The sequence below is a fragment of the Nyctibius grandis genome, chromosome 29, assembly GCF_013368605.1.
Source record: "Nyctibius grandis isolate bNycGra1 chromosome 29, bNycGra1.pri, whole genome shotgun sequence".
Classification (NCBI taxonomy): Eukaryota; Metazoa; Chordata; class Aves; order Nyctibiiformes; family Nyctibiidae; genus Nyctibius; species Nyctibius grandis.
Genome location: NC_090686.1, coordinates 6,122,519 through 6,192,999, shown reverse-complemented (window position 1 = coordinate 6,192,999; position 70,481 = coordinate 6,122,519). Strand labels below are relative to the sequence as shown.

Genomic DNA, 70,481 nt, shown 5'->3' with positions numbered 1-70,481 from the left:
GACTGCAGCCCCTCACCGGCAAGAGCCTGGTGGAGAGCTGCACGGGGCTTCGAGAGCTTGGACAGGCTAGCAAAGGCAAATGGGGCGCTTTCCTAAGGCCACGCTCCTTTCTCTGACGTCAGCAGGGTGGCAAAGGAAACCTGGTGCCAAACAAGGCTTCCCGGGCTGAGATCTCCTCTAGGCTGGTCTCTAGCAACTTCAGCCCTCGGCAGCTGAAGGGATCCTGACCAAAGACCACTGCCCATCAAGGGGTTAGAGAGCAGCTAACAGTTAACCCGAGGAGGCCCAAGCCTGTGCTGCTCTGTGCACATCCCTTGGCCTCAGGAGGAGCTCAGCCAGCTCACCGAAAGCGAGGAAAATCCTGTAACAGCTCAAATGGCCAAAAGGGCCGAACCCTTCCCACAGGCGGGGTCTGCACGGCGCCCTGCACGAGGATCGGAGGCGCCTTCAATGCTGCACAAGTCAGGGTTCCCAGCATCTAAAGGGACTGTCTCTATTAGTCTGTCTTTATAGTGCTAGCTCCGATGAACAGCACGTGAAAAGCTATTGTACAGAGTCTGAGTGCCTTTCCTGAGGGGATCGTAACGGGCCAGCACCTCCTGGTGCAACACATAAGCAATGGTAAAGAGGAGCCGTTGGGGCCAGGACTGGTGAGAAGCTTGTGGGTGTCTTTGGCTTTGCAGGTGCGAAAGCACAAGGAGGCCATTCTGGAGGTGCTGCGGAGGGGCCTGGAGAACACCACCTGTCCCGAGGCTGCTGAGAGCATGCTGGCGCTGGCTGAGGTGGTGAGGCAGCTGGAGGCAGGGGGCTTGGGGTCTGCCTTCAGAGGCATTGCCAGGACTACCAGGAGGTTCTTCGGGGCTGTGAGTGAAAGAACTCTTTCTCCTGCTTGTCTGAGAGATGTGGGGTGGGCGGGGGCCATGGTTTCTGCTGGCTGAAAGACTGCTTTGACCCTTCTTCCCCACTCTTCTGCTGTCAAGTCCCTGTGTCTCGCCCAGAACTGCAGGGTCTCTCGCATGCCCCTGCGGTTTCTCAGGCGTTCGTCAGCTCCCCTGCCAGAAAGGATGCTCAGGTGCCCTGAGACTCCCCGTAGATTGGGAGTCATGCTTGGACTGACCAGCTACGTGGCAGGGCAGGAATCTGGAGGAGGCGTCCTTCTTTCCAAGTCTGGCTTCCAGAAGGTCATTTTCCAAAGAACCACGTTCAAGCACACTGATGTCCTGATCACTGATTCTTGTCTTGGTTCTTTACATACTGGTTTCTTGAGGGTGGGAAGGAGCGGACGAGAGCTATCTCTTGGGCTGCTGTCCTCCGTGGGCAGCGCACGGTTGTTGATGTGGGGTTGGTAGGAGGTGCCCTCGTTACCCAGCTGACAGATGGGGTCTGTGAGTTGTAGGAGTCAGAAGTCTTTCGCTCCTCGGCCTTCAACCTCTACACCATCCCGGCCTCCTCCGCCTCAGGGAAGAGATCATTCTTAGCCAGAGAAGTGGGGGAAACCTGGGTCAGCCTTCTCTTGCACGTCCGGGATCCTGAGCCTGAAGTGTCTAGCATAAGAACCCCTAGATCTTACCTGCAAAGCCCTAGAAAGCTACAGTAAGCTGTGGAAAGCCACAGAAATCAGTGGAAAGCCATAGAAAGCTTTGGAGTCCTCTGCTGTTTCCTTCCCTCTCTCACTTCCCCCTGTGGACACACACTTTTGTATTCTCTCTCTCTTCTGGCACCCCATCGCCTTTGCAAATGCACAGTCACTCTGGTACCACCCTTCGTGCCCCAGTGTCCCCACACACACACATTTGACACTCTTGTGTGAGGAACTCTTGCTCTTTCTCTTCCATAGTCTCCTTCGAGTACTTTTTGCCCCCAGCGTTCTCTGGTGCAATTAACAGTCTCTGAGCGTACATCTCCTCGCCGTGATGTCCCAGGGTCCTTTTCCTCCTTGTTTGGTGGCAGGTTTCTGTGAGCCTTTCTCCTATCCAACGTGAATGGAGGAGACTGAAGAGACGTTGCCGTGGTCAGTCGCGGCCAGGTGCCTGCGGAAGTTCTCTGTCTGGCCAGCACAAGATCCCTGCTTCTAGAGAGGGGAGAACAGATTCTTACGTGGTGGCAGGAGGCTCTGGCCCTACGGAGCAACGATGGCAGATGCCAGTGGCAGCAGCCTCCCAGTATAGACCTAATAGAAGTCGAATATAGACCATTGGCCCTGGCCAGACTGGAGCCCAAAAAGAAATCCTTGTGTTTTGGAGTTGGGTTACTAAATCCTGGAGGAAGCTCTGTCTTTAATAGCCATGGAATGTCTCGGTGTTGTACGTGTGAATGTCCGCCAGCAAGAACCTTGAATTGTTGATAACGCGAGTTCAGTTCAGGGTGACGCTGGGAACCTGTTACTTCCCATTCCACAAGGACAAAGTGTTTGTCGGGGCTGGAGTTAGAGGGTGCGTCTTCCCTCACAGCTGGTACCGTGGAGCTCCAGATGGTCCTCACGGCGTGGGCTTGTCTGAGCTCGGCCTTTTGCCTCTTTCAGGTGCCCCTCCTGCAGATGCAGCTGGCACAAGAAGGAAAATACAAGCAGGACTATGTTGAGTGCTGGGCAGAGACCAGCCAGGAGCTGTCGGATTGTCGCCAGGAGCTGTCTTAGTCCTTAGCAGCTGTGGTCTGGGAGCCCAGAGCTGCTGTTCTGGAATTGCCCTTATTATTTATTATTTCCCTTATTATTGTATTGCTGCTTTCTTTCTTTCTCTTTTGCTGCTTTAAACTAAAGTAAAAGTAAGCTTATCTTTGAAACCTGCTGTCTGTGTCCTTTGTGCTGAGCCCGTCCGCTGGCAGAACAGAGGGACAGCTCGGGTGTTCTCCAAAGGGCGTCAGTCCCAAACCGCAGAGCGGCCAAAGCCGGAGGCACCGGCTGGCTGGGGGGGATGTGAAAGCGAGAGCCAGGGGCTCCGTGCAGCAGCTTCGCCCTTCGCAGCTCCCCGGCCTCGGCACGGGCAGCGTCTGTCCGGTGTCCTTCAGGGGCGCGGGGGCCGTTGGCAGAGGGCGAGGCGGCAGCGAGGACCGGCCCGTCCCGGGGGAGAGCGGGAGCCCCAGCCCCGCCCCGCCAGCCGCCTCGGCCGGCTCCGGGCCGCGCTGCCCGGCGGGGCGGTGCCGGGGGCGGTGCCGGGGCGGTGCCTGGGCGGTGCCGGGGCGGTGCCGGGGCGGTGCCGGGGCGGTGCGTTCCCCGCAGCCCCCCAAGGCGGCTTTGGTGCCGGCGGCTGAGGTGGGTTGGTCCCTTCCCGAAGGCCCTGGAAGACTTTCGCGTGAAGGCGTGCGGGGCCGAGCTGGGTGAGCGGGCGGGGGCCGGCGGGCGGCCGGGGAGACCTTGCGGGCCGGCGCTGGGCGGCGGCGGCTCGGTGCGGCGGCGGGCGGGCTGAGGCGGGGCTGAGGCGGGCGGGCGGCCGCGGCCGGCGGGGCTGACGGCGGGTCTCGTCTCCCCGGCAGTGACGGTCTCAGCGCGCTCGGCCGGGGCAGCTTTTCTTCCCGGAGCTGCAGCACCGCCTCCGTGGCCAGGGAGGGACGGGTCCTGCTCAGCGCTGCCCTGGGGTGGGACAATGAGCCCCGGCCGCTGGCTGCTCTCGGGGGATTGTGTGACTGCGGATAAACCTGGGAGGAGCGATACTGAAACCGAGCTGTACGTTATATTTTCGTGCTGAGGGTGATGCGTCTGGCATTTCATCAAGTTGCCAACCAAAAGATACCCGTTGCCCCCCTTTGCCCTTATCTACGCCATCACGATCGCGATGCCGTAGTTTTTCTGTGGGGTAACAAACCCCCTGAGAGGGGGCCCCAAGCTGGCTGGTAAAATTCTCTCTGTAGGCTGAAGATTTCCGTCCTGGGCCTCGGAGAACCAGCTGGCAAATTCTTGAGGAATTAGGACTGAAGACGTGCTCCAGAAAAGAAGTGGGAGAAGTAGACTGCAGGTCAGATTTATGTTTATTGCAGACCAGCTAACGATATTCTAGACGAGAATTACTTCTTCTGTGGAAATAGATGAATAATCTTCTCCTCCAGGGAATTTCATAGAAAATAGGTTTTCAAAGTGACTCCTGCCTTCCGTTATCCTTAAGAGATGGTCTGAGGCAGCAGCAGGAGTTCTCCTCCTATTTTTTCCTTCACTGATCCAGATCTTCCTTTTCATCTCCTGATAGGGTCGAAACCATGCTTCTACGGCAATGAACTGTAGCAGTACTTGAAATTGATATAGGATACTCATTTAGAGCTGAGTATGTTTTCTTAGGGCTATGCTGTTAAATGGAAAGGTTTTCCTGTGCTAGAATAAGAATTTTGAAGAAGTAGTTTGGTTTTGGTTGCAACAGGAGCGAGATTCACTTTGGCAAAAGGAAAACTCAGGTCAGACATGAACTTCACTGTCCCCCAAAACCTCCAGTAGCTGTTGTGCAGGAAGATGTTCCTTGACAAGTTGAACAAAAGCAATCTGTGTCTACCTAACCTGTCAGTTGAGCTTTCCAGCTCTTTGCCAGTTATTAATAGTGTCTCTGTGTCTTTGCTTGTAGCTTCCATGATGTTTCAGTATTTTGCCAAAGTGGTCCCCACGGCGTAGATGAAAGTAGATGGTGAAGTAAGTACCTTTTGTCCTTATTGCTTTGGCAAGTGAAAGCCTTCAGACTTTCTCCTCGTATTCTGACGCTGACCATATCTGACCTCTGGTGTAATGTCAGTCACGGGCAGATTATTAGTTATGTCAGAGGCTGCGTAGGAGCCGCAAAGCTGAGGAGCCACAGGGCCACAGTAGATACAATGCAGACATTCAAGCGAAGCTGTCCTCGAGCAGTGTGGGCAGAGCAATCTGACAGAATCCATTGGGAAGTGTGGGAATATAAGGGAAGACTGGGGAGGAGGATTGTAAACACGCTCAAGTGACTTGCGCCTGGGGTGTCGAAAAACACATCTATCACACTACTAACTGTTGTTTAGGCTTGTGTGCTGGACACGTAGAACATCCGCGTTCAGATAACATAGGCCTGCGATAAAACTCGGGGGCACCCAATCGTTCATGCCAGAGATTCCAGCCCTGCTGTGAGGAGATCAAAGCACAGTGGAAAACTGCCGCCTGCAAGAAACCCCCAATACCCAGGCGAAGGCAGCAGGCCTGAGATCTCGCGCTCTCTCTAGCAGGAACCGAGCTCCGCGGTGCCTGTGTCCCCGCTTGCGTGCCTTTGCCCCGGGTGCTGCTTCGGAGATCCCCCAGTTTGCGAGGTAACGGGGATAAATTTGCATTTTATCCGTGGTTTTGTGGTTGTTCCTGCATCCTGCCTGTGTCAGCTTTCATAGTGTATATCAATTTTACAATATATATTTTTAATATATGTACACGTATAATAGAATAAATATTTTGTAAGGTAAAGGAATCGGTCTTAAAATCACTTGGGAGGTAATAATACATTTCTGGAATTGAGTTCACTGTGCAATTATTGAAATGTTTAGTCAAAGTAAGCGATAGAACTCTGCACCCCAAACACAACTCCTGCAAGTCTGATCACTGTGTTTGAATTCTTGCAGCTGCACTGCAGCGTTCAGCACCTGCCCACACAGGTCCTCCGACTGGCTGTGCTGGTCCTACAGCTTCGACACACACCCACTGCAGCTTTTTCCAGGTGAGTGTAGCATACTGAAACCAGGTGAAAGTGGAGGAGGCTCCATGAATGAACTGTAGGTTTATGGACTTGTGGAGTGAAGGATATACATTTGCAAAGTGATTTGCTTGAGAAAGTGAAAGTGATGTGGTTTACAAATACCTATTTCAAAGACCCACTGAACATTAAATGGGTACTTTTGTAATTCAAGTTAGGTTTCAGGGCAGCAGCACAGTGGCTGTCCTCATCCGTGGAGTGGTTTTTTCTGTATAAGTTTTTTGCTTGACTTCACCAGAATTCATTTCAGTTAACGAGGCTGCATTTATCTTTGAAGACTGTCCTTGCCTGGGCAAAAAGAGGTTCTTTAATATTATGAAAATACTGGGAAACAGCTCCACTGTGTTGTTCCAGACAGCTTTCTGCTGTCCTGAGTTTCATTTGGTGAATGAGAAAAACTAAGGTGGCTTTTGGTATTGGCCCCACCTCAGAGGTGTCTTATTAAAGATAACTACAGTACTTACTGTAAATGCTTTATATAATTCCAGTGGAAACTGCACCTCATTTGGAGGGTCTGACTTACCAAAGGTCGAAAGATGTGAAGTAAAAATGCAAGGGCTTCCTTTTCTGTTACAGCGTAAAGCATAACTTGTTTTTTTTTTTCCTCCCAAAGGACAAGCAAAGCAAGTTATGCTCATGTGTGTTGAAAAAGGGTTGACCTACCCACGCTTGTTTCCCGTCTTGCAAATATCAACCTTTGTCTTTTATATGATTTTTTTTTTTTTTTTAAGATAAGCTTATCCAAGATGGCCAGGTTATGGCCAGGATAACACGTTGGTGTAAGGATATAAATATCCAACGGCCAGTCATGCCATTGATATTCTAGTAGTTATTTTTCACACAGTGTGTCTTTGTCCTCTCACTTTCATCATGAGCTGCTTTTTCATCCAGGACAGGAGGGTCAGTCTAATTATTGGGAAGTCACAGCGAAATAACTTCTTATATCAGAAGGCTGAGATCAATGTTTGGGATAGCAAATCATTCCAAAGGAGTCGTCAAGGGTGGTGGTGTGGGTAGACTGAAATAGAAATACACTGTCCAAAGGGTCTAGTAAAAGTCAGTTGTTTGGAGAAGCAAGTCCATGGGCAGTGTGTGGAGTCAAGAGCGATTTATGCCACTTACTAGTGGCTGCTTCGATAACGCAGCACTAACCAGGGAGCTCCCAGTCAAAAGCTGCTGGTGCACCTGGGCAGAGATTGCTGGAAGGCAATCGTCTGTGGGAGCAGCCCAGAGGCAAGCAGTGGCGTCAGTCAGTTCTACCAAGGTCAGGAACTGGCTGTCTCTGAGCAGGATAACACAAATACCATCCAGAGTGGATCAACAGGACTTCTTGAGATTTCTGAGTCTTAGTGTAGCATGAGTCGTTTCTCCTGCAACATGATGACAAGGACTGTGCAGATGGTGCAGAAGACAACGGTTTGCCTGTGGTTCTCACTGGGCTGTGGAGAATAATGTTTACCTTTCCTGTGCTCCGGTGTGGATACTGCCCCAGACTTCTTCTGAGGGATGCAGCCAGCGACAGTGTTGATCATCCTGCCCTGCCTGTGTGTTGATCATCAGTAACCACGTGCACAAGTCCTCAAAAGCAGTGAAATTAGGCAGCCCTGGCTGACTAAGTGTTTTTATCGTTCTTTACAAAAAAACAGACCATTTGCCTTGTATCGTTCCACTCAGTATCAGCCCTGTTCCCATTGGATCCAGACAGCGCTTTGTGGTCTCGCAAGGGAAAACGGGCACTGTTGGACAAGAAAGCCTAAACCTTGTGCTCGTCCTTACTGAGTCTTGCAGAGAGCCTCACTTGAAGTTTAGGAGAGATTCAGCCACGTACCATTTCCTGGGGCTTGGAGGCCAGCTGCTGGGCTCGTACAGTACACACCTGACCTGCCCAAGGTCTTAGGTGACCCCGACTGGAACATGGGCGGACAAGGCGGGTAAGTAAATGTCCGTGTGCCTGCGGTTTGCTCTCCAGAAAAAGCTGCAGAGAATTACCACATGGAACGGCACGAGCATGTCCATGGTTATACCCAGCCATAGTGGCTGATTAGGGTGTATCTCTGGTCAGGTTTCTGAAATCAAGGTTTCAGAGATTTGTATTACACTCTCGGCACAACTGGTTACAGAACCGGGAGCTCAGGTACAGCTTCCTCTTTTTCATTTGGGTTCTCTGGAAGTGGGATGTGGATCCGTGTGATGAACCGGTGTCCTTGGATAGGAATGAGTCTTGTGAGAGGAAACTCCTGCTATCGTCTGCAAGAGCAGTTCTGGCAACTCACAGCCATTAGTGCAGCATTTCCCTGCTACTTTATCACAGGTGTAAACCAAGGCTACATGTTGGATTTTAGTGGGTTTTTTTCTTTTCTCCTTTTTTTTTCCCAGCTAGCAGCCCTGCTGTTTGATTGTTGCTGTTAGCATTGTTATTAAGCTGTCAGTATTTCCTTGTGGAACTGAAGCAAGAGATAACTGGAAATGGAAGAAATAAATGTGGGAGAAGAAAGGAGAAGAGAAACTTTCCTGACTTGAAAAGCAGTTCTAAGTGGTTTGCTTTTATTTGTAATAAGAGTGATTGGCCATATTATTTCAGAATGAAATTGAACCTCAACGACTTCTCGGTGATTGCCCAAGCACTCAAGCCAGACTGTTTTGGTCCCAGCAGCCCCTGAAAAGATGTGGTTGTGTTTTACTACCTGTGTACGCTGTGCTGATCTTGTAAGTGAAATGCTCATCTTCCCTTTCGCTGCTTTTGCTAAATTCGGCCATTTTTCCTCTTGAGCTCAAATGACCAGCAAACTGTTAGTCTTTTGAGTCCTGACTTCTCCATCTTTCATCACTTTTCATTGTTTCATTGCTGCCTCCTTCCCATCCTTGTCTGTCTTATCTTCTCTAGATAAACTAGAAGGATTTAAGTTGCATCTTTGTGTGGACACTTTCTCCTATTGGAAATGCATACGAGATCCCGTAGCGCATCCAAGAAGGGGATATGTGTTACAACAGCTTCAAGCTGAGGTCCCCTAAGAAGAGGCAGAAGAAGCTGCAGTGTGGGTTTGTTTGTATGTTGTTTTTGACAGGGATGATCTCTTCCCAGGACAGTTGACTTGGTAACCCAGTTCTTACTGAAAATCCTGGCTACTTAAGGCAACAACCAGGCAATGCAACAAAAGTGAAACACCTTGTTAATATTTTAAAAAATACAACTGAGAAAAATATTAAATTGAAGGAACTATGTTTAAACCTATATCATAAAAAATAAAGGTGGCTTGCCTTTAATGAAAAGACTTCGCTTAACTTAACCTACATTTCTGAAATTCCAGGTTTTCTCTTCCCCTCCCTTTCCCCCCACCCCCCACAGTTTATGGCTATCTGCAGACTGGCACATCTACATGAATCCACAACAGGACTTGACTTCATGCACCCAGAGGAAGGGATCTCATCTCTTTTCAGGGCTTTCTGATGTTCATGCTGCTGAGAGACCAAGTCCTTCACTGGCATTTGATCTGATATGGCTTGCCTGGTAGGTGATGCTGTGGCTTCCTGTTCTCTAATTTATTCATCCATGGAAGTAGCTTTTTGTTAACCATTACCTCAGCTAGAAGGTCTGAGGATATTCAGGCACTAAGGACTAATCCTTTATTGCAGATCTTTTCCAAAATAAGATTGTATTTTAAATATACCTGACTTTCTGTTCAACATCATTGTATGACGTGTATTTGTCAGAAGAAATTACCCTACCGTGTCCTTTAACTCTGACTCATCTCCAGAAGAAACAGCAGTACAGACACCAGCTGTTAAAATGTGATTTATCATTTCACTTGGGTGAGACTTGCTGCTTTTGAAAAACTGTGCATTGTCTCCTTTCGGCTTTAAACATTCTTTGATTTATATGAATTCTACTGAAAAAATTAACATTGGATTGCTGGCTGGAGCCTGTCATCTTGTGCTGTCATTACAGAGAAATATTCTAGTATTTCAGAATATTCTATATATTTCAGAATACAGAGAAGTATTCTAGTGTTCAGACCTGCTTTGGATGATGGCAAAGGCAGCCTCTACAGATTCTTCAAGAAGTGTTTCTGACCTGAAGATCTGTAGGACTTTTGTACAGATTTTTGTAGACTTTGCGTCGTGCATTTGTGGGACACTGTGTTGTGACAGGAGCGTCCAGATGTGAGGCTGTGGCAGACAGGGCAGTTCTACAGTATTTGTTTCCATGGGTATCTGAGCTCCTGTTCATTTTGGCACTGGAGCATCCCTAGGAATCACCCGCTGTGTGGATGTGTGTTGGGACAATCGCTCGAAGAGGAAAAAGGTGTTATTGGTAAGTAACTGAGTTCCTCAAATTGCGCTGTCCATATGCACATTTACAGCGTATGCACCTTTTTCTCTTGCTTAAAAATCTTGCGGTTTGTGTTGTTTCTATACAGAACAGCAATGCTTGAGTTTTAGAAGAGCTGAAGGCAGGCAGGTTTGCTCTATCATTTTCTATCACATATGTGGCATGTGAAGGGGGTGGTTCTGATGTATCCCCGCAGGTCCTGCTAAGGCTAGAAGTCTCTGGTTTGAGTGCTTGGGTGTACTCACACCTGCAATGCAAAGGGTGTGCAGCCAGTGCATCTGAGGGAGTACACAGCTACTGATGAGTAACCTTCCTTTCTCTCCAGGGTAGTCAGCGGGCAGAGGAAAGCAAGTGTGCCAAGAGGAAGGTGGTTAATGAAAAACAAGACAAAGTAGTAGCCTTTTTTTTTTTTAATTAAACCTCCTGTTTTAACTGAAAATAACAATCTTTCGGGCTTTTGGATAAACGAACACTTCAGTTGATGCCTTACAGATCCAATACACATCCTGTCACTGTAATGTTTTGATACAAAAGTTTGCTGTATTTTGTTTCCCCCAGAGTCCTCCAGTGCAGTCACCTTACACAGCTGAGATTCTGCCCTCTAACTGGCCATGTAATACATCTGATGAAGACAAGAAGACGGAAGTAAACCTTGAAGCTGTATTTCAGCTTGTTGATGAGATGAATTCAGCACCCAAAACTGAACTGGTGAAAGTGGAACCTGTGGACAGCCAGTGTTCGAGCCCTCAGTCTAACAGAGATCAACCACTGCTGGTTAATAGTGAGAACGGTGATACACCACCTTCAACTGAGGAAAGCCAATGGGAATTGCTTACTCCTCTTGTCACCGAAATTGGGAATAAAACCTCTTAACACCAATGTAGCATTAAGAAGCAGGCACACCTTTATTGCAGCACTGGGCAGCACGGGGGGTAGTCCCTCCAAAATCATGCGCGCCCCCCTCGATTGTATTTATGTCGTAAAATATTACTTATTCATTATGATTCCAAGGACACCTATACATATTCATAATTTTTCCCCAAAAAGGAGGTCTTTATTATAATAAGTTCCAGGAAATCATTTCCATAGTCTCCACCTGTAGCTCCTCCCAATTGCACATGCGCAGTTTCTCCTGGTGGTCGTGGGCCGGGGTCTCTGGGATGAAGGCTGTATGTCTTCCTCGCTGTGCACTTTTCACCTTTTCTTCTTGCGCAGGCGTGGTGGTACCTTGGCTCTCAATCAAGCCTCTAGGCCAGTTCTAGCTGGTCTCTAACCTCCTAACAAACAAGAAGTCCAGTAACTCCATTGTATTCAACTAGTGTCCATGACGGTCTCTAACAAAACAGAGAGTCCAGTAACTTACCTAGTGGGGTTTCTACGATTACTTGTTAAAATTTAACAATCCCATAGCTAGCTTTATAGACTCTAAGGCAGAACACAGCACCCCTTCCACCTTTATACCTATACTACTAAACTTATCTTCTTATGATTAAATGGAATTTCATTTAATTTCAAATATTTGTAACATTTCCCCCCTTTGAAAGTTTTGAAAATCACTTCAAGACTTTCACCTCTCTTTCTAGAGTTTATCTATTAATACATTTTTCATTCAATGTTCTTGGTGGGAGCCTTAAAATCATTTATCTTTCATCTTGTGGTCTGGTTACTGCCTGAATAATCATCCGATTAAAGGCAGTCTTGTTGTTTATTTATTTCTTTAGGCAATAATAGATCAGAAAAAGTCATAAAGACTATTAGCAAAATTAATGCAGTGCTAATCAATGATTTAGCCCATGAACTCAATTTCTATCCCAATCCACTGAAAATTTTGTGTGTCCAACTTTCTTGCATGTCCTGTCGAAGTTTTTGGGTATCAGTTTTTATTTTCTTCAATAGATCTAAATCATATTCCACATCTTGAGTCACATTTGGGATATGTATGCAGCAGTGATCTACTCTGTCTCTCAGAAATCCACAAACCCCATGTTCTTTAAATAAAAGCATACCCAATGCCATTCTATTTTGTAAAGTCATGCTAGATGTCGCCTGCAATTGTAAATTTAAGTCTCTAAATCCTTTCCTGGTCACATTTGCCAATCTCTCGACCTGTCCTGTTACCGGAATAGAGAATGGATATATCAGTTATGTTGATAAAGGAGTTAATAGGGATTCCAAAAACCAGCTCACTTTTACCCCAGTTGAAGGTTCATTCTATTTATCTTCTTCTTCTGACCTTTTTACACGTTTTAATTTCAAATTTTCAAATGTTCCCTTAAAGGGAGATTTTTTTCCAAATTAGACATAATGTTGGCATGCCTAATGTTATTTGTTTTACTTTCCCATCTATAGGTAAGTGAGTTGTCCAAGTTCTATCACTCATCACCCAAACTAAATGTCCTGGGCTCTGAATTGTATCTTTTCCACAATGAAATCTCTTGCCTCTTATTGGAGTATATGCATCAGTCAATAGGAGGTCATTCTTAAGGCCTCGACACAGACACCCATATTTTAAAGCTGCTGCTAAAGGGGGAATTTCCTGGATCGCCCAGTTTATTGTGTTACAGTGGTAAACCTTTTTGCAATTCCACCAGGGTGCAAAACTTTCCTTTTCTCGAATTGAACTTCCCCTATTATCCACTGATGGCCATATTGTAAAAATCGATCCGTCCCAAACAAAACACCAGGAAGCGTTCGCCATATATTGGAATTGGGATAGTATGGTCATAGACCAGACTGAATCCCAAATTATTTCCTTTCTTAGTTGTGTTTGATTGATCTTTTCACATTTTGTTTCTGATATCCATACACGGGTGTTTCTTGTTTCCATTTTAGGGTAATAACACCATCCCTTATTTGCTAAATCTCCATATAGTCCGGGTTTTGCTACAAAGCGTCCTTTACATTTCCAAATAGTTGAATATACTGGTGCTTCTTCCCCAGTTTTAACCTTTTGTAATTCCCAAGTCTCCCTAGGTTCCTGCCTGCAAGTCATTGTTCCATTTTTATATTCTAAGTTAGTCAAATTCATAGTTAAAATTCCCCATGGAATTGGTTCACCCACTGCCCTTGGTATTGGTAAACAAGCTGTAATCTGTGACACTGTGAAGTCCACCACTAACCCATGTCCCTCAGCACCACATCTACACGGCTTTTAAATCCCTACAGGGATGGTGACTCCACCACTGCCCTGGGCAGCCTGTTCCAGTGCTTGACAACCCTTTCGGTGAAGAAATTTTTCCTGATATCCAATCTGAACCTCCCCTGGCGCAACTTGAGGCCATTTCCTCTTGTCCTATTGCTTGCTACCTGGGAAAAAGAGACCCAGGTGAAAAACTAAGAAAGATCCTTTCAGTTAAAAGGAACCTGACCCTCTAGCAAACCCACCATTTAGGGACTCTCATGCAGACTGAGTGGACTCACTATTGCACTGCTGGTATCCTTGCCCTTCCTTTTGCTACCAGCTTTATCCCTTCTTCTTGTTATTCCTATAATTTTTATTTATTTGCAATGCTTTGAAAATGTTTTGACACCTACCTTAAGATTGCAAGAGCTTCAAGTGGGCTGAATGCAAGTGCTGTTGTGTCTGACAGAACATTTTTTTTTTTTAAAGCAGACTAGAAAGAAATCAAAGCATCTCTGCCTATGTTGCTTTCTCAATGACAAATATTCACAGCTCCTATTTTGTCCATGGAAATCCAGTATTTCAAATAAAATACACAATGTTATCTTTATTCAGCTCGATGCTCCCATTAGAGGTGCAAGGTAAATACTAGTTTTGATAAAAAAAAATTTCTGCAGCAAAAGGAAGCTTCATGTGATAGAAGCAAGGCCTACCTCTAGTTTATATACACGTTAACAGAAATGTACATATAGTCAAGGGAAAGAGACCCTGTGAGTGAAAGTTATCCCCTAAAAGGACCAGTATATATTGTAGTTCCAGTCTCTGTTTTTAAAAATATTCTCTTCAGTTTTTTTCCTATGCAATACTTACAGCAGACCCCACGCTAAGAAACGCAATCAATTATAGATGGAACAAAAAGTTAAAAAAAAGGTCCCACTGGAAGGCAGCCCTGCCATTGAGCGTATTGACTGGTCCCTCCAGTTTGGTGTCATCTGCAAATTTGATGAGAGCGCACGTTACCTCCTCCAGGTCATTGATACAGATGTTAAACAGGACAAGTATCGATCCTGTGGTACTCCACTTGTTACTGGCCTGCAGGCATAGGGACTGCGAATCCATATTTTTTTGGTAATACAACATCATTTTCCAGTTAATCTCCACTGAATTTATTTAGAGGGTAATGAAAAAATGAAGGATGTAAAAGGAACACGTTGGTCTTTTAGAAATAAGATAGAGAATGATTCGGATGAATGTGTGTTTCCCCCTTTATGTCATGACTTTAGAAAACTTAAGGAAAAAAAGTTCACTGGTGCTGTGTGAAACTTAAGTGATAACCTTTATAGGGAGTAAATAAATCTTTTAAGCACGTATTGTGTTTTCCATCAAAATTCTGTTCATAGGATAGGAGCAAGTCAAAATTCTGTGCAGTGGGCAGGTTAATGCCTCCTCTTTCCTCACTTCATCTTCTTAATATTCTCTATTCATCTAAGAAATAAGAATAGCTGAAAGAAGAGAAGCACTCTTTTAATTTAAGTTTCCATCATAAATTGAAATGCAGAAAAAAGTACCATTTAGGTTATTTTGCTACGGCTTGCCACGAAAAGAAACCACACTAATAAAATGCATATTCCAACCACAATCAGACTTGTACCAAGAGCTGGGAAAGCACAGTACTTGCTGCATGCAAAAATAAAACCAATATTTAATAGCAGCTCTGTTCTCAGTCTCTGAACACGTGGAAAATTATAGGTTGTGGGTTGTCTGGGTTACTTCCTTTAAAGCTACAGAGCAAAGCTCCCCTGAATACTTATATGAAAGCAAAATAATTACCTAACCAACAAATATCTGTGGAAACAGGATTTTCTTTAAGGAACTAATCTCCAAGGAATCAATATGAACATGCATGCAGGATAAGAAGGCACAGGCAAAGCAAGAGAGGAAAATGAAGGAACACCCTGCCACAGTCTGCAGTCTCTTGCTCTCTCTTTCTGTTGTTTCTAAGGCATCCATCATGTTGTTATCTACAGCTGATATCAAATTAAGACCTATCTGACTGTGTAACGAATACATTGACTTTCTGGTTCTCTGGGAAAAGAAAAGTGACAATGGAGGTATTTTGCTTTCTTTGTTTCTGAAGAAGGGAGATGGAGGAGAGTTGAAGTGAAGGTTTTGCTTCAGCCAGTCTATTCAGTGCTCTTCTTATGTTTAAGGTAAGGAATTTCAAAGCTAGTGTCCTGGCCTGCTTCCAGCACTACACAGGCTGTCCTGCATCCTAGATGTTACATTAGCCAGAAGAACTACTGCAAATGAACAATGAAGAATGTTAATCAATTTTAAGATAAATAATGTGCGAGTATTGCCCTGTGGATCTTAACTGAATCTCATCCTTAGTCTTTTCAATCCTTATTGAAGATTGTGACCAGGCACACACTACAAAACTGGAATCCAGAGCCTGAGACCACTTCCTGTACCTATGTGTCCACATTGTCCTCCATTTCCGTCTGCCAATGGAACAAGTCTGTGCCAGCGTTGATGGAGAAGGGAAGAGCGACTGATGTCATCTTCCTGGACTTGTGCAAAGCATTTGACACTGTCCCGCATGACATCCTTGTCTCTAAATTGGAGAGACATGGACTTGACGAATGGACCACTCGCTGGATAAGGAATTGGCTGGATGGTCACACTCAAAGAGCTGCGGTCAACGGCTCGATGTCCAAGTGGACACGAGTGATGACTGGCGTTCCTCAAGGCTTGGTATTGGGACTGGTCGTGTTTAACATCTTTGTCAGCGACACAGACAGTGGGATTGAGTGCGCCCTCAGCAAGTTTGCCCACGACACCAAGCTGTGCGGTGTGGTCGCCACGCTGGAGGGAAGGGATGCCATCGAGAGGGACATGGATGGGCTTGAGAGCTGGGCCTGTGCGAACCGCATGAAGCTCAACGGGGCCAAGTGCAAGGTCCTGCATGTGGGTCAAGGCAATCTCAAGCACAAACACAGGCTGGGCAGAGAATGGATTGAGATCAGCCCTGAGGAGAAGGACTTGGGGGTGATGGTTGATGAGAAGCTCAGCATGAGCCGGCAATGTGCGCTTGCAGCCCAGAAAGCCATCTGTATCCTGGGCTGCATCAAAAGAAGGGTGACCAGCAGGTCGAGGAAGAGTTGGGGTTGTTCAGCCTGGAGAAGAAAAGGCTCCGGGGAGACCTTCTAGCAGCCTTCCAGTACCTGAAGGGGGCTTACAAGAAAGCTGGAGAGGGACTTTTTACAAGGGCTTGTAGTGATATAGTGATGTAGGAAGAGGGATAACAGTTTTAAACTGAAAGGAGGTAGATTTAGATTAGGTATTAAGAAGAAATTCTTTCCTGTGAGGGTAGTGAGACACTGGCCCAGGTTGCCCAGAGAAGTTGTGGATGCCCCCTCCCTAGCAGTGTTCAAGGCCAGCCTGGATGGGGCTTTGAGCAAGCTGATTGAGTGGAAGGTGTCCCTGCCCATGGCAGAGGGGTTGGAACTAGAGGTCCCCTCCAACCCAAACCATTCTGTGATTCTAAGTCTAGGTGTCCAGTGAAGCTTCTGCCTAAAATGCTAGTGTCTAAAGTGTGTCAAAATCACATTAAACAAGGCTTTCTTGGATTGCTTTCCTACACTTAGATTCCTAAATTCTGACATGTTAGAGACCTAACTGTTTCACTTCTCAAAGTATTTTAAATCTTATTGCTCAGAACATGCACTCATTGTCTACCCACGTTTTATGAGCGTTTTTCTGCAACTGTTGCTACATATTCCCCCTCTCTATTCCAAGTTCTTTTGTCTGTCAGAGTTAGGTGGAAAGGAGATCAGAGAAGCTAGAGCACAGACTATGTTTGATTATTTGAGTACTTAAATTTACTTTAAGCTAAAACACTAGTGTCACCATGCACAAGACAACAATTTGACCAAGGTCACAGTGTATAAAGCATGAGATTTAAATTTCTTGGGCTAGTTGAAGAATGTAAACAAAACCACAGAGTAACTTTGTCTGTTGTTTTCATAAGTCTGCTAGTTCCAGGAACAGCAGAGTGCTTTAATTTACAATTCAGCTTAAAGTCTATAATTGACAGATCTTAAGCATATGTGACAGCAAGGAATTTGAGACAGGCTGACAAGATGCATGGTGTTGTCCTCTGTACATAACTGATATGCTTTCTTTTGAGGATGACATTAATCTTTTTCTGAAGAGCTTGTTTTTTTACATCAGCTCACCATTTTGAGAAAAACATAACATCAGTAGAGGAAAATCTTGTCTTAACATTATTTTGTTAGAGTATCATTCAAATGCTCTGCAAAGAAGTGTCTTTCAAAGATAATATTTTTATATGCATAGAAGTTCATAAAATGATGTGAGATAGCACTTTGACTCTTCAAGAGCACCACGTTCATTCACGTGCTTCTCAATCCTATTCTGTATCATCCATCTAATCAGGTGAGAAAATCAGACTCACTAATCTGTAGTTCCCTAGTTTCCCTATTATAGAGCCCTTTTTGCTGATGTGATTACCTTGATAGTTCTCCCTTCAGAAATCTCGATTGATCCGTAACTACCTTGCAGTCAAAATCTCTGGACCCTTTTGTTCTTGCGTGACAACTCCTTCTCTCCTCCGTGGGGTTCTCCCATGGACTTTCTATTCCACTTGTAGAAAACAGTTTGCCTGTCCATCCACACCATCTAACGTCCTTTGGCCCCCAACCACTGCCTGGGTGAAATTGCTGCACATGATTATTTCAAACTTTTTTCATCATGCATGCTTATGCTTTGATGATTCTCAGCACTCATAACAGTACTGAAAGGCAGTGAGGGCAAAAGTCAGCTGACAGAGAAATTACCTCAAGAGTCATCCAGTTCGGGGACTGTCCAGCCTTTCTGATTAATGGAGCTGCATAATGTTTTACCTTAGATGGAAGCCATGCAATGCATACCATATGCCTTGGAGAGGCCAAAGAACGGGAGTCCTGTGAACAGTAATGTTCTTACAGGACTCCACAGCTCCATCATGGGGTAGGGGACAAGTTGAATATAAAAGTGTATTCCAGGAAAATAGCTGACTTCACTCTAAACAGGACCTGATGACTACTTCTTTTCATAGGTGGAGATTCAGATTGAGCAGTGGATCCCATATCAGAGCAGACCACCTGCTCATCATGTGCTTGACATGCTTGACATGCCATCATGTTGACATGGTGACCACATTTGAATTAGAGGAGCCAAATGCAGCTGAAACCTACAAGTTACCTAGTCCTGATGTAGTATGTTCATGTGTCGCAGAGCAGGATTAACTATCCTCACCTAATTCTTTGTATTTTCTTGACTAGCTTTTTTAACAAGTCTCAGGGGTAAAGACCCCTCTACCTACCAAAGCCACCTGTATCAGAAAGTCACAAGTTTATTATCAGAATGTTTTCCTTAATGCCTAACCCTTATTCTTCTTGATACAATTTAAATTCCTGAATTCTTCTATCCATAGTGAAAATGGCAGTCAGGTTGTTCTCTTCTGTGTTTGAAAAGGATTGCCATGTACTCTTCAGTCTTTTCTCTGTCTTAGGTCAAACAACGTTTGTTTTTAAAATCTTTCGTCATAGATCACATTCTCTTTGCTTCTAATCACTTGCACTGTTTTGGGCTTTCTCCACTGGGCACATGTCTTTTCTGAAGTGTAGTGCCCCAAAGGGACCGAGTCCTCTACCTGACATTCTAGTAGTCCCGAGAAGAGGAAGGCTTGAGTGCTATACTGCTATTTATAGATCACAGCATATTCCTTGTGTCTTGCATTTGCAATAGATTGTTATTTTCAATACATCTTCAATTTGTGACCTATTATCTCCAAGGACTTCTCTGGAAAATTAATTCTTAAAAAGTCATTCCCTGGCCTGTTGTTTTTTTTTTATTTTAATTTGATTATTCCCACCTAAATGCAGTATGTCATCCCTGTTGCATTTCATCCATTTTTCATTCCACTACTGCAATTTCTCAAGATAATTCTGAATTTGAGCTATGTCTTCCAACACATTTGTGTTTGCAATTCTTTCCAACTTTGTCTCAACTGTAAATTTAATAAGACTGTTATCCAGATTGTTAAGAAAAAGTTTAATAAAGTCGTAACAAAGACAGGTCTCCATAAAACCCTAATTTTGTGATATGACAGTATCAAAGTAAATTAAATGGTTTTAAAAAGATATGCATTAGCAAATTATTTTTTATGCCATTACTTTTCCTGCTGTCTTTCAAGTGTTTGCAAATAGTTTGATTGATTCTAGATTTTTTTTTCCTGTGAGTTGAAGTTAAAATGATTAGTTTATTATTTCCAGGCTCTTCTTCCTCTGCTCGCTCTTCTCTTTTTCTGAAAGGCAGCTGTTATTTTTGTCCTTTCCCAGTCTTATATCTCTTAGCCATCTTTCATGAATTCTCAAGTAATAGCTAATCTGAATAATTTACCTGATTCTTAAAATATCCCAGGCCACAGTCTGCCTGGTCTGTCTGACTTGAGAATGTTTTGTAACGCTCTCCTGTCCTGTCTCTTCCCTGTTTTGGATTGAGTTCTTAACCATTTATCATGAATGTGAATTACGCTAGTCATGTGCCTGAAGCTGACATACAAAAAATGTTTTAAATACTCTGACCTTCTTGGGATCATCAGTTATGTCATCACCTTCCCTCCGCTCCCCCGAATAGACAGGAAAAGCAGTCAACATTTTCCTTGCTCTTCCTTAGTATTAATGTACATTATCTTTTGAAGAGTTTTCTAGCTGTATGTTGGGTTTGTGCCTTAGTTTTCTTATTTTTATACACGTGCTGTTATTTTATATGTTTTAGAATTTTGATCTGATTTCCACTTTCCAGGTGGAAGTTCTTGAGCTTGAGTTCAATTAAAAGCTTCTGGCTTACCTAAACTCATCTCTCAGTACTTTTCCCTTCTGATAGGAGTAACTTATGTTTTCTGCCACAACAAGTTATTTACATTTTCCTTTGACTTTGTTGTTGACTTGCGTTGGTGGAAGTTTGTCTGCTTCAAGTCCATGATTTTATCTTTTTCCCCTATTTTCTTTCTTAGGGTTGTGAACTCTATAACTTCATAGTCACTGCCTCTAAGTTGCCTTTCATTGTCTTATTCTCAAGCAACTACACTTCACTAGATTGAACCACATCCAGAAGAGCCTATCCTCTGTCTGTTTTTCCTACTGCATCAGAAACGGTGACCAATGATTTTCAATTTAGAGCTTGTTAATCGATCTCTCTCCTCATATTTTCCTTTCCTACTCGTTCTTTGGACAATTAAACTCGCTCGTGACTCTCTGATCCTGTGTGTTGAATAATTTGTCATGTTACTCATAAAAAAGGCTACCACAGCAGGTATTCTCTGTTTGGGTGGTTTGGTCTTACAACAGTAAGGAGTCGTGTCCTCCTCTTCTTTCACTGTTACCCAGAGGCTTTCAACAAGTCCAGCTTCCTCCCCTATCTGGAGTTCAGGACCAGTGCAGAGCTATATCCTTTACTATTAGATAGTCCTATCACGTGAGTTATCTTACTTATAAGTCTGTTTTGCCAACAAGGTCATTTTTGCGGTCATGTTTTAGGTATCCTTGCTCTTCTTGTTGATTTCCTGCATTTCCTTATGCTTTTAATGTGGCTTGTCCCAATTCTTCCCACCCCACAGTTTTTTTTTTTAATTAAATGTGTTCAAATTTGCTTTATGCACTTGAAATGATCACATACAAACAGAGTGATACAGAGGGACACATACAGAGTGACAGATTGTATAAGAAATTAAATCTAAGCAGGTAACCTTTTCCCTGTTTTTTTTCTTTGAAGATTTTTTTTTTTTAAGGATTTTTATATTACTGACCAAGTGAGCAGAAAGAACAGAAAGACCAAAACACCAAACAGGGAAAAGAGGTCTTTTATTAAACTTCTAAGGTGAATTGTGCTTTTATTTGTCATGGTTGACTTGAGCCCAGTGCAGTTTAGATATCAGCCCTGAAGTCATTTGCAAATGCAATGTTTAAATGGCTCCACACAATGGCTGTGACATTTACCTAGTGTGTTTATTTTATTTTATTTTAAATCACAACAGTTGTAGCCCCGAAGTGGAGCACCAGCAGATGTGTCCTTTCCAGTTCCCTTTGACTGTACTTAATAAAATTCCATCCATCCTGACGCTTGTAAACAGATGTTTAGATATCCATCCAGCCAAGACCTCTGACACAGGCCACATCTAGAAATAGCTTGTACGGAAATAATCCCATGAAATATTTGACACAGCCAAGAGGAGGGCCCTGTAATGTTGAGACTCGTGCTGCTTGCATACATGTTGTTTAGCAAGAACACTACCGACTTTCACCCTAGCGACTGTGCTCATGCCTTCACATATGCTATATTGTACACTCACTACGCAACATGTTTACATGTGCTTCCTTGAGCAAGAAACTGTCACAAAACTGCTGTTTCCTATTTTCAGAAATTCAGCCTTTTACTTTTATAACTTTGAAGTAATAGTTTTCAGCCTTTACCCCTGGGACAGACACAGCCCTGACACAAGAAGGAGGCCAGCGGCTGGGACCGTGTCTCCATCACACATGAGGGGCACAGGGTTAAAGGTCTGTTTGCTTCTGCCCTCACTGCCAGATCAATCCATGCCTGGACAAAGCCTCTGCACAGGACAGCCACTGGAGTATTCCTGTTGGGTTCTTGAAGTTTAATTTAAAATGTGAAACAAGCCACTAACTTTCCTGAGGGCAGGGAAATGTAAGGGAAGTTTGTAATTCTGGAAACATATCACGTAAGAAAGTGTAGCTTCTATTACTTGTGGAGCATAGACACTATTTCTGACACCCTGCAGAAGAAGTGGAAGCTCAATGCTGAGATTTCATAGCTGCCTAAAGCACTGGGACGTCCAAGACCCATCCATTTATATGCAACCACCCCCTTGCCTGGCTTTCCTTTCTCCCCTTGGAGAGATTCATGTCTCCAGCATGGGTGGGTTTGGTTCTGACTCACGTGGTCCTCACAGTGATGCTGGGTGGTAAAGGAGGTGACAACCTGCCGTCACCTGCCCTCCCTGCTGCTGGAGGTCTGCACCCTGTCCTGGAATCGAGGTGCTGGCTGCGGCTCAGCCACCGTGGTCCACGGGCACTGATTTTGGTTGCTGTTAACACCTCCTTGCCCTGGGGAGTGGTGGTCGCATGGGGGTGCGTTACCCAAGAGTAAAGCACCCTGTGGACTTTGCTCTGAAGCGGATCAGAAGCGCTCATGAAGTTGGTTTGTGTGGCTCAGGGTTTCGCGTGGCAATGAATATTTCAGGTGGCAGCAAAGAGCTGAAGGTGGTGACAAACAGCTGGAGGTGGGGATGCCCTTAACCCGCTCCCCCGTGTCCAGCTCTGCTGCCTACCACTGCTGGTCGTGTTTGCTCAAGTGACCAAACTGTCCCTCTCTGTGGCAGGGGGAAGGGTCCTCTTCAAGCCAGAATCTTTCGGACTTCCCTGTGAAGGACAAAAAAAAGATGGCTGAAGCCGAGATCAGGAGACTGCAGAAAGAGTTTCGGATAGCAGTGGAGAAGAGGAAATCTTACAGTGCCAACATGAGGTGGCAAATGCAGGCTCAGGAGTGAGTGCAGCTTCGCTCGGCTGCTTTATGCTTGGAAAGCTCCTCCACGCCGAGATGTGGGGACCTCGGTGCTGAGATGGAGAGGGGTAAGGACCTGCTGCGGCGTTGCAGGTGGGATGTGCTAAATGTCACTTGGCGTTCCGTTTTTACAGAAAAGAAATAGCGTCGCTGATTCAGGAACACGAAGAGGTGTCATTAACGCCAAGCCAGATCATGTACACGAGAAATGCGATGCTGGATGACAGAAATTGTATGGAGCTCCAGTGCCTTTTGCAGACAAAATATCAGTGTGATTATCTGCTTAGAGACAGAAAAGCCCGGTTAGCTGAGCTGGACAAGCAGGTAAGAGCATCTGGGCCATTCCCTGGCTGAGCATGGTAGAGCAGAGCAGAGTAGCAGAGTGAGCCCTATGGCTGAAACTCCTCAGTGTAAGATGCATTTAACTCGGGCCTTGGAATATAATGCTGCCTCCTGGGAAAAGACACATGACAATGACAAATGGATAGAGCCAGGCTCCCGCTCAGGTCAGCAGCACTGGCTAGAAAAGTAAGGTGTGACTCTCAGCCTTGTTGTCCCCCCGGTCTCTGCAGCTCCTCTTTGATGGCACACACCTGCCTGGGGTCATGCAGCATCCCTCTGCTTTTCCCTTGGCTTTTCTTTCTCCTGAAAAAGAGGCAAAAATGGAACATTTAGTTGTGCTACCTGAGGCATGGCAAATAGAGGAGCAGCAACATCTGAGGGATGTCCTGTCACTTCTCTGGAGGACAGCCTGATTGGATCTGGTTGACAGTGGGATGGGAGGCCAAGGGAACCCAGTGCTACAGAAGTGACAGGTCCCTGCAGCTTTCTGCTCTGAACAAGCCGCCTGTGACAGAGGTCAGAGAACATGCTCGGGTAGTTTACAGTTGCTAGGGGTGCTGCAGAGCTTTCCACAACAGGGTTAGCTTTCAATCAGGGATCTCTTGGCTGTGTCATGCCTCTCCCACCTGCCCCCCACTTCGTTGTTCTCCAACTACTTCATTCTTCTCATGGATTTATTTCCTCTGGCAGCTCCCTACTTCTGGCAAAAGTTTTCCTCCACTCGTTCCCAGGGAGGGCTGCACAGATCCCTGTCTAGCCAGCACAGTACCACTGCCAGCACCCATCCTCATGGCCTCTTCCACTCTGCACAGAGTGCTGCTGAGCCTTGCTCAACACCTGCTGAATTTCCCTTCAGAGGCAGCTGCGTTTCCCTCATGACATTAAAATAAACCCATTCCTAGTTACAGTTTATGTTTCTGCATGTGCAGGATGGGATCCTTTGGGATTAAAGCTGCTGCTATAACTGTGAGCTCGTTAATGACACAGTTGCTGTAGTTCGGGTCAACAGAGGGTATTTTCTTTGGCTAAGTGTCCAGAACGTAGGGGTGGAGATAAGACTTTCTTTTTTTTTTTTTCCTCTGTGTGCAGATACTAGAGCTGGAAAAAAAGATTTTGAGGCAAAACCAGAGAACAGCAAAGGTAAAACAAGCAAACTGTAGCAAACGGCTGCAAGAACAGATGGAGACAGCGGAGATGCGTCTAAACCACGTAAGCAACAATTTTGCAGACCTTTGGAGACCATGTGTGGGGCCACACTGGGGCCTGGGTGCGAAATGCTTTTTTTGGTCAGGACAAAGGATGATGGTGCAAATGCATTTGGTTTACACAAGCTGGACAAAGGACCTGGCCTGATTGCTCCCAGAATATCTCGAAGGCTCCTGCAAGCTTGGTGACCCAAATGCAGCACTTGTGCCATGCCATGAAGCCTGAAGGTCTGCACCTGCTTAGTGATAAAACCGAGCTGCCTGAAGGCACCTTGCCTTGGACAATGCCAGCTCCAGGTCTCTGCCGTCATAGGCCTGGCCTACTGTAAACAAAGAAGTCCTACAGTTTTTATAGAAGGTAATCGCATGTTTCATGGCCCATCATAAAACAGAATAAAAGAGAGATATATATATATATTATTATGATAAATAACAAGTAGAATTTCTTATTATTGCCTAGAATATTTATAGAACTTGTAGAACTGCAGTCTGCAGGAAGGGTGCGGGACTTCTGGTAACGTTTTGTTTTCTTGGCAAACAGCCTGATGAAATGTTACAACAGGTAGTCTGGTAATGCAGCATCTAAACAGACCTTGTGATCTTTGAATATGAGGATAGTATTTTAAAACAAATCTCTGAATTATTTTGATTCTAAACACTGAAGAGATTTTTTTTTTTTCTAGGACGTGACTGAGTGCTTTGGTCTCTAAGTAAACTGCCAAATGCTTTCCAGCTCTTTGGACTTAGTGATGTGATATCCCAGCGTGGTGAAGGTTGGCAGAGCTACCTCAGAAAGATGAGGTATGGGGACTGTTCAAAGCCATTCCCTATAGCAACATCTTGGCAAGAGTAAGAGTTTAACAAGCCAGAACTAGTAGGTTGTGATCTTCCAATTCTAATTCTTTCCACTACATATTCTTCCCAGGCAAATTTTAAATCAAACTTTCCAAAGGTTTATTATCTCTTATCTGGGGTATTTTTGTGTATGTAATACAAACGCAGTGAATATCTGATATTCTTCATAAAAATAGAATTAATGAATATTAGTGTTTAGGCACAGGTCTGACTAGATAGTTTTGGAAGGTTTCCTATTCTTTCCTGAATTAGTCAATATAGTTTTATAATACTAATTGTGCCTATCAAAAGGAATCCAAGCAATATTTAATATCATTAAAGTCTGATTCAGAAGCTAAACATTGTGGGGAAACGTAGAAGCAAAGGAAGAGATGCAGCTACCTATTCAGTGCTGCCTTTAAATCTAGCTGTTATGAATGAAACAGCAGAAATGACCTTTCTCATTGGCAGCAGTTTCTGAACCGTCCTTCCAGACTGACAGCATCAGCAGGAGAAGGGGATGGAAACGTCCAAGGAAATTCAGGTGATGGGATCATGTGTACTGTGAAGGTTAGAATATTTGTGGGTACCTGATGTTTGCATTCACATACATATTTTTGTATTTATTAGTATATTTTTATATGTTTAAAAGAAGTTATTTCATATGAGCTTGATTTTTAAAGTGCTTTGCTGAAGCGCAAATTTAAATGTATAGCTGCATTTTAGCAAAGCAATGGAATTCATATATATTAGGCAAAAAGCTGATTTTAGCTTCTGGTTTGAAAATAAGTAAAAAACAGTCTTCCAAAACAATGGGTTTTCTAATGGTGCTGTTCCTTATCAAATATTAAATAGAAAAGAAAAAGAAATTTCCTTCGCTGCCTGACAAATGAATGCAAGTCTACCCCAAAAGAAAAAAAAAGAGCTTGCTTTCAGGGACCACATTCAAGAATCTGTACCTTACCATGTGCTTATACTATCAGCAGGAGAGGCGCAAAGAGAAGCAGAGCTCCTCAGAGAGGAATTGGAAGAACCAGCTGTTCTACATGTTGGTGCCTTTTTCCTCATTACATCTGGAAGATACACCCTTGCTGTTCCTAGTTTCTAATTTTGCCACTCCTGTATTTGCCTCCAGGTGATCTCAGCACTCACCAAGATAGCAAATGTAAGAAGAGGTTCTCTCTCTCCAGCATGACACAGGTAAGGGTCTGACAGGAGATGGGTCAGCAGATTTTCTGGCCCAGTTAGCATCTCGATATAAATACAGTTCATCTGTAACAAAGTATTATCAAGCATGACCCCAGTGCACCACTGCGGAGATCAATTGCCATCTCGTTTGCAGCGTCCTTACTTGAAAACACCTGGGACCTCACAAAAGTTGAACTGCAAAACTGCCGAATAAGCCTTCTCAGAAAAGAATTATTTTGCTAAAGAGTATTCCCTTTCATGCTTCAACATAGTGTAATGAATCTCTTTCCTATAAATAGAAATAGTATAAATGCTCTTTGAAGGCAGTAGAGATTACTTTGATTTCAAATTCCGTCATAGCTGCTGCTTCAAAACTATCCTAGTGTGATTTTATAATGACTGGACAGATAAATTTCCTGCAATTTCTAAGTATATTAAACTATAGTTGGGACAGAGGAGAGATAGGAACTCAGTGACATTAAATAAAAAACACGGATAGGAATGTCTCTGTAGTACCAGGAATTTCATTTTTCAGTGTTAGTCAATAATACTTTTTCTTCTATTTTTTCATCCCTTTTCTCACCTAATTTAAACTAAGGCACACTTTTATTCTTTTAAAAAGTAGTTATCAGTGATTTGGGCCTGAATTGTACATTAAATATTAAGTTTTTCTACATGTAGTTCTTTCTGTAAGTTTTATACTGTCACTGTTTTTCACTTTTACTCTTAAATATGTTATTTATGTTTATTGTCAGTGTATTCTATCACATATTTGAATGATGACACCTAATGCAAAACTCTCACAGTAAAAAACCCTCACTGACTTCAGCAGGCTTTAGCCTGGGATATATCAGTTGAAAGACAGGTTGTGGCCTCGGTGCCTGACTTCAAAAACGCATCTAATCCACATTCTCCTGCTCACAAACACAGTCCAAGGTTTTGGACTGTGATCTGCCATGACTGTCATAATCTCTCTTTGCTTCTTTTAGGGACTCCGGATGGTAACCACGCTAATGTCTATGCAAAGATTATAATAGCAAGAGTTCTTCCACTAAAAATTTACTCCAAAATGTTTTTTTCTAGACTCACACCTTACTGCCATTCTATTCTCTCAGACTTGCCTTAGTTTTTTTTTTCAGGTGTATCTTAAGTCTGATCCCACAATTTATTTCCTTCTGGTTTGATTCTTTGATGTTACTCCATTCACAGCTAGCTAGCTGTGGGTGAAAAGTGAAGATCAAATTAATCCCAGCATATATGCCCACACTGCCCATCTGCCTTTCAAGGATGGGGCATTTCTTAGCAGTCAGTTACTAAGATCTGTGCCATTTTTGCAAGCTTTGATTTGGCATTTGTGAATATGGCTGGTTTTCATTTCACCCAGCTGTTAAGCTCTACTGTTGTGATGCAGCAGAAGTATTGGTTTTCATATGAGCTGTATTAATTGAACAAGAGACCAAACCTGTGCTTGATCTGCTTACTGAGATAAAAGGACATTTTGGCTTAGTACAGAAAGGCAGAGGAAAATAACTAAAATTGATTACCCTGTTTATCGCTGACTCAGTTTGTTGGTTTCCTTGGCAACTGACATTGGAGTAGATGAAGTTACTAGTAGCCTGAAGGAGATCAACACATAAGATTTCTATTTCTGTCAGCCACATTAACCATCTTTCGATTGTCAGAAGTATGGAGAGAAAAGTGCAACCTTGGTGGAGGGATTAGATTTCTATCACTCCAAATGTAGCTAGTCTGACCTTATTAATTTTTTAAATATTTTAATCATATGCTGTCGAGAAAATGGGAGAATATTGTTTTGTAGTACTACATCATTTTCATGTGTTGCTTTGTTGTCTGACTCAGAGAGTAAGTAAAATAAAGTTTAGAGAGTGTTTTGTATGAAAAAACTCGAAGAAAAAAACCCTCTCGAGTTTCAGCGAGATGTGATAGTCTTTACTATAAACGCTCTCTAAACTTTATTTAGTTTATTTAGTTTAATCATATGCTGTTGAGAAAATGGGAGAATATTATGTGCCACCAAGACTGTGAATAATCCGCATCTTTGCTGGAAATCTATAGCCACTATGAACAGTGATTCCTCCTGTCCAATGGATTTGTGAACTATGTAGTCTATTAAAAGATTTCTATTCTTGTAAATCACCATTTCTGAGTTTCATAGGATTTCCAAGCACTTTCCACAACAAAGATGAAATCACACCAAAACTCAAATGCAGCAACTTTATATCAGATACCTAACAGAGTGTAGAGGTAATATATATATAAAATAGTCAGATGCTCTTGAAAGAGTAGGCTAATTTCTCCACATGTAAGGATTTCAAAGCAGTGTACATTTGCTACTGAAAGTATTTGCAGGGGGAGAGCCACGTATCTGAAGTTGCTCAGGAGCTGAAGGGTTTCTCAGGCTGCAGAAACTCCTGTGAACAAGTGAGACGGGAGCTTCCAGCCCAGCAGCAAGCAGGCACCGAGAGCTGGCCCTGGGCACCCAGAGCTGGCCATGGGCACCCAGCAGCGGTTGGTTTGCCATGGGCACCCAGCAGCGGTCAGTCTCGTGCGGGGCACCCTGCGGGCCAGGGACCGCACGTCGTCCAGGCTGGGGTGTGCAGGGAGCGAGAAGGGGCCACAGCCACCTTCACCTGGTCACCCCACCGGTGGCACGACCCTGTGCACCCCACAGGCCTCCTCCCTGCAGGCCGTAGCACCCTGCGAGGGAGGTGGCAGCTGCAGGCGTGACTGTGGTGGTGTTCGCCCTGTTTTAAGGCAGGGGGGCGGCCATTCCGTGGCGGGGGCGCGCACCCCTCACGCTCTGTACCAACCCACGCCACTTCACAGGTGGAGGCAACGCGGCCTCCAAGCAGGTGCCGTGAGGAGCCAGCACTGACAGAAGCCCGACCCCAGACACTGCCTCCCGCCGTCAGCAGACACCAAACAGCCTGTTGGTCCAGCTCATGGCCAGGTTCCGATGGACCGAGGCCAGACCGTGCGGCAGCCCCTGCAGCGGGAGGCGGCAGCGCCGCACTATTTCACCTCCCGTGAGCGGAAGGATTCCGCAAGCGCAGGAGGGCTGGTGCCTTCACCCGCCCCGCTCTTCCCATCCGGCCTATAAAAGGGTTCCGGTGAGCCGCGTCACTCTCGTAGTATCCTTGCACCAGCCGAGCTCGCTGAGGAGATGGCGGCCATTTTGTTCAGTGCTGGGTCTCAGCTGAGACTGGCGGCCGAGGGGGAGGGCGGGGGGGGAAGAGAGAGAGGGAAGAAGGAGAGCGGGGAGGAGAGGAGGAAGGGGAAAACCAAGACAGAACAAGGAGAGGAGTCAGGCCGGCCAAGCAGTGAGCGGAGGGAGGGGAGCCACGGGCAGCGGTCCGCCCGGCCACTGAGAGGCAATGGCAGATATAGACAAGGTCAACATCGACAGCATCATCCAATGGCTGCTGGAGGGTGAGGGTCGGGGAAGGCGCAGAGTGGGTGGGTGGCGGCCGGGATGGTGCCGACAAGCCCGCCCGTGCGGCGCCACCGCGTCCCGCCCACCCAGAGGGCTCGGAGGGGCCAAATTGGAGGGGCGCAAAGGCACTTTGTCTGCCCAGGAATCGCTTCCGCCCCAGTCAGCTCTGCCCTTCAGCCCCAACTTTTCCCTCAGCCCTTGTGTTTCTGAGCTGTTCCTGCCCTCTGGTCCCCTCTGCACTCCCAGTGCATCGTTGGGACCAGCCGGCCGCGTGCTCCAGCTTATGGGGCAGGAATGATCATGGCTCTTGTAACTCAGCCCACTGCTCCCATGTGCTTCACTGCATGGAATAGAGAGAAGCAGGCACTGATCCTCAATTTGTCCTGCATAACAAAGGTGTCAGCACTGAAAGCGATTTCTGGCTGCAGTCGACCCATGGCAGCCCTTCCATAGCCCCAACAACAATGGGGCTCTGGGCTTCTTTAGCTACACAAATGTCCAAACGTTTCTCAGGTTCTGTAAAAGAAACAGAGAAAAGAGCCCAGTTCAAAAATGCGAATATCTGCAGATTACTCCTATCTGTGTTCGCGAGAGGGCACGGAGACACCGCACGTAGACCAATATGATCGTTAAGCAGATCTCGTTTATTTACGTATCTGAGGGTACATTTATACTATTCTGTTTTTGTACACACTCTGTGTACATGTCATTTCTATTAGGATTGGTTAGTATGCTTTGTTCACACGCCTCTATATTAGTTCTGATTGGCTTATGCTAAAAAGCTATATCTTGCAGGTGCAGCATTCTTTCTTATTTTTCAACTTCCCCATATCTTATTTTTCTCATAGCCAAAGTCCTTGTTCTTTATTATGATTGGCTAGTTCATTACCACCCCATTACCACCCCCTGGACATGCCTGGACATAGCTCGTTCAGTACCTCGTTCCCACCATTGTCCCGTGGGAACCCCACAACTCCCACCACAAAGGTGCCAGTCCTGAAAGCTATTCCTGGCTGCAGTCATCCCATACCAGCCCTTTCACAGCCCCAAAAACAATGGGGCTCTGGGATTGTTTAGCTACCCAAATGCCCAAACGTTTCTCACACTGTCCAAGAAAAAGACGAGCCGAGAGACAGGTTCAAAAATGCAAAGTGCATTCAGCAAGTGCAGAGTCAAATGCCAGGGCCCCCAGGGCGGCTGTCGAGGGTGGCACTGTTGGCCGAAAGGTGCTTTGAGCCTTCAAAGCAAGGTCCTCCTGCCTTCCTCAGAGAGGACAGCTACTCCCCACTTTCCTGACCCAACTTTCATGCTGCACAAAGGCCTATCAGGAAGGCACTTAATGCACACACCGTAAGAATACCTCTAGTTTGCCTGAAGAGCAGAGGGTTGTTCAAATCTGGACAGCCACCCCACGGGATCTCCTTTGCGCTTTGGTCACCGTTATTCTTTGATTCAGCCTCCTAGCTCTCCGCCAGCATCCACAGAGCTGTTCAGCAGTCGCTCTGCAACCAAATCTTTTCTCCTTCCTGCACTAGAAAGGTACTTGCTGGTCTCCAACAGGAGCGAAATCCTTTTGGATGGCTGACACTTCCCAGGCCCCTTGTTACCCTCCTGTAGAGCACAGGTGGATTTTTTGCTCTAAAGGGCATCTGACAGGACTCAAGCCCTCAGTAACAGGTACTGCCCTGACTCTCCTGAACTCTGGGGGGTAAATTCCTTAAGAGGTGTTTGCAATCTCTAGTAAAAAAGATTTCTTGGCTTGCACTGCAAGAAGGAAGCCTTCAGTTGGTACAGCAGCAATTGTGCTGGGGAACAGGAACTGGGGAACGGGCAATGCCCTTTGGCTACCGCAAGGACACAATCTACAGAAATCTTCACGGCACAAGTAGAGAAGAGACGCTGACCTGAACTTTTAAAGTAGCTTTGCCACTTTGCCACAATTCTTACTAAGGGAGGCAACGAGGACAGGACATTGAGTACAACCTTGTCCATAAGGAAACAGAGCTGAAGCATGTCAGAAGTGGCAGGGGCCGGGGCAAGTGATTTTTGGGGGCGAGCGGCGAGGGCCATGCCAGGTAGGTGAGCACAGCCCAGATTGCTGGGAGACGGGCGGTGGTGCCAACTGGGCCGTGCCGGGCCAACCCTCCCGGGGGCCGGTGCAGAAACCCCCAATCCCCAGGTGAGTGTGAACTTGCCCCGGGGAAACTGAGCAGGCTGTGGGGCCAGCGAGGCCCAAAGCACACGGCCATGGCACTGGGCAGCTGGCCAAGGCCAGCCGGCAAGGAAGGAGGTGAGGGAAAGGTGCTGCCAACCCCCGAGGAGAAGACAATCCTCTGGGCCCAGCCCCTAACACTGCCCCTCAAGAAAGGGAGAGGAGGAGGAGGAGGAAGCCCACAAATGAGCATGGAGTCTCCCAGTGCAGACACCAACGGCCAACTTTATTGTGTCGGTGGAGGGCGATGAGGGCCAGCACTCGGGGACAGCGCACGGCTGGTCCTATGGCGGTGTGCGGGCCGGCTGTAGGGAGTTTGGGCCCGACGTCGCAAGCGGGAGCGGACTCGCATCCGCATGGGCCCAGGGGAGCTGGAGCAGCTGCTGCTCCCGAGCGCTGGGGAGTCGCAGGAGGACCCCGACGGCAGCTGGCTGGCGGTGCTGGGGCTGCTGGTCTCGGGTGCTGAGGAGTCGTGGGATGGCCCCAGCATCGCCTGGCTGGGGGTGCTGCTCTCAGCACTTGGTGCCGGCTCGTGGCTGCTCTCATGACGTCTTCTGGGCCGGCTGTAGGGCGTTTTGGCCTTACGTTGCACGCGGCAGCAATTCCGCATGCGTTTGGGCCCAGGTGGGCTGGAGCGGCTGCTGCCCTGAAGTGGCAGGGAGCTGCAGGAGGACCCCGATGGCGCCTGGCTGCCGGTGCTGGGGCTGCTGGTCTCCAGTGCCAGAGATCCGACAGACTGCCCCGATCCTGCCTGGCTGGCGGTGCTGGGGCTGGCGAGCTCCGAGCTGGCAGTGGAGGCTGTAAGGGGAAGCAGGAAGGTCAAGGGCATGGACCCCAAGCCTGGGACAGGATAGGCCAGAGTGGTGCCCCCAGCCCTCCTGAAGTGGGGAGGCTCTGCCAAGCCCACCCTGGGCACCCACTGCCAGGCCTTGCCTGGCGCCCAGCTGCAGCCCAGGGCCACCCGGGTGCTTTGCCTCTTACCATTGCCCAGGCCAGCGCAGTTGTCGCACTCCCAGGTGGCTCTGCTGTTCCTCAAGGAAGAGCAGCGTCTGTGGGTGCCCTCGGCAGCGCAGGAGCAGCACAGGAGCAGTTGCCAGCGCCTGGGGAAACAAATGGGTTCATGGCTGTGAGGACAAAGTGGTGGCAGCACAGGATTGGCTGGCAGAGAACTCTTGTTCTCAGTCCTTCCGCCTCGAGCCCTTGGCGAGACGGAGATCCCGGGTGCAGCTTTGGCAACTCACCCCTCTTCCTCTGCGTACTCCCTGCCTCCTGGACACAGACACTCCCTGGCATCGCAGCGGCTGTGCCTCTCATATAATTCTGCATATTCATGTCTGTTCTCCCATGATGCCAGACTGATGGAGAAAGGAAAATTGATGAGCCCCTGCTGCCTCGGCACAAGGCAGGTGCAGGGCGTCCCTGCTCTTCCCCCCTGCCCTTTCCAACTCCTCCGTGAAGCTAAAGCTCAGACTCACGGGAGAGCAGAGGGGGAGGACTGCTGGGGCAGGGCCCGGCACGGCACGGCACAGCACTTGCACCCTCCTGTCTTGTGAGCTGGGCAGAAGGACACCAACCTGATGGGGACTCGGATGCCCATGACGAGCATTTCAAAAACAAATGCATCCCTGTCTGTACAGAGCGGGCACTGGAAGGAAAAAATGCCAGCGTGCACAGCCTCTCCCTGCAGGAGAAACACAAGGAGCATGAGGGAAGCCCCGGTGGCGCTGAGCGCCTGCCATGCCCCAGGGGCGAGGGAGCGGCTCCTACCTGGATGCAGGCCCTGTGGAACCAGGCGTGTTTGCACGCTGGGCACACCATGGTGCTGTAGGACTTTCTGTCCTCCACAGGGTCCAGGCAGATGGAGCACTTGCTGTCCTTCTCCGGAGCCACCTCCACTGCCTGCTCGGGGCGGTGCTCCCAGCAGAAGGACCTGGGGGGAAGAGGGAAGGGATGGGCGAGGTGAGAAGTGCTCGGTGAGAAGTCCCCGGTGGCGGCGAGGAGGGGAGAGGAGGTACCTGTACTGAGGGAGGAACCGGCTGACACAGCCACCCTCCACGGCACAGGGCAGATGGAAGCTGCGGTCACAGCCCGTCTCCCAGCAGGTGATGGTGGCCCCGCTCTCGCCACAGACGAAGCATTGCTGGAAAGAGCACAGCAGCCCCCATCAGCAGCAGCCTCAGGGCCTCCGCAGCCAGCCCCACACCTCCGGGCAGGGCGCAGGATGCGGCCGCCGCTGGGTCACAGCCCGCAGAGCTACCTGGAGCACGAGGCTCCTGTGCCGGAGCCTCTGGGGAGCTGCTGGGAGCAAGACTTGTGTCCCAGAGCTGGTTGGAAGGGCTGGGATTTCTTTCTTGGGGTCTGGGCTAAGTTCCCGCAAACCTCTCCTGGCACAAAGCTCCCTGTTCTTGTCAGGTCCTCACCTTCTGCGCTGCCCGATTGATTGTATGTTGAATATCCTCAGGGAGAAATCCCAGGAGTCCTACATCTTCGGATGATTGCTCAAAAAGCTCGTTGGCAAGAAGCTGCAGAAGAGAAAAGCCGAGGAGCTGGTGAGGAGAGTGTGGCAGGGACTGCCTGTCGGAAAGCTGGAGGGAGCCCCAGGGTAACTCACCAGGCAAAACTCGTGGGCATAGAGCCCTTGTTTCCCCAGTTTGCGCCCGCAGATATCCGGGTCAGCCTCTGCTCGGCGGCACAGCATGCATGCTGGAGGGGAGAGAGCAAATGGCACCGGGATGAGCACCTCTGCGGGGCTGGGGGAAGCATCCCTGAGGGATTGCCCCCCGGGGCCTGCTCTGCCCCTGCCTCACTGGCTGAGGGGCAGGGCTGGAGGCCTTGGAGAGGAAGGGGCCGTTGCAGGCACGGGTGTCCCAGCAGTGCCTACTGCCCAGCCTGGGCCCCGCTTGCTGAGGAAAGGAGGGGCCCTGCCCCGGGGCGGCCGGGGAGCTCCTGCCTCTCTCTGCCACCACTCTCAGCCCCATGCTGACTGCCCCGACAACCCCTCTGCCAGGCTGCAGGAGGGATACTTTGCTCTCACCCTGCTCCATCAAGCCAGAGGCGTCCTGCTGCCTTGAAGACATGGCGCACGTCAACGGTGAGCGTTTGGAGAGTCCCTGTCCCAGCAGCGCTGGCGTGTCTCCCCCAAATGCTCCTCTGCTGACCCTGAGGGAGAAGCGGGACGTGGGTGAGCTTGCAGCACAGGCCCAGAGCCCTGAGATGTGGGGCCACCTCCTGCTTCGGCAGCCCCATCCCTCCCCTGCCCTCTCCTCACCTCACCAGGTCACAGTGACGCACCGCCAGAGCCCAGCGCCCCTTTCATAGGCTTGGCCCCACACGTCACAATGGCCACTGTGACATCAGCACCGCTGGCCAAATATGGGCAGGGACGCCCTCGGCCACCTGCCACCCACTGTGGCACGGCCACCACATCACCGGGGTGCGTGTGAAGTGCCGGGGCGAGGGCCCGAGCCCTCGGCACCCACATAGCCGGGGCGGCTGCTCCTGCAGCCAGTGCAGAGCCAAATGCCAGGGCCCCCAGGGCGGCCGTCGAGGGTGGCACTGTCGGCCGAAAGGTGCTTTGAGCCTGGCCTGGGCTCACACATCCCATCCCTCAGACGCGGTGGGTGGCTGGGGCACGGCACGGGACCTCATGACGGCACCCAAATGTCGCAGGTGGCCCAACATCTCTCTCTTGAACTCCTTAGCGCTTTGGTGATGTGCTGCCTCCCGAACAAAAGCAGCGGGACCATGAGCTGGGGAGTGACGGCGGAAATGGCCTTTTTCCATGGCAATAAACGGCCTTTCAGAGTCAGTGTGAGCCTTTCCTTGGTGGGGGAGGAAACTGCGAGTGGCTGTGGGGCAGCTTTGGAGGCGGCGGGTGGGAGTGGTGATCTGTTTGAGGGTGGAAAGGCTCTACAGAGGGATCTGGACAGGCTGGATCCGTGGGCCGGGGGTTGTGAAGCACTGGAACAGGCTACCCAGGGAAGCGGTGCACTCACCATCCCTGCGGGTATTTAACAGACGTGTAGACGTGGTGCTTAGGGAATGCTTCAGCGGTGGACTTGGTCGTGTTACGTTAGCGGTTGGACTCGTTGATCTCAAGGGTCTTTTCCAACCTAAATGATTCTATGATTCTAATTACCACTGAACACAGGAAGCTCCATCTAAAGGAGGAAAAACTTCTTTACTTTGAGAGTGACAGAGCACGGGAAAAGGCTGCCCAGGGAGGTTGTGGAGTCTCCTCCGGAGTTATTCAAAACCTGCTTGGACGTGATCCTGTGCACCTGCTCTAGGTGAACCTGCTTTAGCAGGAGGTTGGACTGGATGATCTCCAGAGGTCCCTTCCAACGCCAACCATCCTGTGATTCTGTGATTCTGTGACATTGGGGTAAAAAGCAGATGGTGTCTCAGGCACAATCAGAGCAGGAAAAAAGGAATACGAAATCCAGGACTGGAGAATCCAGGTCTGAAATGCAATTCAGGACCTAGATAGAAACCTGAAAGTCGCAGCAGCTCTTCCACAATACTAGCTGGCTGACACTGCTGGGAGTGACTAGAGGCTCCTTCGGCTCCTGCTTCTAGAGTGTCCTCAGCCATCCTCTTCTGCCAGCCTTCTTCCAAGCCAAAGCATGGTGCTCAGGGTTTCCTTCTCGACAGCCTCCCTGAGATTTCGCTCTGCCTTCTGACGCCAGGGCACTAAGCAGCTCCCTCAGCTGGATGCCCACAGAGGCGAACGGTGCCAGGTGCCCTGGGTTCCCAGCGAGGCTGTGCATGACCACAGCTCTTTGGCCAGCTCCATTCGAGCTCCGTTGCTTGGGAGTGCCTCGGAGCTCACGTCGCAATCCCCCAGAAGAGCACTACCTGTTCTGGCCGTGTCTAGATCTCACGTCTTCCCAGTCATAGCAGTCAAGAACAGAAGGACAAAGTGCTACCGCCGAGCTCTCTTTTAGAGCCTCTAGACCTCCTGTCCTTCCTCACCGCCTCTTTGTTGGCAGAAAAGCCCGTCAGGTCTCCCAGGTCCCCCTGCCTTCCTCAGAGAGGACAGCTGCTCCCCACTTTCCTGACCCAACTTTCATGCTGCACGAAGGCCTATCAGGAAGGCACTTAATGCACACACTGTAAGACCACCTCTAGTTTGCCTGAAGAGCAGAGGGTTGTTCAGATCTGGACAGCCACCCCACGGGATCTCCTTTGCGCTTTGGTCACCGTTATTCTTTGATTCAGCCTCCTAGCTCTCCGCCAGCATCCACAGAGCTGTTCAGCAGTCGCTCTGCAACCAAATCTTTTCTCCTTCCTGCACTAGAAAGGTACTTGCTGGTCTCCAACAGGAGCGAAATCCTTTTGGATGGCTGACACTTCCCAGGCCCCTTGTTACCCTCCTGTAGAGCACAGGTGGATTTTTTGCTCTAAAGGGCATCTGACAGGACTCAAGCCCTCAGTAACAGGTACTGCCCTGACTCTCCTGAACTCTGGGGGGTAAATTCCTTAAGAGGTGTTTGCAATCTCTAGTAAAAAAGATTTCTTGGCTTGCACTGCAAGAAGGAAGCCTTCAGTTGGTACAGCAGCAATTGTGCTGGGGAACAGGAACTGGGGAACGGGCAATGCCCTTTGGCTACCGCAAGGACACAATCTACAGAAATCTTCACGGCACAAGTAGAGAAGAGACGCTGACCTGAACTTTTAAAGTAGCTTTGCCACTTTGCCACAATTCTCACTAAGGGAGGCAACGAGGACAGGACATTGAGTACAACCTTGTCCATAAGGAAACAGAGCTGAAGCATGTCAGAAGTGGCAGGGGCCGGGGCAAGTGATTTTTGGGGGCGAGCGGCGAGGGCCATGCCAGGTAGGTGAGCACAGCCCAGATTGCTGGGAGACGGGCGGTGGTGCCAACTGGGCCGTGCCGGGCCAACCCTCCCGGGGGCCGGTGCAGAAACCCCCAATCCCCAGGTGAGTGTGAACTTGCCCCGGGGAAACTGAGCAGGCTGTGGGGCCAGCGAGGCCCAAAGCACACGGCCATGGCACTGGGCAGCTGGCCAAGGCCAGCCGGCAAGGAAGGAGGTGAGGGGAAGGTGCTGCCAACCCCCGAGGAGAAGACAATCCTCTGGGCCCAGCCCCTAACACTGCCCCTCAAGAAAGGGAGAGGAGGAGGAGGAGGAAGCCCACAAATGAGCATGGAGTCTCCCAGTGCAGACACCAACGGCCAACTTTATTGTGTCGGTGGAGGGCGATGAGGGCCAGCACTCGGGGACAGCGCACGGCTGGTCCTATGGCGGTGTGCGGGCCGGCTGTAGGGAGTTTGGGCCCGACGTCGCAAGCGGGAGCGGACTCGCATCCGCATGGGCCCAGGGGAGCTGGAGCAGCTGCTGCTCCCGAGCGCTGGGGAGTCGCAGGAGGACCCCGACGGCAGCTGGCTGGCGGTGCTGGGGCTGCTGGTCTCGGGTGCTGAGGAGTCGTGGGATGGCCCCAGCATCGCCTGGCTGGGGGTGCTGCTCTCAGCACTTGGTGCCGGCTCGTGGCTGCTCTCATGACGTCTTCTGGGCCGGCTGTAGGGCGTTTTGGCCTTACGTTGCACGCGGCAGCAATTCCGCATGCGTTTGGGCCCAGGTGGGCTGGAGCGGCTGCTGCCCTGAAGTGGCAGGGAGCTGCAGGAGGACCCCGATGGCGCCTGGCTGCCGGTGCTGGGGCTGCTGGTCTCCAGTGCCAGAGATCCGACAGACTGCCCCGATCCTGCCTGGCTGGCGGTGCTGGGGCTGGCGAGCTCCGAGCTGGCAGTGGAGGCTGTAAGGGGAAGCAGGAAGGTCAAGGGCATGGACCCCAAGCCTGGGACAGGATAGGCCAGAGTGGTGCCCCCAGCCCTCCTGAAGTGGGGAGGCTCTGCCAAGCCCACCCTGGGCACCCACTGCCAGGCCTTGCCTGGCCCCCAGCTGCAGCCCAGGGCCACCCGGGTGCTTTGCCTCTTACCATTGCCCAGGCCAGCGCAGTTGTCGCACTCCCAGGTGGCTCTGCTGTTCCTCAAGGAAGAGCAGCGTCTGTGGGTGCCCTCGGCAGCGCAGGAGCAGCACAGGAGCAGTTGCCAGCGCCTGGGGAAACAAATGGGTTCATGGCTGTGAGGACAAAGTGGTGGCAGCACAGGATTGGCTGGCAGAGAACTCTTGTTCTCAGTCCTTCCGCCTCGAGCCCTTGGCGAGACGGAGATCCCGGGTGCAGCTTTGGCAACTCACCCCTCTTCCTCTGCGTACTCCCTGCCTCCTGGACACAGACACTCCCTGGCATCGCAGCGGCTGTGCCTCTCATATAATTCTGCATATTCATGTCTGTTCTCCCATGATGCCAGACTGATGGAGAAAGGAAAATTGATGAGCCCCTGCTGCCTCGGCACAAGGCAGGTGCAGGGCGTCCCTGCTCTTCCCCCCTGCCCTTTCCAACTCCTCCGTGAAGCTAAAGCTCAGACTCACGGGAGAGCAGAGGGGGAGGACTGCTGGGGCAGGGCCCGGCACGGCACGGCACAGCACTTGCACCCTCCTGTCTTGTGAGCTGGGCAGAAGGACACCAACCTGATGGGGACTCGGATGCCCATGACGAGCATTTCAAAAACAAATGCATCCCTGTCTGTACAGAGCGGGCACTGGAAGGAAAAAATGCCAGCGTGCACAGCCTCTCCCTGCAGGAGAAACACAAGGAGCATGAGGGAAGCCCCGGTGGCGCTGAGCGCCTGCCATGCCCCAGGGGCGAGGGAGCGGCTCCTACCTGGATGCAGGCCCTGTGGAACCAGGCGTGTTTGCACGCTGGGCACACCATGGTGCTGTAGGACTTTCTGTCCTCCACAGGGTCCAGGCAGATGGAGCACTTGCTGTCCTTCTCCGGAGCCACCTCCACTGCCTGCTCGGGGCGGTGCTCCCAGCAGAAGGACCTGGGGGGAAGAGGGAAGGGATGGGCGAGGTGAGAAGTGCTCGGTGAGAAGTCCCCGGTGGCGGCGAGGAGGGGAGAGGAGGTACCTGTACTGAGGGAGGAACCGGCTGACACAGCCACCCTCCACGGCACAGGGCAGATGGAAGCTGCGGTCACAGCCCGTCTCCCAGCAGGTGATGGTGGCCCCGCTCTCGCCACAGACGAAGCATTGCTGGAAAGAGCACAGCAGCCCCCATCAGCAGCAGCCTCAGGGCCTCCGCAGCCAGCCCCACACCTCCGGGCAGGGCGCAGGATGCGGCCGCCGCTGGGTCACAGCCCGCAGAGCTACCTGGAGCACGAGGCTCCTGTGCCGGAGCCTCTGGGGAGCTGCTGGGAGCAAGACTTGTGTCCCAGAGCTGGTTGGAAGGGCTGGGATTTCTTTCTTGGGGTCTGGGCTAAGTTCCCGCAAACCTCTCCTGGCACAAAGCTCCCTGTTCTTGTCAGGTCCTCACCTTCTGCGCTGCCCGATTGATTGTATGTTGAATATCCTCAGGGAGAAATCCCAGGAGTCCTACATCTTCGGATGATTGCTCAAAAAGCTCGTTGGCAAGAAGCTGCAGAAGAGAAAAGCCGAGGAGCTGGTGAGGAGAGTGTGGCAGGGACTGCCTGTCGGAAAGCTGGAGGGAGCCCCAGGGTAACTCACCAGGCAAAACTCGTGGGCATAGAGCCCTTGTTTCCCCAGTTTGCGCCCGCAGATATCCGGGTCAGCCTCTGCTCGGCGGCACAGCATGCATGCTGGAGGGGAGAGAGCAAATGGCACCGGGATGAGCACCTCTGCGGGGCTGGGGGAAGCATCCCTGAGGGATTGCCCCCCGGGGCCTGCTCTGCCCCTGCCTCACTGGCTGAGGGGCAGGGCTGGAGGCCTTGGAGAGGAAGGGGCCGTTGCAGGCACGGGTGTCCCAGCAGTGCCTACTGCCCAGCCTGGGCCCCGCTTGCTGAGGAAAGGAGGGGCCCTGCCCCGGGGCGGCCGGGGAGCTCCTGCCTCTCTCTGCCACCACTCTCAGCCCCATGCTGACTGCCCCGACAACCCCTCTGCCAGGCTGCAGGAGGGATACTTTGCTCTCACCCTGCTCCATCAAGCCAGAGGCGTCCTGCTGCCTTGAAGACATGGCGCACGTCAACGGTGAGCGTTTGGAGAGTCCCTGTCCCAGCAGCGCTGGCGTGTCTCCCCCAAATGCTCCTCTGCTGACCCTGAGGGAGAAGCGGGACGTGGGTGAGCTTGCAGCACAGGCCCAGAGCCCTGAGATGTGGGGCCACCTCCTGCTTCGGCAGCCCCATCCCTCCCCTGCCCTCTCCTCACCTCACCAGGTCACAGTGACGCACCGCCAGAGCCCAGCGCCCCTTTCATAGGCTTGGCCCTGTACGTCACAATGGCCACTGTGACATCAGCACCGCTGGCCAAATATGGGCAGGGACGCCCTTGGCCACCTGCCACCCACTGTGGCACGGCCACCACATCACCGGGGTGCGTGTGAAGTGCCGGGGCGAGGGCCCGAGCCCTCGGCACCCACATAGCCGGGGCGGCTGCTCCTGCAGCCAGTGCAGAGCCAAATGCCAGGGCCCCCAGGGCGGCCGTCGAGGGTGGCACTGTCGGCCGAAAGGTGCTTTGAGCCTGGCCTGGGCTCACACATCCCATCCCTCAGACGCGGTGGGTGGCTGGGGCACGGCACGGGACCTCATGACGGCACCCAAATGTCGCAGGTGGCCCAACATCTCTCTCTTGAACTCCTTAGCGCTTTGGTGATGTGCTGCCTCCCGAACAAAAGCAGCGGGACCATGAGCTGGGGAGTGACGGCGGAAATGGCCTTTTTCCATGGCAATAAACGGCCTTTCAGAGTCAGTGTGAGCCTTTCCTTGGTGGGGGAGGAAACTGCGAGTGGCTGTGGGGCAGCTTTGGAGGCGGCGGGTGGGAGTGGTGATCTGTTTGAGGGTGGAAAGGCTCTACAGAGGGATCTGGACAGGCTGGATCCGTGGGCCGGGGGTTGTGAAGCACTGGAACAGGCTACCCAGGGAAGCGGTGCACTCACCATCCCTGCGGGTATTTAACAGACGTGTAGACGTGGTGCTTAGGGAATGCTTCAGCGGTGGACTTGGTCGTGTTACGTTAGCGGTTGGACTCGTTGATCTCAAGGGTCTTTTCCAACCTAAATGATTCTATGATTCTAATTACCACTGAACACAGGAAGCTCCATCTAAAGGAGGAAAAACTTCTTTACTTTGAGAGTGACAGAGCACGGGAAAAGGCTGCCCAGGGAGGTTGTGGAGTCTCCTCCGGAGTTATTCAAAACCTGCTTGGACGTGATCCTGTGCACCTGCTCTAGGTGAACCTGCTTTAGCAGGAGGTTGGACTGGATGATCTCCAGAGGTCCCTTCCAACGCCAACCATCCTGTGATTCTGTGATTCTGTGACATTGGGGTAAAAAGCAGATGGTGTCTCAGGCACAATCAGAGCAGGAAAAAAGGAATACGAAATCCAGGACTGGAGAATCCAGGTCTGAAATGCAATTCAGGACCTAGATAGAAACCTGAAAGCCGCAGCAGCTCTTCCACAATACTAGCTGGCTGACACTGCTGGGAGTGACTAGAGGCTCCTTCGGCTCCTGCTTCTAGAGTGTCCTCAGCCATCCTCTTCTGCCAGCCTTCTTCCAAGCCAAAGCGTGGTGCTCAGGGTTTCCTTCTCGACAGCCTCCCTGAGATTTCGCTCTGCCTTCTGACGCCAGGGCACTAAGCAGCTCCCTCAGCTGGATGCCCACAGAGGCGAACGGTGCCAGGTGCCCTGGGTTCCCAGCGAGGCTGTGCATGACCACAGCTCTTTGGCCAGCTCCATTCGAGCTCCGTTGCTTGGGAGTGCCTCGGAGCTCACGTCGCAATCCCCCAGAAGAGCACTACCTGTTCTGGCCGTGTCTAGATCTCACGTCTTCCCAGTCATAGCAGTCAAGAACAGAAGGACAAAGTGCTACCGCCAAGCTCTCTTTTAGAGCCTCTAGACCTCCTGTCCTTCCTCACCGCCTCTTTGTTGGCAGAAAAGCCCGTCAGGTCTCCCAGGTCCCCCTGCCTTCCTCAGAGAGGACAGCTGCTCCCCACTTTCCTGACCCAACTTTCATGCTGCACGAAGGCCTATCAGGAAGGCACTTAATGCACACACTGTAAGACCACCTCTAGTTTGCCTGAAGAGCAGAGGGTTGTTCAGATCTGGACAGCCACCCCACGGGATCTCCTTTGCGCTTTGGTCACCGTTATTCTTTGATTCAGCCTCCTAGCTCTCCGCCAGCATCCACAGAGCTGTTCAGCAGTCGCTCTGCAACCAAATCTTTTCTCCTTCCTGCACTAGAAAGGTACTTGCTGGTCTCCAACAGGAGCGAAATCCTTTTGGATGGCTGACACTTCCCAGGCCCCTTGTTACCCTCCTGTAGAGCACAGGTGGATTTTTTGCTCTAAAGGGCATCTGACAGGACTCAAGCCCTCAGTAACAGGTACTGCCCTGACTCTCCTGAACTCTGGGGGGTAAATTCCTTAAGAGGTGTTTGCAATCTCTAGTAAAAAAGATTTCTTGGCTTGCACTGCAAGAAGGAAGCCTTCAGTTGGTACAGCAGCAATTGTGCTGGGGAACAGGAACTGGGGAACGGGCAATGCCCTTTGGCTACCGCAAGGACACAATCTACAGAAATCTTCACGGCACAAGTAGAGAAGAGACGCTGACCTGAACTTTTAAAGTAGCTTTGCCACTTTGCCACAATTCTCACTAAGGGAGGCAACGAGGACAGGACATTGAGTACAACCTTGTCCATAAGGAAACAGAGCTGAAGCGTGTCAGAAGTGGCAGGGGCCGGTGCAAGTGATTTTTGGGGGCGAGCGGCGAGGGCCATGCCAGGTAGGTGAGCACAGCCCAGATTGCTGGGAGACGGGCGGTGGTGCCAACTGGGCCGTGCCGGGCCAACCCTCCCGGGGGCCAGTGCAGAGACCCCCAATCCCCAGGTGAGTGTGAACTTGCCCCGGGGAAACTGAGCAGGCTGTGGGGCCAGCGAGGCCCAAAGCACACGGCCATGGCACTGGGCAGCTGGCCAAGGCCAGCCGGCAAGGAGGGAGGTGAGGGGAAGGTGCTGCCAACCCCCGAGGAGAAGACAATCCTCTGGGCCCAGCCCCTAATACTGCCCCTCAAGAAAGGGAGAGGAGGAGGAGGAGGAAGCCCACAAATGAGCGTGGAGTCTCCCAGTGCAGACACCTGTTAGTGTTTGCGAGAGGGCCCAGAGTAAATGCACGCAGACCAATATGATCGTTAAGCAGATCTCCTTTATTTTCGTATCTGAGGGTACATTTATACTATTCTATTTTTGTACACGCTCTGTGTACATGTCATTTCTATTATGATTGGTTAGTATGCTTTGTTCACATGCCTCTATATTAGTTCTGATTGGCTTATGCTAAAAAGTTATATCTTGCAGGTGCAGCATTCCTTCTTATTTTTCAGCTTCCCTATATCTTATTTTTCTCATAGCCACGGTCCTCAACTTCTGTATTATGATTGGCTAGTTCATTACCACCCCATTACCACCCCCTGGACATGCCTGGACATAGCTCGTTCAGTACGTGACCACTGTCCCGTGGGAACCCCACAAATCCCCCTTTTTGTTTTTGAGCGAGCTATGTCCTATCTCGTCCTTTTTGTCTTTGTTTCTTACTCAAACCCGATTCCCTGTGTGTCGCAGAGCCCAGTTAGAGAATCCCAGCCTTTGTTACCCATAAATCCTGCTCTCTGTTGTTGTGCCAAAAAGGCTGTATTGACCATTCGTTGCACAGCTTTCTGCAAACATGCAAAGAAACAGGGTAACACAAGTAGGATAATGCCTATTATAAACATTCCCATAAGCAGACTCTATCTACAAAACATGCAGTTTGCTTCAGAACATACTGTTATTCTCTGTTATTCTAGCTGAAAGGAAAATTACTGACAGGAAAGCTGATTCTGTGTAAAGCTAACACAGAGCAGGCCTTTTAGAGCCTACTCTGAGGCCTACTCTTGCTAAACCGTTGCTAAACCATCCGGTATCAATTTCCCCCTTTGGAAGTAGTTAGATTTATTATCTCACTACTTCCATATACTTTTCTCAATGATTGCCTTAACACAACCCACGTACTCTTGTGCCTGTAGAGACAGAAGCATAACCTCGACCCATTAGTAATAGTTCCCCTGGTCCTAACCACTCGTCAGTACCTGGTTCCCTATACCACACTTTGCCTTTGTTTTGCACATAGCTTGCTCCCTGTCGAACTGCCTCCCAATGTATTACAATTGGGGGTCACTCCTTATCTCCTGCTAAAGTTAAATGGTTAAGTACATAAACAGCTTTTGCAAGTCTCTCAGAAGGTTCAGTCTCCTCTCCCCCTATTTGTTTTTGCAGAAGCTGTTTCAATGTACTATGAGCAGGTTCCACAGTCGCCTGACCTGTAGGCGAATGAGGAATCCCAGTGACATGTGTGATACCCCATAGTTGACAAAATTGACGAAAAATCTGTGAACAGTATGCTGGTCCATTATCAGTCTTCAGTTGTTGTGGAACCCCAAGACTTGCAAAGCAAGCAAGTAAATGTCTTTTGACATGACGACCGGTTTCCCCAGTTTGTGCTGTTGCCCATGTTACATGTGAAAATGTGTCAACAGATACATGAACATATTTGAGTCTTCCAAATTCTGCAATGTGAGTAACATCCATTTGCCACAGTTGCAACACACTCAATCCTCAAGGATTGACCCCTATTCCAATTCCCATGCCAATTTTCTGACAACTAGGACAAACACTAACTAATTCACGTGCTTGTGCCATGGTGAGCTGAAATTGTTTCGCTAGCATTTTCGCTGATTGATGAAAGAATTGATGGGATAGGTGTACTTGTTCAAATAAATTTGGTGATATTTGCGTATAGGACACAAGTGTGTCCGCTTTATTATTTCCAATGCTCAAACCTTGATCAGATTGATGACTACGAATGTGGGTAACAAAATAAGGTACCTCTCTGAGGTTTATTGCTTGATGCAACTGTAGCAAAATGGTGTAAAGTCGCATATTCCTTGCTGGTCGTATAAAAGCTCTTTCAATTCGATTTACAATGCCTGCTGCATAAAGAGAGTCTGTTACAATATTTACAGGTAAGTCCTTCCATTTTACAAAGACCTGGTATATTGCAAAAAGTTCAAGTATCTGCAATGAGTCCTCAGTTTGTCCTGAGAATTTGCAATGTTTCCATTGTCCATCTTCTTGCCAGGTAATAACTGCTGGATGTGATCGCTTTCCTGCATCAGTAAAAACAGTTAGTCCAGTCACAGGTATCTGTGATCTGATAGGTTTTTCTTCCCAATCCTGTTCGCAAATAAACTGTAGCTTTTTATCTTTTGGCAAATGTGTTAACAATTGTCCAGTAAAGTCTTGTAAGGCCATTTGAAAAATAGTTGACTGATTTGTTAACCACTGTAGATATTCCTTCTTAATAGGTAAATAGATATAATCTGGGTCTAGTCCGGTAATGTCTTTAATTCTTTTACGCACTTTGACAAGCAATTGTGCTATTGCTTCCACTCTGGTACAAATTGTTGTTTTAGGATGAAAAGCCAAAGAGTCCACTCGAGCGTTGCCTTCTGCAATAAACCCACGCAAATTAGTATGATTTCTTACATATAAAACATAAAACAATGCAGTTCGGACTTGAATTTCGTGCCACAGAGCTCGCAGCCATTCAAAAACACACTGATTACGTGTATGCTCTATAACAGATCTATCCAATTGCTTTACAATGCCAGCTTCATATGCTGAATCAGTAACCAAATTAAAGGGAATGGGAAAATTTTGAAATACTTCTAATACAGCTCATAATTCTACCACCTGAGGTGAACCCTTTTATTGTACTACCATAGATTCCCACTTGCTGTCAAAATACCAGACAAGGCCCACCTTGCCTGTTTTCCCAGATCCATCCGTAAAAATGGTAATTCCGTCCACAGGAGTGTCTGCGCACCACACTCCTGTGGCAACTGGAAGTTCCGCACTCAATTTTATAACAGGATGGGAGGGCAAGCGGTAAACAACCTGTCCCGAGAAATTCTCCATGGCTGTTTGCAAAGCAAAGCTATTGGCCATACACCACTCAAAGTACTGAGCTGCAATAGGAACGGTCAGTGATGCAGAATCTGTGGCCACAAGCTCCCAACATCGCATCCGTCCTTTGATGATAATCTGTGCCAATAGCTCTGCAATCATGGGGACAGGTAGGTAGAAACAACCATTCCAATATATGTAACGAATTTGATTATTCTGAATTCCATTGACCAGTTATTGCATACGGAATTTGCCTATCAAACAAAGTGATAAGTTGTATTTCCTGATTCAAATCAATACGATGTACAAATTTGGAATGTAGCCTGCTTTCTACTTCTGTAATCAGTTGCTGTACCTCTGCAGTAGTCTGTTGTGGTGCTGTTAAAGTTGTGTCCCCTGCTAACAATTGGAATAGAGGCTGCGAGTTGACTGCTTAGGCCTGGAACTGGTTGGGAAGATTCATTTGTGTCAGCACACAATTCCTCCCTGCGTTCTTTCTCCAGTTTCCCTGCACTCTGCAGCTGGTTGTTATCAGCTGACCTAGAGCATTATACTTAGACCTGCACAGCTTCACAAAATGCCCCAGCTTCCCATAGCAATGATATATCAAAACAGAGTTATCTCTCCCACTCAGCTTCGACTTCTTAAGGCAGTTTTTCTTAAAGAGACCTTCTTGCTCGCATGTATAACAACGAAGAACTACCTTAACTGCCGCCGCAAAAGTTTTTGCTAAATGCTCCATCTGAAATGTGGTGGTTCCTACTTTCCCACAAGCATCCATCAGCTCAGTTAAGGTGGGGCCACGATTCGCCATCCCTGCAACAACTTTCCTGCAGTCCTCATCTGTGTTGTCCTTCGCTAACTGTAGTAACAATGCTTCTTTTATATTTTTCCAATCTAATGGTTGCCAAATATTTCTTCCCTCAGGACCCTCACCCACAATCACCAGATATGCTTGTCGAATTATAACCCCTTCTAATAACGCATCTTTAATGATCCCTTTCCATTTTACTCCTCCTCCCTCTTCCCCTGTATACGCGGGCAGACGCTGATCCTCTCCCTCACCTCCCACATTACCAGATGGACGCAGACCTCACCCCCCGCCCTGATGGAGTAGGGAGTTGTAAAGGAGGTTGAGGTGGCCCTAATACTTGTCCCGAACACAGAGGGGGGTTTGGGGGAGACATAGTCACGTGTCCCGAGGCGTTGGCTGAACGGTGCTGCTGCAATTCCATCTTTAATTCTTCCAGTCGTCTACCAAGCTCTGTCATGTCAATTTCATGTCCATTTCGTGATGGTAACGGTCCTTTAAATCCCTGTGACTCTGGTACTGCTGACTCGGTAAATGGCGACTTTAATGGTGGTCGTTTAGGGCCGGAATGTAAACTTTGTTCAACAGACTCAGGAAACGGCGAACCTGGTAAAGGTGGATACGAAGCAGGTTTACCCTCCTTCTTGTTCTCCTGCTCAGCCTCATCCGTAGAGAGATCAATGAGAGGAGGAGGTTTTGGAGGGGGTTTCGGCCAAGTCTCCTGTTCAGCGTCTGAATAAATTAGTCCAAATCGAGCTCGTGTTTTAGGGCGCACTACCGGCTCTGATGGATCTGTATCTATTTTACTCGCTCCCCGCTCCTCAGCTTTTTTCGGAGCCGTCTGTACCCACAGCGGTAAAGAAGCTGCCACTGGTACAGCCACCAAGGCCGTGGGAGGTTTTGGTCCCGCAAACAGCGAGGGGGTAGTAGGCGCCTGCGGTCCTAAAGTCATAAAAGCTGTATGTGTGACTTCTCTCTCCGCTTTTATTCCTTTTAACGCTTCGCTAACCAGCCTCCATGTAGTAGACAATTTATAGGCTTCCTTATCACCCCTTGACACCACATCCCAGAGAGAGTCACCAATCTTCTCCCATAAAGGCACTTCAAAGACCTTTTAAAGGTTGTAAGACCTTTTAAAGGCACTTCAACCTTTTAAAGGTTGTAAAATGTCCTTTATCTTTTGCCCAGGACAGTAACTGCTTTAACGCAGCTTCATAATATTTAATTCCTCTCACAGAGAGTATATGTTGGAGGAGTTTCACCACTGCCACTTCTGTCTTGGTCAGGGTAGACCCCATTCCTCCCCCAGCTACCTGGGAAGCCCTACCCAGGTTTTCCTTCGCTAGCAAAACTCAGGCTTACCGCATCCGTTCCCCGGTGCAAACCGCATCCGTGTTTCTTTTTCCTGGTGCGAAAATCCAGTGCTGGGGCAGCACTCTACAGCTGGCTTCCTCTCATCCCCCTTTCGGTCCGTTGTCCGCTGCTTCTCCGCAGTCTCCGGGCCGAAGAGTCCCTATTCAGGGCGCCACTTGTCGGTGTTCGCGAGAGTGCACGGAGTAAATGCACGCAGACCAATATGATCATTAAGCAGATCTCGTTTATTTACGTATCTGAGGGTACATTTATACTATTCTGTTTTTGTACACGCTCTGTGTACATGTCATTTCTATTATGATTGGTTAGTATGCTTTGTTCACACGCCTCTATATTAGTTCTGATTGGCTTATGCTAAAAAGTTATATCTTGCAGGTGCAGCATTCTTTCTTATTTTTCAACTTCCCCATATCTTATTTTTCTCATAGCCACGGTCCTCAACTTCTGTATTATGGCTGGCTAGTTCATTACCACCCCATTACCACCCCCTGGACATGACTGGACATAGCTCGTTCAGTACATGACCACTATCCCGTGGGAACCCCACAGACACCAACAGCCAACTTTATTGTGTCGGTGGAGGGGGATGAGGGCCAGCACTTGGGGACGGCGCACGGCTGGTCCCACAGCGGCGTGCGGGCTGGCTGTAGGGAGTTTGGGCCTGACGCCGCAAGCGGGAGCGCTCTCGCATCCGCACGGGCCCAGGGGAGCTGGAGCAGCTGCTGCTCCCGAGCGCTGGGGAGTCACAGGAGGACCCCGACGGCAGCTGGCTGGCGGTGCTGGGGCTGCTGGTCTCGGGTGCTGAGGAGTCGTGGGATGGCCCCAGCACTGCCTGGCTGGGGGTGCTGCTCTCAGCATTTGGTGCTGGCGCACAGCTCCTGTCATGGCGTCTTCTGGGCCGGCTGTAGGGCGTTTTGGCCTTACATTGCACGCGGCAGCGATTCCGCATGTGTTTGGGCCCAGGTGGGCTGGAGCGGCTGCTGCCCTCAAGCACCGGGGAGCTGCAGGACGGCTCTGCTGCCGCATTGCCGGGGATGCTGCTCTCCGGTGCCAGGGAGCCATGGGACACCAGTAATGTCACACGGCTACCGATGCTGGAGCTGGTGGTCTCCGGTGCTGCGGAGCCACAGGAGGAGCCCAATGGCAGCTGGCTGGCGGTGCTGGGGCTGCTGGTCTCGGGTGCTGGGGAGTCGTGGGACGGCCCCAGTGCCGCCTGGCTGGGGGTGCTGCTCTCAGCACTTGGTTCTGGCGCACGGCTGCTCTCATGGCGTCTTCGGGGCAGGCCGTAGGGCGTTTGGGCCTGATGCTGCACGTGGGAGCAATTCCGCATGCGGTCGGGCCCAGGTGGGCTGGAGCGGCTGCTGCCCTGAAGTGGCGGGGAGCCGCAGGAGGACCCCGATCCTGCCTGGCTGGCGGTGCTGGGGCTGGCGAGCTCCGAGCTGGCAGTGGAGGCTGTAAAGGGAAGCAGGAAGGTCAAGGGCATGGACCCCAAGCCTGGGACAGGATAGGCCAGAGTGGTGCCCCCAGCCCTCCTGAAGTGGGGAGGCTCTGCCAAGCCCACCCTGGGCACCCACTGCCAGGCCTTGCCTGGCCCCCAGCTGCAGCCCAGGGCCACCCGGGTGCTTTGCCTCTTACCATTGCCCAGGCCAGCGCAGTTGTCGCACTCCCAGGTGGCTGTGCTGTTCCTCAAGGAAGAGCAGCGTCTGTGGGTGCCCTCGGCAGCGCAGGAGCAGCACAGGAGCAGTTGCCAGCGCCTGGGGAAACAAATGGGTTCATGGCTGTGAGGACAAAGTGGTGGCAGCACGGGATTGGCCGGCAAAGCTCTTGTTCTCAGTCCTTCCGCCTCGAGCCCTTGGCGAGACGGAGATCCCGTGCAGAGCCCCGGGATGCAGCTTTGGCAACTCACCCCTCTTCCTCTGCGTACTCCCTGCCTCCTGGACACAGGCACTCCCTGGCATCGCAGCGGCTGTGCCTCTCATTTAGTTCCACATATTCATGGCTGTTCTCCCATGATGGCAGCCTAATGGAGAAAGGAAAATTGATGAGCCCCTGCTGCCTCGGCACAAGGCAGGTGCAGGGCGTCCCTGGTCTTCCCCCCTGCCCTTTCCAACTCCTCCATGAAGCTAAAGCTCAGACTCACGGGAGAGCAGAGGGGGAGGACTGCTGGGGCAGGGCCCGGCACGGCACAGCACAGCACTTGCACCCTCCTGTCTTGTGAGCTGGGCAGAAGGACACCAACCTGATGGGGACTCGGATGCCCATGACGAGCATTTCCAAGAGAAATGCATCCCTGTCTCTACAGAGCGGGCACTGGAAGGAAAAAAAGGCAGCGCGTGCAGCCTGTGCCTGCAGGAGAAACACAAGGAGCATGAGGGAGGCCCCGGTGGCACTTAGTGCCTGCGGTGCCCCAGGGGCGAGGGAGCGGCTCCTACCTGGATGCAGCCCCTGTGGAACCAGGCGTGTTTGCACGCTGGGCACACCATGGTGCTGTAGGACTTTCTGTCCTCCACAGGGTCCAAGCAGATGGGGCACATGGTGTCCTTCTCTGGAGCCGCCTCCCCTGCCTGCTCGGGGCGGTGCTCCCAGCAGAAGGACCTGGGGGGAAGAGGGAAGGAATGGGCGAGGTGAGAAGTGCTCGGTGAGAAGTCCCCGGTGGCGGCGAGGAGGGGAGAGGAGGTACCTGTACTGAGGGAAGAACTGGGTGACGCATTCACCCCCCACGGCACAGGGCAGATGAAAGCTGCGGTCACAGCCCGTCTCCCAGCAGGTGATGGTGGCCCCGCTCTCGCCACAGACGAAGCATTGCTGGAAAGAGCACAGCAGCCCCCATCAGCAGCAGCCTCAGGGCCTCCGCAGCCAGCCCCACACCTCCGGGCAGGGCGCAGGATATGGCCGCCGCTGGGTCACAGCCCGCAGATCCGCCTGGTGCACGAGGCTCCTGTGCCGGAGCCTCTGGGGAGCTGCTGGGAGCAAGACTTGTTTCCCAGAGCTGGTTGGAAGGGCTGGGATTTCTTTCTTGGGGTCTGGGCTAAGTTCCCGCAAACCTCTCCTGGCACAAAGCTCCCTGTTCTTGTCAGGTCCTCACCTTCTGCGCTGCCCGATTGATTGTATGTTGAATATCCTCAGGGAGAAATCCCAGGAGTCCTACATCTTCGGATGATTGCTCAAAAAGCTCGTTGGCAAGAAGCTGCAGAAGAGAAAAGCCGAGGAGCTGGTGAGGAGAGTGTGGCAGGGACTGCCTGTCGGAAAGCTGGAGGGAGCCCCAGGGTAACTTACCAGGCAAAACACATGGGCACAGAGCCCTTGATTCTTCACTTCCCACCCGCAGATATCCGGGTCAGCCTCTGCTCGGCGGCACAGCATGCATGCTGGAGGGGAGAGAGCAAATGGCACCGGGATGAGCACCTCTGCGGGGCTGGGGGAAGCATCCCTGAGGGATTGCCCCCCGGGGCCTGCTCTGCCCCTGCCTCGCTGGCTGAGGGGCAGGGCTAGAGGCCTTGGAGAGGAAGGGGCCGTTGCAGGCACGGGTGTCCCAGCAGTGCCCACTGCCCAGCCTGGGCCCCGCTTGCTGAGGAAAGGAGGGGCCCTGCCCCGGGGCGGCCGGGGAGCTCCTGCCTCTCTCTGCCACCACTCTCAGCCCCATGCTGACTGCCCCGACAACCCCTCTGCCAGGCTGCAGGAGGGATACTTTGCTCTCACCCTGCTCCATCAAGCCAGAGGCGTCCTGCTGCCTTGAAGACATGGCACACGTCAACGGTGAGCGTTTGGAGAGTCCCTATCCCAGCAGCGCTGGCGTGTCTCCCCCAAATGCTCCTCTGCTGACCCTGAGGGAGAAGCGGGACGCGGGTGAGCTTGCAGCACAGGCCCAGAGCCCCGAGGTGTGGGGCCCCCCTCCTGCCTCGGCAGCCCCACACAAGCCCGGTCCCTCCCCTGCCCTCTCCTCACCTCACCAGGTCGCAGTGACCGGCCGGAGCCCAGCGCCCCTTTCATAGGCTTGGCCCCACACGTCACAATGGCCACTGTGACATCAGCACCGCTGGCCAAATATGGGCAGGGACGCCCTCGGCCACCTGCCGCCCACTGTGACACGGCCACCACATCACCGGGGTGGGTGTGAAGTGCCGGGGCAAGGGCCCGAGCCCTCGGCACCCACGTAGCCGGGGCGGCTGCTCCTGCAGCCAGTGCAGAGCCAAATGCCAGGGCCCCCAGGGCGGCCGTCGAGGGTGGCACTGTCAGCCGAAAGGTGCTTTGAGCCTGGCCTGGGCTCACACATCCCATCCCTCAGACGCGGTGGGTGGCTGGGGCACGGCACGGGACCTCATGACGGCACCCAAATGTCGCAGGTGGCCCAACATCTTTCTCTTGAACTCCTTAGCGCTTCGGTGATGTGCTGCCTCCCAAACAAAAGCAGCGGGACCATGAGCTGGGGAGTGATGGCGGAAACGGCCTTTTTCCATGGCAATAAACGGCCTTTCAGAGTCAGTGTGAGCCTTTCCTTGGTGGGGGAGAAAACTGCGAGTGGCTGTGGGACAGCTTTGGAGGTGGCGGGTGGCAGTGGTGATCTGTTTGAGGGTGGAAACGCTCTACAGAGGGATCTGGACAGGTTGGATCCGTGGGCCGGGGGTTGTGAAGCACTGGAACAGGCTACCCAGGGAAGCGGTGCACTCACCATCCCTGCGGGTATTTAACAGACGTGTAGACGTGGCGCTTAGGGAATGCTTCAGCGGTGGACTTGGTCGTGTTACGTTAGCGGTTGGACTCGTTGATCTCAAGGGTCTTTTCCAACCTAAATGATTCTATGATTCTAATTACCACTGAACACAGGAAGCTCCATCTAAAGGAGGAAAAACTTCTTTACTTTGAGAGTGACAGAGCACGGGAAAAGGCTGCCCAGGGAGGTTGTGGAGTCTCCTCCGGAGTTATTCAAAACCTGCTTGGACGTGATCCTGTGCACCTGCTCTAGGTGAACCTGCTTTAGCAGGAGGTTGGACTGGATGATCTCCAGAGGTCCCTTCCAACGCCAACCATCCTGTGATTCTGTGATTCTGTGACATTGGGGTAAAAAGCAGATGGTGTCTCAGGCACAATCAGAGCAGGAAAAAAGGAATACGAAATCCAGGACTGGAGAATCCAGGTCTGAAATGCAATTCAGGACCTAGATAGAAACCTGAAAGCCGCAGCAGCTCTTCCACAATACTAGCTGGCTGACACTGCTGGGAGTGACTAGAGGCTCCTTCGGCTCCTGCTTCTAGAGTGTCCTCAGCCATCCTCTTCTGCCAGCCTTCTTCCAAGCCAAAGCGTGGTGCTCAGGGTTTCCTTCTCGACAGCCTCCCTGAGATTTCGCTCTGCCTTCTGACGCCAGGGCACTAAGCAGCTCCCTCAGCTGGATGCCCACAGAGGTGAACGGTGCCAGGTGCCCTGGGTTCCCAGCGAGGCTGTGCATGACCACAGCTCTTTGGCCAGCTCCATTCGAGCTCCGTTGCTTGGGAGTGCCTCGGAGCTCACGTCGCAATCCCCCAGAAGAGCACTGCCTGTTCTGGCCGTGTCTAGATCTCACGTCTTCCCAGTCACAGCAGTCAAGAACAGAAGGACAAAGTGCTACCGCCAAGCTCTCTTTTAGAGCCTCTAGACCTCCTGTCCTTCCTCACCGCCTCTTTGTTGGCAGAAAAGCCCGTCAGGTCTCCCAGGTCCCCCTGCCTTCCTCAGAGAGGACAGCTGCCTCCCCACTTTCCTGACCCAACTTTCATGCTGCACGAAGGCCTATCAGGAAGGCACTTAATGCACACACCGTAAGAATACCTCTAGTTTGCCTGAAGAGCAGAGGGTTGTTCAGATCTGGACAGCCACCCCACGGGATCTCCTTTGCGCTTTGGTCACCGTTATTCTTTGATTCAGCCTCCTAGCTCTCCGCCAGCATCCACAGAGCTGTTCAGCAGTCGCTCTGCAACCAAATCTTTTCTCCTTCCTGCACTAGAAAGGTACTTGCTGGTCTCCAACAGGAGCGAAATCCTTTTGGATGGCTGACACTTCCCAGGCCCCTTGTTACCCTCCTGTAGAAGCACAGGTGGATTTTTTGCTCTAAAGGGCATCTGACAGGACTCAAGCCCTCAGTAACAGGTACTGCCCTGACTCTCCTGAACTCTGGGGGGTAAATTCCTTAAGAGGTGTTTGCAATCTCTAGTAAAAAAGATTTCTTGGCTTGCACTGCAAGAAGGAAGCCTTCAGTTGGTACAGCAGCAATTGTGCTGGGGAACAGGAACTGGGGAACGGGCAATGCCCTTGGCTACCGTACGGACACAATCTACGGAGGGCGAGCGGCGAGGGCCATGCCAGGTAGGTGAGCGCAGCCCAGATTGCTGGGAGACGGGCGGTGGTGCCAACTGGGCCGTGCCGGGCCAACCCTCCCGGGGGCCGGTGCAGAGACCCTCGATCCCCAGATGAGTGTGAACTTGCCCCGGGGAAACTGAGCAGGCTGTGGGGCCAGCGAGGCCCAAAGCACACGGCCATGGCACTGGGCAGCTGGCCAAGGCCAGCCGGCAAGGAGGGAGGTGAGGGGAAGCTGCTGCCAACTCCCGGGGCAAGGACAATCCTCTGGGCCCAGCCCCTAATGCTGCCCCTCAAGAAAGGGAGAGGAGGAGGAGGAGGAAGCCAACAAATGAGCGTGGAGTATCCCAGTGCAGACACCAACAGCCAATTTTATTGTGTCGGGGAGGGGGATGAGGGCCAGCACTCGGGGACAGCGCACGGCTGGTCCCACAGCGGCGTGCGGGCCGGCTGTAGGGAGTTTGGGCCCGACGTCGCAAGCGGGAGCGGTCTCGCATCCGCACGGGCCCAGGGGGAGCTGGAGCAGCTGCTGCTCCCGAGCGCTGGGGAGTCCGCAGGAGGACCCCGACGGCAGCTGGCTGGCGGTGCTGGGGTCTGCTGGTCTCGGGTGCTGAGGAGTCGTGGGATGGCCCCAGCATCGCCTGGCTGGGGGTGCTGCTCTCAGCACTTGGTGCGGTGCACGGCTCCTGTCATGGCGTCTTCTGGGCAGGACCGTAGGGCGTTTTGGCCTTACGTTGCACGCGGGCAGCAATTCGCATGCGTTTGGGCCCAGGTGGGCTGGAGCGGCTTGCTGCCCTGAAGTGGCGGGGGAGCCGCAGGAGGACCCCGATGGCATCTGGCTGCCGGTGCTGGGGCTACTGGTCTCCAGTGCCAGAGATCCGACAGGACTGCCCCGATCCTGCCTGGCTGGCGGTGCTGGGGGCCGGCGGAGCTCCGAGCTGGCAGTGGAGGCTGTAAGGGAAGCAGGAAGGTCAAGGGCATGGACCCCAAGCCTGGGACAGGATAGGCCAGAGTGGTGCCCCCAAGCCCTCCTGAAGTGGGGAGGCTCTGCCAAGCCCACCCTGGGGCACCCATTGCCAGGCCTTGCCTGGCCCCAGCTGCAGCCCAGGGCCACCCGGGTGCTTTGCCTCTTACCATTGCCCAGGCCAACGCAGCTGTCGCACTCCCAGGTGGCTCTGCTGTTCCTCAAGGAAGAGCAGCGTCTGTGGGTGCCCTCGGCAGCGCAGGAGCAGCACAGGAGCAGTTGCCAGCGCCCTGGGGAAACAAATGGGTTCATGGCTGTGAGGACAAAGTGGTGGCAGCACGGGATTGGCTGGCAGAGAACTCTTGTTCTCAGTCCTTCCGCCTCGAGCCCTTGGCGAGACGGAGATCCCGGGTGCAGAGCCCCGGGATGCAGCTTTGGCAACTCACCCCTCTTCCTCTGTGTGCTCTCTGCCTCCTGGACACAGGCACTCCCTGGCATCGCAGCGGCTGTGCCTCTCATTTAGTTCTGCATATTCATGGCTGTTCTCCCATGATGGCAGACTGATGGAGAAAGGAAAATTGATGAGCCCCTGCTGCCTCGGCACAAGGCAGGTGCAGGGCGTCCCTGGTCTTCCCCCCTGCCCTTTCCAACTCTTCCGTGAAGCTAAAGCCCAGAGTCACGGGAGAGCAGAGGGGGAGGACTGCTGGGGCAGGGCCCGGCACGGCACGGCACAGCACTTGCACCCTCCCTGTCTTGTGAGCTGGGCAGAAGGACACCAACCTGATGGGGACTCGGATGCCCATGACGAGCATTTCCAAGAGAAATGCATCCCTGTCTCTACAGAGCGGGCACTGGAAGGAAAAAATGCCAGCGCGTGCAGCCTGTGCCTGCAGGAGAAACACAAGGAGCATGAGGGGAGGCCCCGGTGGTGCTTAGTGCCTGCGGTGCCCCAGGGGCGACGGAGCGGCTCCTACCTGGATGCAGCCCCTGTGGAACCAGGCGTATTCGCACACTGGGCACACCATGGTGCTGTAGGAACTTTCTGCCCTCCACAGGGTCCCAAGCAGATGGGGCACATGGTGTCCTTCTCTGGAGCCGCCTCCCCTGCCTGCTCGGGGCGGTGCTCCCAGCAGAAGGACCTGGGGGGAAGAGGGAAGGAATGGGCGAGGTGAGAAGTGCTCGGTGAGAAGTCCCTGGTGGCGGCGAGGAGGGAGAGGAGGTACCTGTATGGAGGGAGGAACTGGGTGACGCATTCACCCCCCACGGCACAGGGCAGATGAAAGCTGCGGTCACAGCCCGTCTCCCAGCAGGTGATGGTGGCCCCGCTCTCGCCACAGACGAAGCATTGCTGGAAAGAGCACAGCAGCCCCCCATCAGCAGCAGCCTCAGGGCCTCCGCAGCCAGCCCCACACCTCCGGGCAGGGCGCAGGATATGGCCGCCGCTGGGTCACAGCCCGCAGATCCGCCTGGTGCACGAGGCTCATGTGCCGGAGCCTCTGGGGAGCTGCTGGGAGCAAGACTTGTGTCCCAGAGCTGGTTGGAAGGGCTGGGATTTCTTTCTTGGGGTCTGGGCTAAGTTCCCGCAAACCTCTCCTGGCACAAAGCCCCTGTTCTTGTCAGGTCCTCACCTTCTGTGCTGCCCGATTGATTGTATGTTGAATATCCTCAGGGAGAAATCCCAGGAGTCCTACATCTCGGATGATTGCTCAAAAAGCTCGTTGGCAAGAAGCTGCAGAAGAGAAAGCGAGGAGCTGGTGAGGAGAGGTGGCAGGGACTGCCTGTCGGAAAGCTGGAGGGAGCCCCAGGGTAACTTACCAGGCAAACACATGGGCACAGAGCCCTTGATTCTTCACTTCCCACCCGCAGATATCCGGGTCAGCCTCTGCCCGGCGGCACAGCATGCATGCTGGAGGGGAGAGAGCAAATGGCACGGGATGAGCACCTCTGCGGGGCTGGGGGAAGCATCCCTGAGGGATTGCCCACCGGGGCCTGCTCTGCCCCTGCCTCGCTGGCTGAGGGGCAGGGCTAGAGGCCTTGGAGAGGAAGGGCCGTTGCAGGCATGGGTGTCCCAGCAGTGCCTACTGCCCAGCCTGGGCCCCGCTTGCTGAGGAAAGGAGGGGCCCTGCCCCGGGGCGGCCGGGGAGCTCCTGCCTCTCTCTGCCACCACTCTCAGCCCCATGCTGACTGCCCCGACAACCCCTCTGCCAGGCTGCAGGAGGGATACTTTGCTCTCACCCTGCTCCATCAAGCCAGAGGCGTCCTGCTGCCTTGAAGACATGGCGCACGTCAACGGTGAGCGTTTGGAGAGTCCCTATCCCAGCAGCGCTGGCGTGTCTCCCCCAAATGCTCCTCTGCTGACCCTGAGGGAGAAGCGGGACGTGGGTGAGCTTGCAGCACAGGCCCAGAGCCCCGAGGTGTGGGCCCCCCTCCTGCCTCGGCAGCCCCACACAAGCCCGTCCCTCCCCTGCCCTCTCCTCACCTCACCAGGTCGCAGTGACCGGCCGGAGCCCAGCGCCCCTTTCATAGGCTTGGCCCCACACGTCACAATGGCCACTGTGACATCAGCACCGCTGGCCAAATATGGGCAGGGACGCCCTCGGCCACCTGCCGCCCACTGTGACACGGCCACCCATCACCGGGGTGGGTGTGAAGTGCCGGGGCAAGGGCCCGAGCCCTCGGCACCCACGTAGCCGGGGCGGCTGCTCCTGCAGCCAGTGCAGAGCCAAATGCCAGGGCCCCCAGGGCGGCCGTCGAGGGTGGCACTGTCAGCCGAAAGGTGCTTTGAGCCTGGCCTGGGCTCACACATCCCATCCCTCAGACGCGGTGGGTGGCTGGGGCACGGCACGGGACCTCATGACGGCACCCAAATGTCGCAGGTGGCCCAACATCTTTCTCTTGAACTCCTTAGCGCTTCGGTGATGTGCTGCCTCCCAAACAAAAGCAGCGGGACCATGAGCTGGGGAGTGATGGCGGAAACGGTCTTTTTCCATGGCAATAAACGGCCTTTCAGAGTCAGTGTGAGCCTTTCCTTGTGGGGGAGGAAACTGCGAGTGGCTGTGGGGCAGCTTTGGAGGCGGCGGGTGGGAGTGGTGATCTGTTTGAGGGTGGAAAGGCTCTACAGAGGGATCTGGACAGGCTGGATCCGTGGGCCGGGGGTTGTGAAGCACTGGAACGGGCTATCCAGGGAAGTGGTGCACTCACCATCCCTGCGGGTATTTAACAGACGTGTAGACGTGGCGCTTAGGGAATGCTTCAGCGGTGGACTTGGTCGTGTTACGTTAGCGGTTGGACTCGTTGATCTCAAGGGTCTTTTCCAACCTAAATGATTCTATGATTCTAATTACCACTGAACACAGGAAGCTCCATCTAAAGGAGGAAAAACTTCTTTACTTTGAGAGTGACAGAGCACGGGAAAAGGCTGCCCAGGGAGGTTGTGGAGTCTCCTCCGGAGTTATTCAAAACCTGCTTGGACGTGATCCTGTGCACCTGCTCTAGGTGAACCTGCTTTAGCAGGAGGTTGGACTGGATGATCTCCAGAGGTCCCTTCCAACGCCAACCATCCTGTGATTCTGTGATTCTGTGACATTGGGGTAAAAAGCAGATGGTGTCTCAGGCACAATCAGAGCAGGAAAAAAGGAATACGAAATCCAGGACTGGAGAATCCAGGTCTGAAATGCAATTCAGGACCTAGATAGAAACCTGAAAGTCGCAGCAGCTCTTCCACAATACTAGCTGGCTGACACTGCTGGGAGTGACTAGAGGCTCCTTCGGCTCCTGCTTCTAGAGTGTCCTCAGCCATCCTCTTCTGCCAGCCTTCTTCCAAGCCAAAGCATGGTGCTCAGGGTTTCCTTCTCGACAGCCTTCCTGAGATTTCGCTCTGCCTTCTGACGCCAGGGCACTAAGCAGCTCCCTCAGCTGGATGCCCACAGAGGCGAACGGTGCCAGGTGCCCTGGGTTCCCAGCGAGGCTGTGCATGACCACAGCTCTTTGGCCAGCTCCATTCGAGCTCCATTGCTTGGGAGTGCCTCGGAGCTCACGTCGCAATCCCCCAGAAGAGCACTGCCTGTTCTGGCCGTGTCTAGATCTCACATCTTCCCAGTCACAGCAGTCAAGAACAGAAGGACAAAGTGCTACCGCCGAGCTCTCTTTTAGAGCCTCTAGACCTCCTGTCCTTCCTCACCGCCTCTTTGTTGGCAGAAAAGCCCGTCAGGTCTCCCAGGTCCCCCTGCCTTCCTCAGAGAGGACAGCTGCTCCCCGCTTTCCTGACCCAACTTTCATGCTGCACGAAGGCCTATCAGGAAGGCACTTAATGCACACACTGTAAGACCACCTCTAGTTTGCCTGAAGAGCAGAGGGTTGTTCAGATCTGGACAGCCACCCCAGGATCTCCTTTGCGCTTTGGTCACCGTTATTCTTTGATTCAGCCTCCTAGCTCTCCGCCAGCATCCACAGAGCTGTTCAGCAGTCGCTCTGCAACCAAATCTTTTCTCCTTCCTGCACTAGAAAGGTACTTGCTGGTCTCCAACAGGAGCGAAATCCTTTTGGATGGCTGACACTTCCCAGGCCCCTTGTTACCCTCCTGTAGAGCACAGGTGGATTTTTTGCTCTAAAGGGCATCTGACAGGACTCAAGCCCTCAGTAACAGGTACTGCCCTGACTCTCCTGAACTCTGGGGGTAAATTCCTTAAGAGGTGTTTGCAATCTCTAGTAAAAAAGATTTCTTGGCTTGCACTGCAAGAAGGAAGCCTTCAGTTGGTACAGCAGCAATTGTGCTGGGGAACAGGAACTGGGGAACGGGCAATACCCTTTGGCTACTGTACGGACACAATCTACAGAAATCTTCACGGCACAAGTAGAGAAGGACGCTGACCTGAACTTTTAAAGTAGCTTTGCCACTTTGCCACAATTCTCACTAAGGGAGGCAACGAGGACAGGACATTGAGTACAACCTTGTCCATAAGGAAACAGAGCTGAAGCATGTCAGAAGTGGCAGGGGCCGGGGCAAGTGATTTTTGGGGGCGAGCGGCGAGGGCCATGCCAGGTAGGTGAGCACAGCCCAGATTGCTGGGAGACGGGCGGTGGTGCCAACTGGGCCGTGCCGGGCCAACCCTCCCGGGGGCCAGTGCAGAGACCCTCGATCCCCAGGTGAGTTTGAACTTGCCCCGGGGAAACTGAGCAGGCTGTGGGGCCAGCGAGGCCCAAAGCACACGGCCATGGCACTGGGCAGCTGGCCAAGGCCAGCCGGCAAGGAGGGAGGTGCGGGGAAGCTGCTGCCAACTCCCGGGGCAAGGACAATCCTCTGGGCCCAGCCCCTAATGCTGCCCCTCAAGAAAGGGAGAGGAGGAGGAGGAGGAAGCCAACAAATGAGCATGGAGTCTCCCAGTGCAGACACCAACAGCCAACTTTATTGTGTCGGTGGAGGGGGATGAGGGCCAGCACTCGGGGACAGCGCACGGCTGGTCCCACAGCGGCGTGCGGGCCGGCTGTAGGGAGTTTGGGCCCGACGTCGCAAGCGGGAGCGGTCTCGCATCCGCACGGGCCCAGGGGAGCTGGAGCAGCTGCTGCTCTCCGAGCGCTGGGGGTCGCAGGAGGACCCCGACGGCAGCTGGCTGGCGGTGCTGGGGGCTGCTGGTCTCGGGTGCTGAGGAGTCGTGGATGGCCCCAGCATCGCCTGGCTGGGGGTGCTGCTCTCAGCACTTGGTGCCGGCTCGTGGCTTCCTCATGACGTCTTCTGGGCCGGCTGTAGGGCGTTTGGCCTTACGTTGCACGCGCAGCAGCAATTCCGCATGCGTTTGGGCCCAGGTGGGCTGGAGCGGCTGCTGCCCTGAAGTGGCAGGGAGCTGCAGGAGGACCCCGATGGCGCCTGGCTGCCGGTGCTGGGGCTGCTGGTCTCCAGTGCCAGAGATCCGACAGACTGCCCCGATCCTGCCTGGCTGGCGGTGCTGGGGCTGGCGAGCTCCGAGCTGGCAGTGGAGGCTGTAAGGGGAAGCAGGAAGGTCAAGGGCATGGACCCCAAGCCTGGGACAGGATAGGCCAGAGTGGTGCCCCCAGCCCTCCTGAAGGGGGAGGCTCTGCCAAGCCCACCCTGGGCACCCACTGCCAGGCCTTGCCTGGCCCAGCTGCAGCCCAGGGCCACCGGGTGCTTTGCCTCTTACCATTGCCCAGGCCAGCGCAGCTGTCGCACTCCCAGGTGGCTCTGCTGTTCCTCAAGGAAGAGCAGCGTCTGTGGGTGCCCTCGGCAGCGCAGGAGCAGCACAGGAGCAGTTGCCAGCGCCTGGGGAAACAAATGGGTTCATGGCTGTGAGGACAAAGTGGTGGCAGCACAGGATTGCCTGGCAGAGAACTCTTGTTCTCAGTCCTTCCGCCTCGAGCCCTTGGCGAGACGGAGATCCCGGGTGCAGCTTTGGCAACTCACCCTCTTCCTCTGCGTACTCCCTGCCTCCTGGACACAGCACTCCCTGGCATCGCAGCGGCTGTGCCTCTCATTAATTCTGCATATTCATGTCTGTTCTCCCATGCCAGACTGATGGAGAAAGGAAAATTGATGAGCCCCTGCTGCCTCGGCACAAGGCAGGTGCAGGGCGTCCCTGTCTTCCCCCCTGCCCTTTCCAACTCCTCCGTGAAGCTAAAGCTCAGAGAGACGGAGGCAGGGGGGGAGGACTGCTGGGGCAGGGCCCGGCACGGCACGGCACAGCACTTCACCCTCCTGTCTTGTGAGCTGGGCAGAAGGACACCAACCTGATGGGGACTCGGATGCCCATGACGAGCATTTCAAAGAAATGCATCCCTGTCTGTACAGAGCGGGCACTGGAAGGAAAAAATGCCAGCGCGTGCAGCCTCTCCCTGCAGGAGAAACACAAGGAGCATGAGGGAAGCCCCGGTGGCGCTAGTGCCTGCATGCCCCAGGGGCGAGGGAGCGGCTCCTACCTGGATGCAGGCCCCTGTGGAACCAGGCTGTTTGCACGCTGGGCACACCATGGTGCTGTAGGACTTTCTGTCCTCCACAGGGTCCAGGCAGATGGAGCACGGCTGTCCTTCTCCGGAGCCTCCCTGCCTGCTCGGGGCGGTGCTCCCAGCAGAAGGACCTGGGGGAAGAGGGAAGGAATGGGCGAGGTGAGAAGTGCTCGGTGAGAAGTCCCCGGTGGCGGCGAGGAGGGGAGAGGAGGTACCTGTACTGAGGGAGGAACCTGGGTGACACAGCCACCCTCCACGGCACAGGGCAGATGGAAAGCTGCGGTCACAGCCCGTCTCCCAGCAGGTGATGGTGGCCCCGCTCTCGCCACAGACGAAGCATTGCTGGAAAGAGCACAGCAGCCCCCATCAGCAGCAGCCTCAGGGCCTCCGCAGCCAGCCCCACACCTCCGGGCAGGCGCAGGATGTGGCCGCCGCTGGTTCACAGCCCGCAGAGCTACCTGACACGAGGCTCCTGTGCCGGAGCCTCTGGGGAGCTGGGAGCAAGACTTGTGTCCCAGAGCTGGTTGGAAGGGCTGGGATTTCTTTCTTGGGGTCTGGGCTAAGTTCCCGCAAACCTCTCCTGGCACAAAGCTCCCTGTTCTTGTCAGGTCCTCACCTTCTGCTGCTGCCCGATTGATTGTATGTTGAATATCCTCAGGGAGAAATCCCAGGAGTCCTACATCTTCGGATGATTGCTCAAAAAGCTCGTTGGCAAGAAGCTGCAGAAGAAAAGCCGAGGAGCTGGTGAGGAGAGTGTGGCAGGGACTGCCTGTCGGAAAGCTGGAGGGAGCCCCAGGGTAACTCACCAGGCAAAACACATGGGCACAGAGCCCTTGATTCCAGTTTCCCGCAGATATCCGGGTCAGCCTCTGCTCGGCGGCACAGCATGCATGCTGGGAGGGAGAGAGCAAATGGCACCGGGGATGAGCACTCTGCGGGGCTGGGGGAAGCATCCCTGAGGGATTGCCCCCCGGGGCCTGCTCTGCCCCTGCCTCGCTGGCTGGGGCAGGGCTGAGGCCTTGGAGAGGAAGGGGCCGTTGCAGGCACGGGTGTCCCAGCAGTGCCACTGCCCAGCCTGGGCCCCGCTTGCTGAGGAAAGGAGGGGCCCTGCCCCGGGGCGGCCGGGGAGCTCCTGCTTCTCTGCCACCACTCTCAGCCCCATGCTGACTGCCCCGACAACCCCTCTGCCAGGCTGCAGGAGGGATACTTTGCTCTCACCCTGCTCCATCAAGCCAGAGGCGTCCTGCTGCCTTGAAGACATGGCGCAACGTCAACGGTGAGCGTTTGGAGAGTCCCTGTCCCAGCAGCGCTGGCGTGTCTCCCCCAAATGCTCCTCTGCTGACCCTGAGGGAGAAGCGGGACGTGGGTGAGCTTGCAGCACAGGCCCAGAGCCCCGAGGTGTGGGGCCCCCTCCTGCCGGCAGCCCATCCCTCCCCTGCCCTCTCCTCACCTCACCAGGTCGCAGTGACGCACCGCCAGAGCCAGCGCCCCTTTATAGGCTTGGCCCTGTACGTCACAATGGCCACTGTGACATCAGCACCGCTGGCCAAATATGGGCAGGGACGCCCTTGGCCACCTGCCGCCCACTGTGACAAGGCCACACATCACCGGGGTGGGTGTGAAGTGCCGGGGCGAGGCCCGAGCCCTCGGCACCCACATAGCCGGGGCGGCTGCTCCTGCAGCCAGTTGCAGAGCCAAATGCCAGGGCCCCCAGGGCGGCCGTCGAGGGTGGCACTGTCGGCCGAAAGGTGCTTTGAGCCTGGCCTGGGCTCACACATCCCATCCCTCAGACGCGGTGGGTGGCTGGGGCACGGCACGGGGACCTCATGACGGCACCCAAATGTCGCAGGTGGCCCAACATCTCTCTCTTGAACTCCTTAGCGCTTTGGTGATGTGCTGCCTCCCGAACAAAAGCAGCGGGGACCATGAGCTGGGGAGTGACGGCGGAAATGGCCTTTTTTCCATGGCAATAAACGGCCTTTCAGAGTCAGTGTGAGCCTTTCCTTGGTGGGGAGGAAACTGCGAGTGGCTGTGGGGCAGCTTTGAGGCGGCGGGTGGGGTGGTGATCTGTTTGAGGGTGGAAAGGCTCTACAGAGGGATCTGGACAGGCTGGATCCGTGGGCCGGGGGTTGTGAAGCACTGGAACAGGCTACCCAGGGAAGCGGTGCACTCACCATCCCTGCGGGTATTTAACAGACGTGTAGACGTGGTGCTTAGGGAATGCTTCAGCGGTGGACTTGGTCGTGTTACGTTAGCGGTTGGACTCGTTGATCTCAAGGGTCTTTTCCAACCTAAATGATTCTATGATTCTAATTACCACTGACACAGGAAGGCTCCATCTAAAGGAGGAAAAACTTCTTTACTTTGAGAGTGACAGAGCACGGGAAAAGGCTGCCCAGGGAGGTTGTGGAGTCTCCTCCGGAGTTATTCAAAACCTGCTTGGACGTGATCCTGTGCACCTGCTCTAGGTGAACCTGCTTTAGCAGGAGGTTGGACTGGATGATCTCCAGAGGTCCCTTCCAACGCCAACCATCCTGTGATTCTGTGATTCTGTGACATTGGGGTAAAAAGCAGATGGTGTCTCAGGCACAATCAGAGCAGGAAAAAAGGAATACGAAATCCAGGACTGGAGAATCCAGGTCTGAAATGCAATTCAGGACCTAGATAGAAACCTGAAAGCCGCAGCAGCTCTTCCACAATACTAGCTGGCTGACACTGCTGGGAGTGACTAGAGGCTCCTTCGGCTCCTGCTTCTAGAGTGTCCTCAGCCATCCTCTTCTGCCAGCCTTCTTCCAAGCCAAAGCGTGGTGCTCAGGGTTTCCTTCTCGACAGCCTCCCTGAGATTTCGCTCTGCCTTCTGACGCCAGGGCACTAAGCAGCTCCCTCAGCTGGATGCCCACAGAGGCGAACGGTGCCAGGGTGCCCTGGGTTCCCAGCGAGGCTGTGCATGACCACAGCTCTTTGGCCAGCTCCATTCGAGCTCCGTTGCTTGGGAGTGCCTCGGAGCTCACGTCGCAATCCCCAGAAGAGCACTACCTGTTCTGGCCGTGTCTAGATCTCACGTCTTCCCAGTCATAGCAGTCAAGAACAGAAGGACAAAGTGCTACCGCCAAGCTCTCTTTTAGAGCCTCTAGACCTCCTGTCCTTCCTCACCGCCTCTTTGTTGGCAGAAAAGCCCGTCAGGTCTCCCAGGTCCCCCTGCCTTCCTCAGAGAGGACAGCTGCTCCCCACTTTCCTGACCCAACTTTCATGCTGCACGAAGGCCTATCAGGAAGGCACTTAATGCACACACTGTAAGACCACCTCTAGTTTGCCTGAAGAGCAGAGGGTTGTTCAGATCTGGACAGCCACCCCACGGGATCTCCTTTGCGCTTTGGTCACCGTTATTCTTTGATTCAGCCTCCTAGCTCTCCGCCAGCATCCACAGAGCTGTTCAGCAGTCGCTCTGCAACCAAATCTTTTCTCCTTCCTGCACTAGAAAGGTACTTGCTGGTCTCCAACAGGAGCGAAATCCTTTTGGATGGCTGACACTTCCCAGGCCCCTTGTTACCCTCCTGTAGAGCACAGGTGGATTTTTTGCTCTAAAGGGCATCTGACAGGACTCAAGCCCTCAGTAACAGGTACTGCCCTGACTCTCCTGAACTCTGGGGGGTAAATTCCTTAAGAGGTGTTTGCAATCTCTAGTAAAAAAGATTTCTTGGCTTGCACTGCAAGAAGGAAGCCTTCAGTTGGTACAGCAGCAATTGTGCTGGGGAACAGGAACTGGGGAACGGGCAATGCCCTTTGGCTACCGCAAGGACACAATCTACAGAAATCTTCACGGCACAAGTAGAGAAGAGACGCTGACCTGAACTTTTAAGTAGCTTTGCCACTTTGCCACAATTCTCACTAAGGGAGGCAACGAGGACAGGACATTGAGTACAACCTTGTCCATAAGGAAACAGAGCTGAAGCGTGTCAGAAGTGGCAGGGCCGGTGCAAGTGATTTTTGGGGGCGAGCGGCGAGGGCCATGCCAGGTAGGTGAGCACAGCCCAGATTGCTGGGAGACGGGCGGTGGTGCCAACTGGGCCGTGCCGGGCCAACCCTCCCGGGGGCCAGTGCAGAGACCCCCAATCCCCAGGTGAGTGTGAACTTGCCCCGGGGGAAACTGAGCAGGCTGTGGGGCCAGCGAGGCCCAAAGCACACGGCCATGGCACTGGGCAGCTGGCCAAGGCCAGCCGGCAAGGAGGGAGGTGAGGGGAAGGTGCTGCCAACCCCCGAGGAGAAGACAATCCTCTGGGCCCAGCCCCTAATACTGCCCTCAAGAAAGGGAGAGGAGGAGGAGGAGGAAGCCCACAAATGAGCGTGGAGTCTCCCAGTGCAGACACCTGTTAGTGTTTGCGAGAGGGCCCAGAGTAAATGCACGCAGACCAATATGATCGTTAAGCAGATCTCCTTTATTTTCGTATCTGAGGGTACATTTATACTATTCTATTTTTGTACACGCTCTGTGTACATGTCATTTCTATTATGATTGGTTAGTATGCTTTGTTCACATGCCTCTATATTAGTTCTGATTGGCTTATGCTAAAAAGTTATATCTTGCAGGTGCAGCATTCCTTCTTATTTTTTCAGCTTCCCTATATCTTATTTTTCTCATAGCCACGGTCCTCAACTTCTGTATTATGATTGGCTAGTTCATTACCACCCCATTACCACCCCCTGGACATGCCTGGACATAGCTCGTTCAGTACGTGACCACTGTCCCGTGGGAACCCCACAAATCCCCCTTTTTGTTTTTGAGCGAGCTATGTCCTATCTCGTCCTTTTTGTCTTTGTTTCTTACTCAAACCCGATTCCCTGTGTGTCGCAGAGCCCAGTTAGAGAATCCCAGCCTTTGTTACCCATAAATCCTGCTCTCTGTTGTTGTGCCAAAAAGGCTGTATTGACCATTCGTTGCACAGCTTTCTGCAAACATGCAAAGAAACAGGGTAACACAAGTAGGATAATGCCTATTATAAACATTCCCATAAGCAGACTCTATCTACAAAACATGCAGTTTGCTTCAGGACATACTGTTATTCTCTGTTATTCTAGCTGAAAGGAAAATTACTGACAGGAAAGCTGATTCTGTGTAAAGCTAACACAGAGCAGGCCTTTTAGAGCCTACTCTGAGGCCTACTCTTGCTAAACCGTTGCTAAACCATCCGGTATCAATTTCCCCTTTGGAAGTAGTTAGATTTATTATCTCACTACTTCCATATACTTTTCTCAATGATTGCCTTAACACAACCCACGTACTCTTGTGCCTGTAGAGACAGAAGCATAACCTCGACCCATTAGTAATAGTTCCCCTGGTCCTAACCACTCGTCAGTACCTGGTTCCCTATACCACACTTTGCCTTTGTTTTGCACATAGCTTGCTCCCTGTCGAACTGCCTCCCAATGTATTACAATTGGGGGTCACTCCTTATCTCCTGCTAAAGTTAAATGGTTAAGTACATAAACAGCTTTTGCAAGTCTCTCAGAAGGTTCAGTCTCCTCTCCCCCTATTTGTTTTTGCAGAAGCTGTTTCAATGTACTATGAGCAGGTTCCACAGTCGCCTGACCTGTAGGCGAATGAGGAATCCCAGTGACATGTGTGATACCCCATAGTTGACAAAATTGACGAAAAATCTGTGAACAGTATGCTGGTCCATTATCAGTCTTCAGTTGTTGTGGAACCCCAAGACTTGCAAAGCAAGCAAGTAAATGTCTTTTGACATGACGACCGGTTTCCCCAGTTTGTGCTGTTGCCCATGTTACATGTGAAAATGTGTCAACAGATACATGAACATATTTGAGTCTTCCAAATTCTGCAATGTGAGTAACATCCATTTGCCACAGTTGCAACACACTCAATCCTCAAGGATTGACCCCTATTCCAATTCCCATGCCAATTTTCTGACAACTAGGACAAACACTAACTAATTCACGTGCTTGTGCCATGGTGAGCTGAAATTGTTTCGCTAGCATTTTCGCTGATTGATGAAAGAATTGATGGGATAGGTGTACTTGTTCAAATAAATTTGGTGATATTTGCGTATAGGACACAAGTGTGTCCGCTTTATTATTTCCAATGCTCAAACCTTGATCAGATTGATGACTACGAATGTGGGTAACAAAATAAGGTACCTCTCTGAGGTTTATTGCTTGATGCAACTGTAGCAAAATGGTGTAAAGTCGCATATTCCTTGCTGGTCGTATAAAAGCTCTTTCAATTCGATTTACAATGCCTGCTGCATAAAGAGAGTCTGTTACAATATTTACAGGTAAGTCCTTCCATTTTACAAAGACCTGGTATATTGCAAAAAGTTCAAGTATCTGCAATGAGTCCTCAGTTTGTCCTGAGAATTTGCAATGTTTCCATTGTCCATCTTCTTGCCAGGTAATAACTGCTGGATGTGATCGCTTTCCTGCATCAGTAAAACAGTTAGTCCAGTCACAGGTATCTGTGATCTGATAGGTTTTTCTTCCCAATCCTGTTCGCAAATAAACTGTAGCTTTTTATCTTTTGGCAAATGTGTTAACAATTGTCCAGTAAAGTCTTGTAAGGCCATTTGAAAAATAGTTGACTGATTTGTTAACCACTGTAGATATTCCTTCTTAATAGGTAAATAGATATAATCTGGGTCTAGTCCGGTAATGTCTTTAATTCTTTTACGCACTTTGACAAGCAATTGTGCTATTGCTTCCACTCTGGTACAAATTGTTGTTTTAGGATGAAAAGCCAAAGAGTCCACTCGAGCGTTGCCTTCTGCAATAAACCCACGCAAATTAGTATGATTTCTTACATATAAAACATAAAACAATGCAGTTCGGACTTGAATTTCGTGCCACAGAGCTCGCAGCCATTCAAAAACACACTGATTACGTGTATGCTCTATAACAGATCTATCCAATTGCTTTACAATGCCAGCTTCATATGCTGAATCAGTAACCAAATTAAAGGGAATGGGAAAATTTTGAAATACTTCTAATACAGCTCA

At 51.6% G+C, this 70,481-nt stretch overlaps 2 protein-coding genes and 1 pseudogene across 2 annotated transcripts; all 3 read right to left on the bottom strand.

Moving 5' to 3' along the window:
• Positions 1-32,241: 32,241 nt before the first annotated feature.
• LOC137674458 (PHD finger protein 7-like) lies at positions 32,242-35,092 on the bottom strand. Its single transcript, XM_068419809.1, is given in 9 exon segments — positions 32,242-32,813; positions 32,997-33,115; positions 33,257-33,370; positions 33,590-33,722; positions 33,725-33,945; positions 34,031-34,155; positions 34,436-34,537; positions 34,627-34,718; positions 35,050-35,092. Coding segments are annotated over 9 exon segments (1,521 nt in total).
• Positions 35,093-38,217: 3,125 nt separating this feature from the next.
• LOC137674457 (PHD finger protein 7-like) lies at positions 38,218-41,068 on the bottom strand. Its single transcript, XM_068419807.1, is given in 9 exon segments — positions 38,218-38,789; positions 38,973-39,091; positions 39,233-39,346; positions 39,566-39,698; positions 39,701-39,921; positions 40,007-40,131; positions 40,412-40,513; positions 40,603-40,694; positions 41,026-41,068. Coding segments are annotated over 9 exon segments (1,521 nt in total).
• Positions 41,069-56,245: 15,177 nt separating this feature from the next.
• On the bottom strand, positions 56,246-58,798 carry LOC137674456 (G2/M phase-specific E3 ubiquitin-protein ligase-like; annotated as a pseudogene).
• Positions 58,799-70,481: the final 11,683 nt, after the last annotated feature.